We start from the raw sequence: 72,089 nt of genomic DNA, 5'->3' as shown, positions 1-72,089 counted from the left end.
TGGCCCAATGCAGATTTGCAGAGTTCCAACACGTAGACATTAAGAAAATTCTCAGGTAATAGATTTCCTCACGATGTTTTTCCTTCACCGTTTGAGACACGTGATATTTAATTTCATAAAATGCACATAGCTGAAAAGTTGGAGGTGCGTGCCCCGAACCGGATTCGAACCTATACCCTCTGAATCGAAGGCAAAAGGTCACGTCCACTCTTCTGTCTTGGCTGTTAATGATATTATAATAATATTGAATACTGTTGAATTTAAACAAAAAACGACGTTTAAAATTGATATTTTTATTTTTACAATTAAATAAACATGTTTATTCGCAAAGTGGATGAAACCCGAGCTTTGTTCGTTGTTTCGATTGGTTCCAAAACAGCAATATTCATTGACATGTAAAAGGCCTTTTGGCAGCCTTTTCACTGAATACATAAATTGTGCTGAATTAAATCGTTATCAAGCCAATTTGTACTTTATCTCCTTGTGTTTAGATCTAATTTCGCTTACAACCCCCTTTAGTTATATTAAGTGACGTACTATAAGACAGAGTTGTCTAAGAGTAAGTGATAGTTTGTTTATTGTATTTACGAGCAATACCTATTTTGTTAACTTATTGGAGCTTAACTTAAATGGTAATGCAGTGTAAAGACCTTTCCATATATGGCTTAGCAAAGCGTATAATTAGCTTGCAGTAAAATGATAGTAATTTTGTGCAATAAGTTGAATTGCACAATAGACAGTACGAGTGCTACGATTGCTAATTACGTGCGGTGGGATACAATACTTTTTCTACGCCCATGATAAAATAAATAAAAGAATTAATAAATTGGCGTTGGCCATGGCCTCCACGATTTTCCATCGGCGTGGCCTCTTAGATTTTCTCTCTTGTATTTTTTTTTTGAAATTAAAAAAAAAACATTGTAGCACAGTTTACCCGTATAGTAATGAAACCAAACAACCTGTAGAAATGAATAGCTTTGTGATATGGTTTTGAAATTTTACATCGAGTAGATTATGAAATGGGAGTAGGAAAAAAGTTTATTGACATTATTTTAGTTATTCAAGAATTTTGCTAAACAATGCTTTACCGAAAAACTTTATTTAAAAAATACGACGTAATAATTATGTGACTAAAATATTTTAAATAAAATAGATGATTCGTAATTAAAAGTGCTTTTTATCACGATATATCATATGAGATAACCTGAAATTGCAAAAATGTATTATTTTATTTTAAAAAATCGAGAATTTGATTAAAGTATGATTTTGCATATAACAGTAATCTTGTTTGTCTGTAATTTAGTTTTTTACTGAAGTTTAGAGCTGTACTCTAAACTTCAGTAAAAAACTAAACGTTTTTTTATTTACCCAGCCATGCTGAAGACTTTAAGTAATCAGGTCATTGGCTCTTATACTACTATATCCTAGGTCTTATTAAGGGCGAAGGCCTCGTAAAAATTGTTTTCATATTTCAGGAAAGTGATTTTTTAAGGTAATATTTGTGGAAATGTATGCGTACCCAGAAGTTATCCGAGGGATGAAGATTTTCACAGATCTGTGAAAAGCGATAGACAGTAGCAATTTGCTGAGTTTCTTTTCGATTGTGGCTTATCGTCATCCCATATTATTTTTACCATTTATTTATGTACCATCATCATCACTAACAACCCATTTTCGGCTCACTGTTGAGCACAAGTCTTCTCTTAGAATGAGAGGGCTTTTTAGTCCACCACGCTGGCCAAATGCGTCATGACTCCAGAGTGAGGAACCTCCTCATACGCTGTCCTAAAGGTATATACCTTCTGTATCCGACTATCGGAACAATAATAGTTGACTCAACATTCCTCAGGATAATGTATTTGATATTTTATACTTTTGCATTTATTTTATAACTAGCGGACGCCCGCGACTTCGTCCGCGTGGAATTTTGTAAAAATCCATGGTTTTTGGGAATGGGAAATTGGTTTTTCTCAAATCCCTCAGGAACCATTTTTGGATTTTTGGATTTTCCGGGATAAAAAGTAACCTATGTGTTAATTATAGCCTATAATATATCTCAATACCAAATATCAGCTAATTCAGTTTAGTAGTCGAGGCGTGAAAGAGTAAAAAACATTCACATCATCAAAAAGTTTTTGCAAATCTCGGGAAACCATGGATTTTTTAGGGATAAAAAGCCCAAATTTCAGCCAAATCGCTTCAGTAGTAGCGGCTTTAACAAACATCCAAACATCCATACAAACTTTCGCGTTTATAATATTAGTAGGATTACGATAGTTATACGAAAATTTGAATATTCAGAAGAAACTTTCAACAGACAATTGCAATAACATTGAAATTTAATTTTGACTTCATTCTATTTCAAGTAAGTCTTTGGAATAATCCCTACAATTTTCAAAGCAGTTTGAAAGCGCAGAGAAAGTTTGCTTGTAAATCATCTTGTCTACATTAATAAAATTAAATACGTCTGTCTTTCTGGAGTCAAGTTCAAAGACCAATAGTTAGACCGTAATTATGAGGAAAATATAGCTTTAAATCCTCAGGTCCTAGGTTCAAGGATTGGGTAGAGCTAAAAATTACCAAGCTTTTCATTCTTCTAAGAGATTATCAATAGGATCCCCAAGTTTTTGCTTTTCTTTTCTATGCCAAGTTAGCCCTTAACTGCGATACTACCTAATGTCAAGTGACAACGCATTTTTGGATGGAAACGGGTTCATTTGGAAAAAATACAAGTTTACTCTACCCATATATCTGACGGTTTTTACTCGGAACGATATGGTGGTTCTTATTAAAAAGTGGATGGAATTCTCGGACCAAGGCGCGTTTGGAACCCTCGTAACTTTAATTTTAAGTTTTCGAATGATTATTATCACCATTATCTTAAGTTTAATATTATTTAGAACCTGACGTTTCGAAAGAGCTTGGTAAACTAAGCCTATTTGAAAAAAAATAATTTTGACTTTTGACTTTGACTTTGATGCACAATCAGCGACCAAAAAACTTCCCCACTTAATGAGTGCCAAATACAATTTCGTGGCACTCAATTCTAGCAGTCGCAATTTGCAATTTCAATCTTAAACTCAATTCTTAAGGTTGAATTTGCTCTGAATTTTGGTTTTTATTGAATATTGGACTATATTTAAGGGCCTTTAGGTATGAATTTCTTCATCAATAATTCTGTCTAAAATGTGTAAAAAAACTATCAAAGCAAAATTGGCCAGTTTTTAAGTGAAATTTTCTACATGATTGTGCGTCTTTTTATTATAAGAGGTCAATGCCCGAGTTTCATAAAATTATTAATTACACTCTCGATCAAGTCATCAAAATTCTCTTTCGTTTGAGACACTCGAATATATTTGCAGACATTCGGTTATTCTTCTCACTTTCACCCCCACAACTTTACCGATTTTCATCAAACATGTTGTAGATCACTGACATCTAAGTCACCTTTAATACAAAAAAAAACTAAATTGAAATAGCTTCAACCGTTCAGGAGCTATAGTGACAAAGATAGACCATTTTGTTACAAATAAATTAAATTATATAGTCAATGTTTATGTTCACTTTGACAATGTTGTTAAACACAACATAATTGTACGTGGTTTGTCTGCCAAATAGTCTGTACTCAAATAGAGAGATTGTCGCCAAAAATTATATTCAACGATTGTCTCTATCTAATAACTTTAAACGAGCAATTGTTGGATATATTTTTGTACTAGCTGACGCCGCGCGGTTTCACCCGCGTGGTTCCCGTTCCCGTAGGAATACAGGGATAGTATATAGCCTATAGCCTTCCTCGATAAATGGATCTATCCTATCTAACACTGAAATAAATTTTCAAATCGGACCAGTAGTCCCTGAGTTTAGCGCGTTCAAACAAACAAACAAACTCTTCAGAAAGAAAGAAAATAAATTTATTCAAATCTAAAAGTTACAGACAGTCAGTATCCTATACTTATGACAGCATGTCTGTCTGTAACCCTTAAAAAGAAAGGGTGTACAGCTCAGCATATGCCGTGCACTACATACAAGCATAACACACGGCGCTGATTTTCAGCTGAGACCCGTGTGACGTCACAGCTTATAACTGTACAAATAAATTCAAATTAACTAAATTAAAATAAGCAGCAAATATGTGTTACAATTTAAAATAAATAATTACTAATTAAACTAGAGATATAATGTGATACTAGTATGTAATGGAAAACGACAATGCAATTTAGATATATAAATTTATAATATAATGTGTGTATGTATTTATTAATGCATAAAATATATATATTCAGCTTTATATATTAAGCATAGAATATAGATTAGTATTGATTAATAAAAATGCTTATATAACTCCTCCTCCGATAACGAATATGCCCTCTGAAAATTATCCAACTAGGCTAATACTTGATTTTAAATATCTTTTATGTATTCTGTTAAAAAAGGACCTAGAGCTTTTTATTACCAGCTTTGTCATAAAGCTTTACTACTAAAATATAACCAGCACGTGCTAAAAGACTTCTGTCGAAAAATATTAGACTTATTCAATAGAATGCGTTCAAACGAGAGCCATCGGAATCAAAACGGAATTGGCGTTTTTCCAGCCGTAAATATGACTAGAAATTTAGATTCAGCCGAACGATATTTCTTTTATAGTCCGACTGAGAATGCTCCATAATAAAACGGAAAATACCAATAGAAGAAAAGCGTTTAGGCAAATTTTTGAAAATATATCACGGTCATTGCCGTGATAGCTCAGTGGATGTGTCCTCTTCTTTCGATTCGGAGTCCCGAGGCATGCAGCTACAACTTGTCAGTTCTTCTTCTTCTTCTTCTTCTTCTTTACCAAACCATATTCAGCTCACTTTTAATCATGAGTCTCCTCTCAATGAGAGGGGTTAGGTCTAAGTTCACCACGCTGGTTCAATGCGGATTGGCAGACTTCACACAGAGAATTAAGAAAATTCTCAGATACGCAGGTTTCCTCACCTTCACCGTTTGAAACACGTGATATTTAATTTCTTAAAATACACATAACTGAAAATTTGGATTCGAACCTACGCCCACCGAATCGAAGGCAGAGGTCATATCCACTGTCTATCATGACTGTCCCTTTTCTGTTAGGTGGATCTAAAAAAATAATATCACGTGTCTCAAACGGTGAAGAAGAAGCGTCGTGAGAAAACCTACATAGGTGAGAATTTTCTTGATTATCTACGTACTCGTATGTGAAGTCTGCCAATCGGCGTGGTGGACTATTAGCCTAACCTATCTCATTCTGAGAGGAGACTCGTGTTTGAAAGTGTGCGAAATATGAATTGGTAATGATGATGAAGAGCCGTGATAGCCTACCTCTGCCTCCGATTCCGGAGGGTTAAAATTTAATTATTTGTTAATTTTAATAAAATACGGGTTATTTATTTGCTCCAAATACCGATTCCAGTCAAGCCTTTCTGAAAGAATGAAAACCTTTTTGATTTTTAGTCTCAATGTTTTATTCATAATATTGAAGCGACAACCCTGATTTGTTTTGAGTTTCTAACTACAAAAGTATGTAATAAACCACTAATGTTTATCAAAATGCCCACATAGGAATAATATTCTTTGTATTGTGTTTTCGAAAGCTTTTAACAGTAAAGAATAAAAAGAAAACCTGAAAAAATGTCTCTCAGCTATTTATCTACAGATAGTTATATTACAGAGCCTGCGATAGATAGACCTCCCTCAACTTCTTTCAAGGCTGAAAGTTTGTATAAAATACCTATGCTCCTACTATAGGTAAGTACGGTTCTCAATTAAGCAGTTTGAACTTTGGTAGCTTTGGATTTCATGGATACTCAATAGGTACTCAATTTTCCAAGTATAAAAAATATTTTTTTTTATAACTTTCTACGGGTTATCATGATGATAATTATATTTCCAATCTCCAAACCCTTAGTTTCGTGGCAACCTTTCGCTAGAGACGACTTTTCTCAACTCAAAATTCATTAAGTACTTTTGAAACGACAAAGTATATCATGATTTAAAATTAAAATTAAGAAGAGGTTCTAAACGCATCTTATTTAAACAATGGTTATCGAAATTTTATAGCTTTGCCGTAAAATTTCGAAGAGACATGTTTTGTCATATTAAAGCAAAATATAAAAAATAAAACGCTATTGTACGGTTGAAAGTCTATTACATTAAATCCTACTACCATCCAAAAGACAGTCCGAACTTCATAATTGGCTAAAGCACTCAGATATGTAGCATGTGCTGAAACTTTTAGTTTTAAAATGAGATATGTCTGTTGCATGCTTTTAGTCTATAATTTACTTTATGGGAATAATCGTAAAAAAATACATAAATACCCGAAAGAAATCTTAACCATAAAAGCTAAAAGATAGGCGTCCTAAATATCCTACGCATTCGCACCTATCAAAAACCATCTAGGGGTTTTATTAATATCACAGTAAATATAGGACACGTTCCAGTTTTACTGCCTATAACTGGATCGAACCAGTTTTCTCAGACCTTTGATGTCACCGCTGAATTAAAATATAAAGGAGACAGGTTCCGACGTTTTTATCACAGCTGACGCATGACTTGAGTTAAAGAGACGAATTAGGTCCAGGTTTTTAATGTAAGTTGATAATTGAACGATCTTCAAAGGAAGGTGAACGGTTTAATAAAATATTTGTAATTATTACTTTAATTTTTATTTTTGCTTTTGTTTCTATGTTTTTGTAATTTGGTATTAAAAATATAAAATATTAATTTATTATTTCGGTAAGTATTGCACATTTACCTTTAAGAAAAATTAAAATGTTATCTATACTAATATTATAAAGCTGAAGAGTTTGTTTGTACGCGCTAATCTCTGGAACTACTGGTCCGATTTGAAAAATTCTTTCAGTGCTGCAGTAGCCCATTTATCGAGGAATTATTATAATATTCCTACGGGAACGGGAACCACGCGGGTGAAACTGCGCGGCGTCAGCTAGTGCTTTATAAATTTAATATATTAAATTCTCATGTCCATATTCCTCCGAAACGGCTTCATCGATTCTCATGGAGGTTTTTACACATATTCAGTAAGTCTGAGAATCGGCTATTACCTATCTATTTTCAAAACCCCTAAGTGACAAGGATTCACCCTAAAATTTTTTTTTAGTAATACATTCAACCCTAAATTTTCACCCTGCTTTTAAATGGCCATTTTATAATTTTTATTCCGCCCGATAATTTCAACTTTTACCACTTGGTAAGTAGGGGTAGGGTAGGGTAGGGTTTTTTTATCTAGGATAGGCTTGCGCTTGACTACAATCATGCCTGATGGTGAGCAATGATGAGGTCTAAGATGAAACGCGCTTGCCTAGAAGATGCCTATTCACTCTTGCCTTGAAGGTGCACAAATTGTAGGTGTCAGTAAACACAGACGCCGGAAGGGCATTCCACATCTTAGCTGTTCTAATTAGAAACGTTGACGCAAAACGGTTCGTGCGGGATATAGGTGAGTCTAAGCGAAGCTTGACCGGGTCCGCTTGTAAAATATGAATAAATGTAAGTGCAATATTTTATTTTTGCATTACTGTGATATATAGATATTATTTAGGTAAACACCTTTGAAGACTATATTTCAAGTGGGATTTGCAAAGGGACAGATCGAATCTAGATCAAGTTTTAGTGATAGATTAATCTGAAACAGCACATAGATATTTAGTCTCCGTTACTCCAAAGGGAACGAGGTCTTCGGCGGTGAAAGTGGGGCACAGTATTGTTTAATCAGTTTACTGCTGTCTAAGGAATTCTAAGCTAATACTCAAATATATGTTCACATCAAATATATCAAAGGCGACACTAACCAGTTTTACCGGTTGAAACCGGATCGATCCAGTTACGTGCCTTTGATGTTTCCACCGGATTTTAAAAATAAATACGATATAACATGAAATTCAGTGACGCTGGTTATTTTTTTTATGCTTTACAAGTTAGCCCTTGTGCTGTAACTGTAATAAATAAAAATGGAAATGGGTTAACTTATTAGCCGTAGGATGAAAATCCACACCCATTTCGGTTTGTACCTATCTGGGACGCTAAATCGCTTAGCGGTACGTCTTTGTTTGGTAGGGTAGCTGATTACGAGGTCAATTGACCTCGTACGTCTAGTGTCGTCAAGAGATACGAGGTCAATGGACCTCGAACCGCACCTCATAAAGTTTTAGTAAGAAGTCAAAAAACCTCATACCGCACCAGAGGTAAGTAAAGAAAAATCCGTGCCGCAGCGAACGCGTTAAGAAAACCTCAATCGGCCCAGCCGGGGATTGAACATAGGACTTCCGTCTTGTAAATTCAATGCGCATACTACTTCTCCACGGAGGCTGTTAAAATATTTATTGAATAATAAGTTAGTCCTTGTCAACGATCTTACGTCTAATGGCAAAAGACGATGCATTTTGTGGTGTTACACCTCCGTGCCTCGTCAAGCACGCCAAGAGCACGTCAAGATGTCGGTTCCGATCATTATCATCTATATCTGATTATCATCATCATCATCAACGTCATCATCATCATCATTATAGACCGTTGTGTGTTTTTTTTTATTCTTTACAGGCTAGCCCTTAACTACAATCTCACCTGATGGTAAGAGATGATGCAATCTAAGATGGAAGCGTCCTTGTTAGGAGGAGGTTGAAAACCCGTGCTCCTTTCGGTTTCTACACGGCATTGTACCGGAACGCTAAATCGCTTGGCGGTACGTCTTTGCCAGGTGGTAACTAGCCACGGCCAAAGCGTCCCACCAGCCAGTGTTCTTCGATGAACGATGGTGTTCATTTTTCAACTTCTGAAAATTTATTAGAAGGAAGAAAAGGCACCATTAATGCAAATACAAGCATAATATAACAACTAATTCAAACGTAGTTAGCATTTTATTTCTCTGAACATTCCATTTTCCTTCAGCAGCTGTCTTTTGTCTGCTGCAGAACATTATTAGAGTAATTTAATTGAGCAAGAGCCTCAATTAACCTAGGTGTCCGTCCTCGGAAAAAATAATGAGTATTAATTAAAAAGGAAAGCGTGGGGAAAACGGGAAAAATATTAAAACGTGAGGGGCATTCTAATTCGCACGTAAATATCCCCCAAATTGGGACGTTTAGGAATCGCTTCGTATTTTACTCGCTTCCCTTGACCTTAAGTGAGCGTTCGCGCCGCGGATTTGTTTTTAGCTAGACACCTTGTTCATTCAATAATTTAGGTTTTCTTTAAAGAATATTTGCTGTACCATTTTTTATCAATAATCCCGTTTTTAGTTCTTAATTCTATAGTCTGCGGGCGGGCATCGAACCCATTACCTCTCGGTGTTGAGTCTTTCAGTGGAGCATTGGTCCAGTGGATGGTCTGTGTGGCTTTGCATCACGAGGTCCTGGGTTGGGCTATGAAATGCTGAGCTTTTTTTCAAAATCTACAAAATTATCAGTAAAGGGGAATGCCCAGCGGCCAATGCAACGTCGACCCCGGGGATGATGATGATGATGATGATACCTATTGTTTATTATCGTTCTAATTTTTTTTTTAAATTTTTTTGAAAGTTTTAGTTTTTAAATATTACAGGCAAAGACGTACCACTAAGTGACTTAGCGGAACCGGTACGATGTCGTGTAGAAACCGAAAGGGGTGTGGATTTTCATCTTCCTAACTAGTAAGCCCGCTTCCATGTTAGATTGCATCATCAATTACCATCAGGTGAGATAGTCAAGGGCTAACTTGTAAAAAATAAATAAATAAATAAAATAAAATAAAATAAAATAAAATAAAATAAAAATAAAAAAGCCATTTATTTCCTACAGAAGTACTAGTTTACAAGGTTTGGTTAAGTTGAGTTTAGTTTAATTGTGTTAGTATCAAAAAGTAGATGATTATTATTTAATAGTTAGTGCTTTTAAGTTTTTTTTTTTTTTTTTTTAATATTATTTTTTAATTTCTTTCTTTCTTTTGCCCACTGGCCCCCTCCACTCTGTCACTCTTTTTGTCCATCTTTGATCTTGCAGACGAGCTATGTGTCCTGCCCACTTCCATTCCCATGTAAAAAATAAAACAAAACTAATTAAGAGGGAGGCGTGGCCTTGAAGTGGACTGTTAAAAAAGCCTCATAATGATGATCAATAATTTCAATTCAAACATATACAGGGTGCTCGGGAGTGTTTCCCATAACTGCAAGGTTAAAGAGACCACTTACAGGAGCCAAACTGCATTACTAATTTTTTTTAACTAAAAAATAAAAACTTCTTATGTTTTCATACAAAATAATTTAAGTAATTCCGACTATCCATGTAACACACGCCTTTATCTATCTTGCATTTTAAAATACGTAAAACTTGGCTTCGTCATAATTATAAGGATGCATATAAGAGACACAATTTAAGATATATTTACAAAAGAAATACTTTTTACTCCGAAAATATTCATTTTAGAACATATGTTCATTGGAAAAATTTAATTAATATTTCTTAAAGAATATAACCCTAGAGTTATGGAAAATATTTCCGAGCAGCCTGTATACTACTAATTCATCAAGAAAAAGAAATATTTTTATAGTACAACATGAAACAGGTATTTTTAGGTCACAAACCTAAAATAAAATCGGTCTCGTCAATAAAAGTGTGACACGATTTAGTTCGTTAAAAATAGTTGAAACGTCTAATAGCTAATTTTTATTAATACTCTTCTTCCACGTGAAAGTTTATTTTGTTTTTTTTTTAGAAAATTTAAGATTTATATTCCTACCCTGCATGATCAAAACTCAATAATTACCTTACCTTACTTATACCCATGGCAAGAACATGGAATTTTTGAATATTTACAAATATTGAGCTTTTATGGAAAAACGAAAGTGTGGCCATCGCAGGCCATTTTATCATTGCTTCGTTATGTAAACGTTCCTTTGATTGAATATTCAATTTATTATTCATAAAATTATTCTACAAGAACTGTTTTTTTTTGTTCTATAAAAAAGCAAAAAAAAAAATCAAATTATTATCTATTGTGGTATTATTATAGTAATTAAAGGAATCGAAATATTTAATAAATATTGCGATTTTAAAATTTTCTACATATAACGAACCTTTAACTATAATAACTGAAACTCAATTCAAATCAGAACAATAGTTTTAAAACATAGGTTCAGGTCCAAGGCTGTTATAAAAAACAGTCTTATAGCTAAAGAGAACTAGATAGAACCTTAAAGAGCTATGAAGCTTTTTGAGCTTTTCCACGACGACAAGCTGATACTCGTATAACATAAAAAAAAATTGATCAAAGGATTAATTAAATTAATTTCTCACCTCAGATCACTAAGCATGCTGCATACATTGCGCATTGCGAGAAAATCGGGAAATATTATCATGGGTGCCATAGCGGGACGTAGGGAGGGGAAAGGGGCGTGCGTCCCGGCGAACACAAGCTCTATAGCCGTCGCGGCGCTCGGTCCCGTGTCCCGCTGCGGGACGCTCTAGTGATGTGCTGTGTACGAAAATAAAAAAAATCCAAAACAAAAAAAAATACAGTGATGTGTTTGTGATCATTCAGGAATCGCTGGTTCCTTAGATGGTGAGTTATTTTTTTTTTAAATATAAATACATAAGAAGTTTCGCCCGAAAAGTTTTTCTTATGTTTGTCGGGATGGATATAATCAATCAAGAAAAAGTATGTTTTCGCGGTGGAAGCGTAACTTTGTGAGGTACTTTGTTAATTGAAAAGTTGGGAAATTCTTGTGAAAAGTTATTCAACGCTAATCTGATCTGACTGTTACGTATTGATGGTCGGGCATCTACATTTTCTTTTTTAATACGCGCTTTTAAATTATACTAACGCCCGCGGCTTCGTCCGCCCTTAGGCCTCCTAAATCCGGCCCTATCGCAAAATCCTTTCTTAGCGGATCTCTACTAACCTACTCGTACGTCCCTGTCAAATTTCATCTTTGTACGTCATGCGTTTTTCGAGTTTTCTTAATGAAACCTTTCGTTTTATATATTAAGATGGAGCAGGTAGTCTTCATTTAGGTTTTGAATAATACGTTTGATATTTTCTATGTTTTCGTTTATAAGTTTGAAAAAATATTATCACCTGTATTTGAATCAATTAGTTATTATTTTTGAATTATTAATTATTTTACATAATTAAAATATTCTTTTAAATATTATTATAAATGAATACTTAAAATTAATTAAAATATATGTACTGAACTTACATGAACGTATTTAACTTGTTTTTATTAATTTAAAACTAGTTTTTTTTACAATTTACTACTAGCTTTTGAAGGCTGAATCAGATATTATTTTAGAAAGGTTCTATATGCGTTTCAGTGGAAATAGAGCTTAAAGTTATAACGCCGGATCACTATCGACATTCTCAGCTACACTGTAAGCTTACGTAGGTACGATCCTATGACTTGTTTCAGATTATCTGTTCTTTAAGCTAAAGGTAAAGATTATTACGTCATCATGTATCTTAAATACCTTTATACTGGCTACAGGTTGCTCTTTTCTTGGGAAAGGGAGGTGGTTCTAGTTAAATATACCTATTCTTTCGTAAATAAGTATGATCTTCAAGATAAATTTGCTGCGTTAGTAAAAATAATGAAATGCGACTTATAGTAAAAAATTAAAAATTGGATTTAGAAGTATTAGAAGTCGAAATATTCTTTCTGCATCTCTACGCTTAAGGATTTAATTTAAAATCATTAACATAATTTAGTAAGTATTTTAAATTTAAAAAAAAAGATAACTTCTTTTTTTAATCTTCAAAAATTTTGTTAATTATATTAACAGCATATATAATGTATCCAGATCTATTATAGTGCGAAAAATTATTTGTCATATCTAAATACCTTTACCTCTTCTACTCTGTTGCAATTGTGTAAAAGTGTGCTGTCACAAATCAGTATTTGTACACAATTCATCATCATCATCATCATCATATCAGCCGATGGACGTCCACTGCAGGACATAGGTCTTTTATAGGGACTTCCAAACATCACGATCCTGAGCCATCCAGCGAATCCCTGCGACTCGCTAGATGTCGTCAGTCCACCTGGTGGGGGGTCTACTAACACTGCGCTTTCTAGTGCGTTATCGCCATTCCAGCACTTTGGGATCCCAACGTCCATCAGCTCTTCGATCTATGTGCCCCGCCCATTGACACTTCAGCTTCGCAACTCGATGAATACACAATTACTGCAACATAAAAGAGATCTTCTTAGTGGAGATTCTATAGCTCAACTTAGTAGCAATATTTGTCATATGGTTGATTTATTTCTAACGACATAATCGAAATAAAAGCAACAAATCAAATCGCATACAATCAATGCCTTTTTGCATTCAATTACAAGTTAGAACTTCAGTACGATGTTTTTCAGTTAGCATAGGTACGGTGACAGTTGCAATTATGAAGTTTTTTTTTATTCTTTACAAGTTAGCCCTTGACTACAATCTCACCTGATGGTAAGTGATGATGCAGTCTAAGATGGAAGCGGCTAACTTGTTAGGAGGAGGATGAAAATCCACACCCCTTTCGGTTTCTACACGGCATCGTACCGGAACGCTAAATCGCTTGGCGCTACGTCTTTGTCGGTAGGGTGGTATTAGCCATGGCCGAAGCCTCCCACCAGCCAAATACGTACTATTATCGCGAAACATGCTATCTGAAAAACACTTTAAGTGCAGTTTAACATCGTAAGGAGCGCGCTAACTTGGAAGTGAAGCTATTCAATCAATCACTGACTGGGATTTCCACGTGATTGAACAGTTGAGCACTAAATCGCCTGCTAGTATGCCTTTATAGGTACCTATTTAAATTTCAACTACTTCACCCTCTCAATCGTGCATTCTCGGCAGAGCTGTTGTATTGGACATAACATTGGCTGCATTATGGGAACAGTCCACCATGGATATTTGTGTTGTTGTCTTGACTTTCCTCTCCTTGCTTTCAGTTGGATTGGGGATCTCCCTTTGGACATTATTCTTCTTCTTTCCTGGGCCATTTCTGCACTTGGCCACTAAGGGTTGGCAGTTGTACGTAGGTCCATTTGGTGCTGGTCCCCGCTGGAGTCACTCCAGCCAACCGAGCTTACTCCAGAAGCTTAGCAGGCCGCCCAGGTCGCCGAACGCCTTATGGAGTGTTGCTGGGGATCCAATGTGTGCTGCGCTTTGTTCAGATACACCTCTGCATCTAAACATAACATGCATGCTCTGCACAGAGGACTGTCGGTTATACCTAAAACCGAAAGGTTATTTAGTGAACAGTTCCCTGTCATTAGTTCCGTTACAAGTTTAAGTAGTTTTGTCGTTAGACGCGGGTTGAGGCTTAGTAAAGCCTCTTTTGTATCGTCGTCATCAATTCGGCTCACTGCTGAATTCGAGTCTCCTCTCAGAATGAGAGGAGTTAGGCCAATAGTCCACCACGCTGGCCCAATGCGGATTGGCAGACTTCACACAGCAGAGAATTAAGATAATTCTCTGGTATGCAGGCTTCCTCACGATGTTTTTCTTCACCGATTGAGACACGTGATATTTAATTTCTTAAAATGCACACAACTGAAAAGTTGGAGGTGCATGCCCCGGACCGGATTCGACCCACACCCTCCGGAATCGGAGGCAGAGGTCATATCCACTGGGCTATCACTCTTTTGTGTGTTTGCAGTCATTTGTGTTAGCCCATGACTCTGCATGCTTCGCAAAGAGACACTAATGTCTCTTTGCAAAGTAATTTTTTGTACTGTAGGGTATTGGCACCATCGGAAGTGGTCCATTGACCTTCAGTGTTGTACCTTTGCGTGCGAGTTCGTCTGCTTTGTCCCTAAGGACAATGGACATATAACCATATTGCACAAAGAACTTGTACCTCGACGAATAAAAGATCAATTTTTGACGGCCTCCGTGGCGCAGTGGTACGCGCGGTTGATTTACAAAACGGAGGTCCTGGGTTCGATCCCCCGCTGGGCAGATTGAGATTTTCTTAATTGGTCCAGGTCTAGCTGGTGGAAGGCTTCGGCTGTGGCTAGTTGCCTACCGGCAAAGACGTACCGCCAAGCGCTTCAGCGTTCCGGTACGATGTCGTATAGAAAGCGAAAGGCGTGTGGATTTTCATCCTCCTTCTAACAAGTTAGACTGCATCATCACTTACCATCAGGTGAGATTGTAGTCCGGAACTAACTTGTAAAGAATAAAAAAAAAGATCACTTGACGAAAGTCTTTCTTTCTCATTATTGCTTAGCGTGCGTATTAATTCTCTACGTATGTGAAGTCTGCCAATCCGCATTGGGCCAGCGTGGTGGACTACTGGCCTAACCCCTCTCTTTCTGAGAGGAGACTCGAGCTCAGCAGTGAGCCGAATATGGGTTGATAACGATTGCTTAGCGGGAAACTGAAGGCTTTTTAGTGTCCAACCAACCGGTGGTTACAAACGCACTTTTTACACATTCAATCGTAAAAAGACAACTTCAATGAACCAGTGAGATAATAATAATTTCACTCGGAAAGATTAAAATAAAAACCAGTAACTAATTTTTCATAATGGTACGAATAAATAATTTAAATACAGTATAAAATCCATAATATTTTCCTTTGAGAATATTATATTAAAACAGAAAGATAACCGTCACTTTTCAATTCGAATATAAATAGAAAAGCATTGAAAATTTTTCATAGCACTCCACCTTTGACCATTTTTATGAGCTTTGAGCTTTGAGCTGATTTACTTTGGATTACCATTTATATGTGGTTTTATAATTATTGAAAAGTCTGGAAAATATTGAACACAAACTATTACTAACATAAAATGTGAAGTTGGAGTGAATGGATGGTTACATTTATACATCTATGAATGAAACAGACGAACTTGTTTAAAAGGAATGATGTGAATAAAGCCGTGATAGCCCAGTCCGGGACCGGACCGGGCCGGGTTCGGGACATGCACCTCTAACTTTTCAATTCGACTTCACACACGCAAAAAATTAAGTAAAATCTCTGGTACGTAGGTTTCCTCACGTCATTTGAGACACGTAATATTTTAATTATTAAAATTTAATAACTACATAATAAGTTAAAACTAAAATATAGTTCTTTAATATTTTCTACGGCATATTATGAGGAATCATTTCTCCAGTCTAGACCTTTAACTTCCTTAACAACCCTTTGCTACAGCCCATAAAGTTTGATCGTTAATGGAGTTTTTCGAAGGGTTGCCACAAAGCTAAGGGTCTGGAGACTGGAGACTTTTTCATGGTATCCTGTAGAAATTATCAGACATGAAAAAAAAAGAAATTGTATCATTAATTGCAATTTGTATTGAATCTGTTATTGAATTATAGACTATTATTATTATATGATTAATCTCAACATGAGATTGGCTGATGTGGTCGAAAAATATGGTCGGGAGCAAATTATTATTTTATATAGCATAGGCTGGCATACTTTTTTGAAATGAGGTGTGTCTGACTATGACAGGCCAGTTCTAGCATAAAATGATCCACATAATCCTGTTAGCGACATTTATATAAAGTCATACGAACAATGGTTTCGCTATTTGAATTAGAACTTAATCTATTTACGATAAAGCCATAGAAAGTACGTTACTCTTTGGTTTATCGGTTAAAATATATCAATATATTATACAATATTGATTTTTTGCTAGTTATTTTTATTGAATTAAAATTTTCAAGCTATCTACTAGCTACTACATAGCGTCCTAACTCGTAGCAACAATAATTGTTCAAATTACACAATTACGAGAAATCGATAAAAATCATACTCGAATCATGAATTACTTTCACATTTTGTTTTTTTAAGCACAATAACTATTATAGGAGTTTTCTTTCCTATTTTATGAGTTTGAGTACTGTATCAGGCTATGAGGTATTGATCTTTCCTGTTTTCTAAGAAATTTTCAGTAAAAATTTACAGGCAGTTGGAAAGTTGGTTTTGTTACACTCTGCTTGTTCTTTTCGACGTTCCTCGTCAATAAACCTACTTATTAAAGCCCTAAGGCCGTCAATGCGAGAGACAGTGGTCAGCTCTAGCCTGGCCTAGAAGGAAGGCTTTGGAAAAGGGGTGTGGATTTCATCCTCCTCCTAACCAGTTAGCCCGATTCCGTCTTAGATTGCATCATCACTTACCATCAGGTGAAATTGTAGTCAAGGGCTAACTTGTAAAGAATAAAAAAAGCCTACTTGAAATAAGAGCAATGTATACTTGCATGGACTTCCAAACAAAACGGTCTCGAGCCGTAGCGGCTCCCTGCAACCCGCTTGATGTCGTCAGTCAGTTAATAGTTAGGAAAAAAAAAACGTTATAGTTTAAAGTATGGCCGCTCAGAAATTGCGTTTCTGACATCTGTCAATGAGATATTTAAATATCTTTTATTAACCTTAATAACGAGTAATGGCATTAATAATGAAATAATTGTGCCAACTTACAATAAAAGTAGTACCCTTGGACTAAAATTATTAACAACTAGCGGACGCCAAACTAGCGATTTTGTCCGCGCGCAATTCAGTTTTTAACAAATCCCGCGGGAACCATGGATTTTTTGGATGAAAAGTACTTAGCCTATGTGTTAATCCAGAGTATAATCTATTTCCATTTCAAATTTCAGCCAAATCGCTTCAGTAGCCACGGCGTAAAAGAGGAACAAACATACTTACGCACTTACACACAAACTTTCGCCTTTATAATATTAGTGTGATGAATTAATTAACAATTTAAAAAGGTGGCATTGACAGGTGTCACAAAACGCAATCTCTAAGCGGCCGAGCTTTAGTATTGACATTGAGAGAAGTTTTAGAAATCATGATATATTACGAATTAGAACTATTAGTTACAACTGTCAGAGGGTACGCTACGTGAGTCGAACGATATTAATCCATTTTCTTGTGTTTTCTTCTGTGCGTAGGGCTTTCCTTGTGGACGACAGGTTTTATTTGTACCTAGAGTGTTGTACAGATGATTAATGGCATACAGAAATTACAACTATGGACAGTTGGGATTAACTTTCGAACAGTGTGCCTAGTGAGAGTTTTCAATATTTTCATACTGTTACTATCGCGTTGACGTAAACGCGAATTTATATGGAATTGAAACAGTTGTGCAGCAGTGCCACTAGATGTCGCTGTTTTAATTATTTAGAAATTCACGTTTACGTTGACGCGATCGTCACAGTATCAAACTGCCACTGGTCGTGTTAGTGCATTAGCAATATCCGAATCCGGTCCTAGTTTTGTAAATCCGTATTTTCACGGATTCAGTGATCCGAATAATCCGATAAGTTAGATGGTTATTGGTTACACATTGCATCTGATGATACAGTGTGTAACCATGTTGTATGTTGTATGTTATGTGGTTATACATATGATATCGTCGAATAAATTTTAAAAATGTCAGAACAGTAGGTATTCGTTTAATATCACTTAGTTCGTGTGATTTTTTATCAGACCACAATAGATAGACGATAATATTTTCCGTTTAACTGCGGTTTGCCAACGATGTGGTCTTAGCAGATATCCTGAATGACCTTACTACCCACAATGACCTCAGCAGAGTTTCTCAACATGTGGGTCTCAAAATGAACATGAGCAAGTCCATGATCATGTGTACTTAATGCTCATGTATCAATACCACCCAATGCCCATTGTTAACGTATCGGTACACCCAGTTATTGTTGAAAACTCTGTACTCGAATCGCAGACGAGTAGGTATGTACACGAGTAGGTCTAATTTCGAGAGAGTTGATTGCATCTGATGATGTAGTGTGTAACCATCCTAATTTTTATATTAACGTATGTAACCGGAACTTAACTTGACCGGAATTTTCTGGGAAAAAAATTCCCCATGCCTCGGATAGGGAAATAACTAACAACTTTACAACTTCGCTGCTAATGAAATCTTTTACAAGAAAAAAACGCAAGATTTGAATCCAAGATCTAAATCCGTAGCCACATTGGTTAAGCATTAGACCAAGTTTTTTTTATTCTTTACAAGTTAGCCCTTGACTACAAACTCAATAGATAGTAAGTGATGATGCAGTCAAAGATGGACGCGGGCTAACTTTAGATTGAATAAATACATTCAAATCTTGAAGCAAAGTTATCATAAATATTACAAAGAATAACTTATCTCCATAATTGTGTCAACTCAATAAAAATCAGCAACAAAATCCGGCCACGCAATCTTTGATCGTCCTGATACGTATTCGCAAGGGAGCAACTTTACCCCGAATCATGTATTGTTGAGCCTTTAGGGATGTATTTTCTTTCTCTGTATTATTTTTTGGACCACATTTTTTTCTGTTAAAAAGTACCAATTTTATTGAGTTGAGCGAAAACTATTCAAATTAGTTTTAGATAATTAAGTGGTGTATCTACCGTTTGCGTTTTATCCATTAATTACAGGACACCCTGTACATATAAATGTGAAAGGGCATTCATTACAAAATTTCGAAAACCACTTGAAGTACAAAGATGAAACTTGGCAGGGAGGTAGTTTATAGTTTTCAGGTATCCGGTAAGAACGGATTTCGAGATAGGGCCGGATTAAAGAGGTCTAAAGGCTCTCGCAAGTTTGAAAGTCCTTAATTTTGTATGTTATGTTCAGTAGGTAGGTAGTTAACAATAATTTAACGTTTGCTATAAATAATTTTTGCAATAGGGCCGGATTACGGAAGGCTAAAGGCTCTCACGAGTTTGTATGAAAGTTCTTCATTTTTCATGCTACAAACTTGAAATTTGGGAGGGATGTGTTTTGTAGATAGGCGAAGTCGCGAGCGTCCACTAGTTTACCATATTTACAAGTATTTAATTTTTTTTTTATTATATATCGGATAGTTCTACTAGTATTTTTATAAAAGGGAACCAAACTCATCAGTAGTTAAAGATTATACCAAAAAACTTTTTCGATACAAGTTTATTTAGAACAATTTATATAGCCCGGGTTGACAAAAAGTTGCTTAACGAACGAAACTTATGTCTGAAGAGGGGTAAGGATTGTGGGATTCCTTTCCGCCAAACAAAAAGGCTTGAGGCGTTTGCTAAAAATAAATATTATACCGGACAAGAAAACTTGAAGAAAAAAAATTAGGGTAGACTTATTACAACTTTTGTCAAGAAGGGAATGTAAGAAAATATTTTACATTTTACTTTGCTGACCAACAGAACCATTTCTTTTTTGCAGTCAAAACCACAGAATACAAGTACAAATATCTTAGTTTTGAATTTTTCACAAATACTTAGGTACTTGTTACTTCTCTTTCTTAAATCTCTGCGTGTGTGAAGTCTGCCAATTCGCATTGGGCCAGCGTGGTGGACTATTAGCCTAATCCTTTCATTCGGAGAGGAGACTCAAGCTCAGAAGTGAGCCGATTATGGGTTGTTAACGAAAAAAGAACGATTTGTTACTTAATCAATTTAGAAATTTTAAAGTGTGGAAAAATTCCATTCCATTGAAAACGCTAAAGCTTTCAATGGTCTGCTTCTATTTAATATTTAAATGAACCTTCTTTTGCTTAACTATTTAAATTAGCAAAAGGCAATAAATAATTCTTTGTGATAATAAAGATAGGCTTATAAACATTTAATTCCTCAAATAAATCAATTTATGGTGTAAACCTTAACCGTCCTACAAAGTTATGTTGATATTTTAATTTACCTTTTCTTTGAAGTTTAATTTTATATTCTCCTTAAGAACTTCTGAAAATAGGTTAATGTCCATTAACAGCCCATTGACATCAAGTTAGATAGTATTTTTCTTCAAAAATATACATCTTTTTCTTTTTAAGTTATAAGTTACAAACTTAAACACTTTTCTGCGTAAATTACGTTTGTTACTTACTCCTTCACGTAAAGACTACTAAACCAATTTGGCTGAAACATGGTGATAGAATTAACTCAGGGTCAAAGGGTTCTTAGTGCCAGAAAAAATATTCCGCGAATGCCTCTTAGACATAAGTATAAAATATACAAAACGGTTGTAAGACCTGTCGTGTTGTATGGATCAGAATGTTGGGCGATGAAAGGGACGGATAGTAAACGAATGCATGTGAACGAAATGCGTATGTTGAGATGGATGTGTGGTGTGGCAAGAATAAATAGAATAAGGAATGAGTATTTATGAGGAAGTCTGAAGGTGGCGCAAAATTGAGGAGTAAAGCAATTGACAGAAAAATTGAGGAGTAAAAGGTTAGCTTGGTATGGACATGTAATGCGTAGGGAGGACAGTCATATTACTAGAAAAATGTTGAATGTGCAAGTGGAAGGACATAAGAGGAGAGGAAGGCCAAAGAAGAGATGGTTGAATTGTGTGAGAGAGGACATGTGTAAAAGGAGTGGATGATGAGTTGACGAGTAATAGAGACGAATGGAAAAGATTGACATATTTTTCCGACCCCTCTTAAATGGGATAAGGGTAAGGAGATGATATTGAGTACCAGAAAAAATATTGGACTAATTTATTCAAAACCAGAATTACACACTAACTGGCAGCGACTAGTATTTTTTGTGCTCCAAGTATATTTAATATAATATTTCTGAAAAATTTTTTGTGCTTGAAGTACATTTGAAACAATATTTCTGAAAAATTGCGCACGGCAGTGTGTAACCTAGTTACTTTTATGTAAAACAACGAGGTCAAAAGAAAAATAAGAAACACGTTCAATGAAGCGAAAGATGTTAAAGTTGCTTCAAATAGTATTTATTTCTGCGTTCAATAGTTACTGAATTTGTCCCAGTTTGCCGGCTTCCTGGGTCGAGTTTGCAGATTTTTCCATACATAAAATACTTTCTTAGCAAGTTGTGATAATAAATTTTCCCAAAGTTATGTGTTTACGTAATGTTTCTCCTATGATGTAGTTTAATGTTTGTTCTATTATTTAGTCAAATGGTTTACGACCTAATAAACCATCGATCGATCGATTTTCGCTCTCTTCGTCATAATGATCTTACAGTTTTCCTTTTTTTTTATTTACAAGTTAGCCCTTGACTACAATCTCACCTGATGTGAGTGCGTAAGTGATGATGTAATCTAAGATGGAAGCGGGCTAACTTGATAGGAGGAGGATGAAACTCCTCACTCCACACACACACACGACATCATACCGGTACACTAAATGGCTTGGCGGTACGTCTTTGTCGGTAGGGTGGTAACTAGTCACGGCCGAAGCTTCTCACGAGCTAGACCAATTTAGAAAACCTCCATCGGCCCAGCCGGGGATCGAACCCAGGACCTCCGTCATTAATCCACCGCGCATACCACTGCGCCACGGAGGCCGTTCCTACGCTAAGTAGTCACGGCCGAAGCCTCTCACCAGCTAGACCTGGTCCAATTTAGAAAACCTCCATCGGCTTGTCTTGTCTCTCTTCTCTTTTCCATTTACTTCTATTAAAAGTCCACTCTACTCTTTGGTATCTTCTCCTTTTTTGTATTTCGTTCTCTTGCTTGCTTGCACTTATTTCCACGTCACCTAGGTCGTCATCTATTAAGTTTTTATTTCTTCTATGATTTTTTTTAATATGCAATAACCTGGCGCTTGACAACGATCTCACCTGGTAAGTCTAGATGTGGTCTCAGGTGGAACACGCTTGCCTAGAAGATGCCTAATTACTCTCATCTTAAAGATGCCCATGTTGTATGAATTAAGAAATACTGATTCGGAAGAGAGTTCCATACCCTAGCTATGCGAGTTCTAGGGATGTCAATGGCATAGGGATGACCTACCCGGTGTTTTGCAGTATGATGGTAAAAAGGTGATAGTATTACGAGCTCAAATAGCCCCTGTGCACACTCTCAGAGATTTTGTAAAATACCGAGAGACTAGCAACCTGCCTGCGATGACCAAGGCTTTGAAGTTTTGTGAGAAGGGATGAGTCTTCACCTATGAGCATCCACAGCATCCACATTATATGTTCTATTAGCAGCAGGAGTTAAGATATTAACGATGTAATAAGAAAAGTATGAGTATCTAGAAGAGTACGACGGTCTCAATTCAGTTAAAATAAAATAAAACAACTAAAACAAAACAAACAAACAAAAACAACAAAGGCCTAAACTCGCAAAACAACATAGTGGATCTAAGTTCCACCAATCTCCTTTATGGAGACAAGCCTTGCCTTGTAGTAGGCCATATAAAATACTCTGATGATGAATCGACAAACGCTTCTAAAATAACAAGACATATAAAAGAAGTGACCATTGCTTAATTAGAGTAACGCTATTGAGGAAGGACTTCCCAAATGGAAAACATTTTCCACCAGCGAAGCAATTGGAAAAGCGTTAGTGCAAACACATATCGAATCCATTGGCTTAGAATCAAACCGACATTTTGCTGAAAATCGAGGTTGGAATATGATTTTTCAGCTTTGAATTCCTGCCTCTCCACGGCTTTTGATTGCTTAAAAGATCGACGAATCTTTTTCAAAAACCATATGTACGAGTATTTAACGTGGAGGTATGTGTTTAGTTTTCAAAAAAATTAATAGTTCTCTTTTGCGAAAGTCAAAGTCTTTGACTCCCTTTCGAAAAGCTAATCAATTTGAGAAATGTTTACAAGACACTCAACTGAAAATCATAATTGGTCAAATTTAACTAAAATGGCCGATGCCCGTGATTTATTTGTTGTGAAATTTTATGAAATGCGATCTTAACGAAATTGTCGCTTCCAACGAAGCCTAATCTAGTGAAAGTGGTCATCATCATTAGCATTAGCTTATTTTCGGCTCACTGTTGAGCACGAGTCTCCTCTCATAATAAAACTGATTAGGCTAATAGTCCACCACACTAACCCAATGCAGATTGACAGACATCACACACGTAGATAAATAAGAAAATTCTCAGTTATGCAGGACTTCTTACGATGTTTTACCTACACCGTTTAAGACACGTGATAATGTTAATTTCTTAAAAACCACATTACTAAAAAGTTAGAGGTGCATGTCCCGGACCGGATTCGAACCTACCTAAAATGCCATTACTTTATAGAAATTAAATATCACGTGTCTCAAACGGTGAAAGAAAAACATCGTGAGGAAACCAGCATGCCAGAGAATTTTCTTAATTCTCTGCGTGTGTGAAGTCTGCCAATTCGCATTGGTCCAGCGCAGCGTGGTGGACTATTGGCCTAACCCCTCTCATTCTGAGAGGAGACTCGAGCTCAACAGTGAGCCGAATATGAGTTGATAATAATGAAAATACCATTAAATAAACCAAAAACGAAATTAAGTCACAATATCAAATAACTGAGTTTGTCACAATTATTAAATTCATACAACTTGATGAATATTAAAAGGTTTAGATATTCAAATTATACGTGTTCTACAAATATAGATTCGCATTTAATTAATTAGTGGTAAAAGACCTGGTGAGATGAAAAAAAATAATATTTTTCATATTTTACATGCACCACATCGGTCGGATTTAAAAAATTATTTAAACTCAATTCGTTATGCACACGCACCCACGCTTTTATTAATTTTTTTTTCACTGCAAAAGACCGTCCCTAATTGCAGTTCGACGTTCTGGTTTATTCGATCAACCGAATTGAATATAAAAAAGAAAATATCTATGCATTTGCAGTATTAAACTACTGTTACACATGCTAATTTCAAGCACGAAAGCATGTTATTGAGCAGTTGCTACTTATTAGCATGTGTATCGCAACATTGCTAATAATGAGCATGCTTATTTAGAGCTTGCTCAAGAATCAACAGTCGTGCGATTTATGAGCATGCTATTTGCTACGCGAGTGGAAGGGGGCGTGCTTTTAGCGCGTCTGAAGAGGTTTGCTTATTGAGTATGCTAGTCGATCAGCATTGCTATTCTGTATTCTCTTTACCTTCATCTCTCCCTGTCTAACACGATACTATAGACAGAGAGTGATAGACAAATTAGCATGTGTAATGTTTGCTTTGAGCATGCTTATTCAGGAGCATATTAAAAAATAACATGCTTATTGCTAGCAAATGTAAACTGATGATAAGCATGCTCGTATGTAGCATACTTAATAGCACGTGTTTAGCATGCTATTTTAGAGCCTTTATAATTATTGTTTAGTCAACTTATTCGCGGAAGATTGACGGCTTCCGTGGCGCAGTGGAATGCGTGGTGGATTTACAAGACGGAGATCCTGAGTTCGATCCTCGGCTGGGACAATTGGGGTTTTCTTAATTGGTACAGGTCTGGCTTTGGCTGTAGCTAGTTTTTAGATTTAGCGTTCCGTTACAATGTCGTGCAGAAACCGAAAGGATTTCATCCTACTACTTACTAATAATGAAATATGATTACATTGTAGTCAAAAGCTATCTTGTAGAGGATAAAAAAAAGACTTCAATTTTGGTTGTAGTGAAAAGATGACAGATCTAGAGTGTTTTAAAAGTGCTTAGATTAAAATCATATATCTATTCAATTTGAGAATCCGACTCTGGATCCTTCTGTTTTTCGAACATAACCAAAATATAGACTATAGTATCAAAACTCGGTCGCAAAATATAAAGGTTATTGATAAACGCTTAAGCTGAATGCAGGTTAAAATTTCCCGTGAAATCGGGGCACTGCCTTTTTGCCTACCTTACTCCATTAGCGGGGAAGTTTCAACCCCCGTCATACACACGCTAATGGTTTAAACATATTGCGGGTAGTTCGATATCGATTTAAATAGTGGAGGCAGTTTTGGATGCTCTCTCACTGGCAGGAAATTGATTTCTGATTCGATTATTAAGCTGAATCGATTTTTTATTTATCGGTAGGTCTGAGCATCGAAAGGCTGTTGATATTGCAAAACATTTCAGACAGTTTGAAAGGTTTGATCTTGTTTCGGTATGAAAAAATAAAGAAAACGATTATTTTATTACCGGCAAAGACGTACCTCCAAGCGTTACGGTACGATGTCGTGTAGAAATCGAAAGAGGTGTGGATACAGGTGAGATTGTAGTCAAGGGCTAACTTGTAAAGAATAAAAAAAAAATTATTTAAAAATACAAGTAGCTTTGTCTGACACAATACTCTAGGTATAGATAGAGACAAATTATTATTTATTCATAACAGTTCAGTTAGCCCTTGACTACAATCTCACCTGATGCTAAGAAATGATGCAATCTAAGATAGAAGCGGGCGAACTGGTTAAAAGGAGGATGAAAATCCACACCCATTTCGGTTTCTACACGACATCGTACTGTAACGCTAAATCTTTTGGCGGTACGTCTTTGTCGGTAGGGTAACTAGGCGCGGCCGAAACCTCCCACCAGTCAAAAACTGTTTAATTATAAAAACATCGTTTTAGAATACCGCTACATTAAAAAACATTTATGTACGAAAAACACTAATTGATTAATAAAATTGCTGATTATATTTATGATTCATTTAGTCTAAGCAAAATATTTATTACGATCGGCTAAAGGTTTTATTGGATTTCCACGGCGCCAATCGGGCTGTTTGAAGGCTTCGGAATCCTTACGAGCAACATTGTTTAGTTGGTAGGTAACGTTTATTACGGTTTTATTAAGCGATTTCGTAAAAATTAAGTACTTTATTTGCTTATTTATGTGCTTAGTTTTTAAACTTTACATATCTTCTTCTTATTTTTCTATATCTCGAGTCTCCTCTCAGAATGAGAGGGGTTAGGCCAATAGTCCACCACACAGTAGTTAAATATTATTAATTTTAATGTATTTTGACGTGACAACGTCTTATAATTCGATGGAGCCGGCTGCACACTCGAAAAAAGATGATGTCATGCGTCGTTCTGTCGTTCTAGGGTTGCCTACTTTTTTTACAAGAAATAAAGTATTTTCTGGTCTATGAAGATTATTAAACAGTATTTCAGAAAAACGAACATTTTCTTTTGAAAAATGCAACCATTCCATCAGTATTTTCTTATGAAGTTGTCACGTTCAACTATCGTCAGTAAACCGACTTTACAGATTTTTTTTTGAGTTATATGGTACTAAAATCTAAATATAGAATATCTCCAGTATTTATTCACTTACTAGCGGACTCCCGCGTGGAAATTAGTTTTTCACAAATCCCATGAGAACATTGGATTTTTCCGGGATAAAAGTAGTCTATTATTTAATCCAGGTTATAATATATCTTAATACAAATTTCAGCTAATTCGGTTCAGTAGTTGAGGCGTGAAAGAGTAACAAACATTCATATCATCAAAATCATCAGTTTTCGCAAATCTCGGGAAACCATGGATTTTTTCGGGATAAAAAGTAGCCTATGTGTTAATCCAGAGTAAAATTTATTTCCATTCTAAATTTCAGCTAAATCGCTTCAGTAGTAGCGGCGTTATAGAGTAACAAACATCCAAACATCCATACAAACTTTCGCGTTTATAATATTAGTAGGATGATGAGCCTCATTCACCATTCCATAGACTTAAAACTTACAAAGCAAAAGGTCGGGAGTCCCTTTCTTTGGACGTAATCGCCAAAATATTCCAAACCAAACAACGCGGAAGATTTTCGCATGTAAGGAAAAAGATTGGATGTAAAGATACATAGGTACAAATAAGGTACACGGTTGACCCTTAAATATTTTTCTTTACAAACTCCACGGTGCTTTTAATGAGGCTCCTATACCTGTTATGCAAAAGGATGTATTATTTTGTTGTTGGTAAAATGTTGTTCTATAGGATATATCAATAACGGGTCAAAACTGAGGCAAACATAAGCGGCTATTTGTCTTAATTTCAGTAAATCACATAGTCCAGTCAATTTAGACATTCGAAGGTGCACTAAATCCCAACAAACTGAAAATCAGTAAAATTGTTCAAAATATAAACAAGCGAATTATAGGGAACTTTTAAACAATGTTTAAAAGTTCCCTATAATTCGCGTGTATGGAAAAAAATCATTCAATGTGAGTTTTTCACGATTTTTAGTAAAACGGTAAGTTTTATCATAAAAGTACCTAAGACAAAAATTTGAATATTAAACAACGAAAGTTATTTAAACGAATAATAGGTACATAAATATACTCTGAAGCACAATTATCCGCCCTCTATACTATGATGCGAGTATATAAAAGTGGGCGGATAATTGTACCTCTGAGTATATATAGTCTAAGAGCCCGTGAATACCAAACCTTCGTCATTTTATAAAAGCTGAAAGTTTGTCAGTTCATGCTCATATTATACTCGTAAGTACACTCAGTAGCCAATTATGGAGTTTGGACCGTGTTGGCTTTGGGAGGTAGCAGGTTTTAAGGATCCGAACCGTCTAAGTTCGTTCGATATAAGAAATTAAATATCACGTGTCTCAACGGTGAAGGAAAACATCGTGAGGAAACCTGCATACCAGAGAATTTTCTTAATTATCTGCATGTGTGGAGTCTGCCAATCCGCATTGGGCCAGCGTGGTGGACTAAGACCTAACCCCTCTCATTCTGAGAGGAGAATCGAGCTCAGCAGTGAGCCAAATATGGATTGATAACCGTCTTAGTAAAAAGTGTATTTTTTTTTATTTTTCCTCGGCTTCGCGGCGACAACCCTTCGAAAAACACAATTTAATTTGAAACGTAAATAGTGTATCTAGCGAAAATGACTTTTGAGTTTGAGTGTAACAAGCTCTCGTCTCGTCAATGCATTAAAATGTTTTACACAACAAGACAAGACAAAATGTCCAATAATACATGTGATTGAGTGGAGGCTGATTTCCCCCGGGCGCGGCCGCCATTGCTGGTGATAAATTATTTGTCGGCGTCTTATTATGTGTCTGATCGGATCAGGCGGACGGCTGATGAACTTTGATTGGGGCTGAAGTGGATTTGCCTGTACTGTTTCCTTGGGATATGACATATTATAAGAACACTAGCGGACTAGCGACTTCGTCCGCGTGAAACTCGATGTAAACTTTCCACTAATCTTACCCAACTCTACCCCTACCCTACCCCTACCCTACACTACCCTACCCCTACATTTTCCCGAATTTTCTTTGCTATAAACCTCACAGAGTTCTGGAAGAGTCGTCAGGAAGGAAAACCCGACTTATTTTTATACAGCAGAAGAAGATAATGAGAGCCGTGATAGCCTAGTGGAAATTACCTCTGTCTCTCCGGAAGTGGGTTGGAATCCGGTCCGGGGTTAAAACCTCCAACTTTTCAGTTGTGTGCATTTTAAGAAATTAAATATCACGTGTCTCAAACAGTGAAGGAAAACATCGTGGGGAAACCTGCATACCAGAGAACTTTCTTAATTGATTTAGCGCGGTGGACTATTGGCCTCTGAGAGGAGACTTGATCTGAGCAGGGAGCCGAACATGGGTTGTCAATGATGATCGATGCCTTCTCGTATCTTCTATGAAAAACTATTAAATGTCAATACAAATACTCAGGTAGATCTCAGCCAAACAATGGTTCGTAAAAACTGTAATATTTCTGTTACCAAGATTTATGAAAAATAGGTACAGAAGTTTGCAATCTCGTCCTTTCATCATCTTTATGCCGTCGAGTGCGGACGGCGGCACCCTTCCGTTACTCCCTCACTTTATCAATGACGTATATTTTTAGCTTCATGTTTTTAAATAAAATTTATATTAAATTTTACTGAAACGAAAAAATTTCGTCCCCACTTTACTTACAGGGGAGGAAAAACTATTAAAAAAATATTTTCAAGATTTATTTTACGACTTTGTTCATTTCTTCGGTGATTTTGTATTTGAGCCGTTTGCAGCGAGATAAAGAATGAAAGGGGTTAAGCCACTGCTCCAGCTCGTATTGGGCCTGGGTCAGCGTGGTGGTCAATAGTCCACTAATTGGCAGACTTCACACACGCAGAGAATTAAGAAAATTCTCTGGTAAGCAGGTTTCCTCACGATGTTTTTCCTTCACCGTTTGAGACACATGACATCCTCCGGAATCGGTGGCAGAGATCATTTAAAAATACACCAAATAAAACATCTCATTCTTATCGAGGTCGGTTAAAACTAAAAAATGCAGGTGAAAACTCTTATGACATTCGCAACCAACGGTTCGTTTTATGTACACCGAGTTTTTGCATTTAAATGAAAATTAAGCTGTAAGCATAATGCGCACTTTTGAAATGTAGTCTCTTACTCTGCGAGTTACATTTACTTTGAAATTTTGATGCTGAAATTTTCACGCTAACAAGATGAAAATGCTGGAAAAGGTTTGTTAATTCTGAATGATATCATATTTTGAATGATCGTATGTTTCAGGTGCGGTTACTTTGTTAAATTTCGAATCTGTTTTGTATTTTCGTAGGTATACCTATTCTCTAATTTTCTTTTTTGTTAGTTTATCACCATTTGACAATAGGTATATAAGCCAGTCATACATACATTTCATTTCCAAGCTATTTTGTTGTTTGTATGTTTATTAATTAAGACTATATTATCTATAGGCTTACGAGTAGCATCTTTAGCACATTTTCATTACATTTACATTTAGCCTCAGGAGGAATATCATCAAGGGCTAACTTATTATATAATAAAAAGAAATAGTTTTTTTATAAACTAGCGGACGCCCGCGACTTCATCCGCGTAGAAATCAATGTAAACTTTTAAGCCCTCTTTCACCACTTTAGTTATATTTCGTATTTTTTCATGGTTTATGAACAAATTTTTAAAACTATAATTCTAAAAATTAAGGACTTTCCATACAAACTTTTAACCCCATTAAAAAGTATCCTATAACCTTCTCCGTATTATGGTCTTAAACCAGTAGTTCAGTTCAGTAGTTTCAGCGTGAAGCCCGAATAACAAAAAAACACGGACAGATAGACAAATAGACAGACAGTCAAAATTCGAAAAAAAAATATTTTTAACTTGAGTATCGATTATATAATACCCCCTAACAAAAATTTTCAAAATATCTTTAATGTATAGAATTTATTAAATGTACAGAATTCGTATTATAAGTATAGATTCTAGATGGCGCTGTCGTCCGTTATGCCGCGCTAACGTTTGTTGTTACAAATGGTATAACTAAAATCTCAAATTGCGAATAAATGTATAGAATTCGACCAGTTTTATTAAAAGTATAGATATAGTTAGAGATATTTTGTATACAAAACTATTTCTAAGAAAAAACACACATTGCACAGGCAACATTAAAAATTCCTGCGATGTTAAAAAAAAACTTCTTTCCTATCGTCGTCTAATTTAATAACGTCTTCAAAGAAAAAGGGAAATAACAAAAAGTGTCCCACGTACGTGGAATGCCATTTGTATTCGTTTAACATGGGAAAGCTGCTTTTCTTGTCGTGAAAAAATTTTCTTTTTTTTTCTCATTTTACTGTGAAATCTTGTACACGTATGCTTGTATACTACGAGTATATTATCACACTAAAGGTACTGCTCTAAAATAACATGCTATTAAGTATACTCCATACGAGCATGCTTATCATCAGTTTACATTTGCTAGCAATAAGCATTCTATTTTAAAGTATGCTTCTGAATAAGCATGCTCAAAGCAAAAAGTATGTATCGCTCTCTGTCTATGGTATCGTGTTAGACAGGGAGAGATAAAGGTGAAGAGAATACAGAATAGCAATGCTGATCGAATAACATAATCAATAAGCAAACCTGTTCAGACGCACTAAAAGCACGCCCCCTTCCACCCGCGCAGCAAGTAGCATGCTCATAAATCGCACGACTGTTGATTCTTGAGCAAGCTCGAAATAAGCATGCTCATTGTTAGCAATGTTACACATGCTTATAAGTGCAACTGCTCAATAGCATGCTTTCGTGCTTGAAATGAGCATGTATAACAGTAGCTTAATATTATAAAGGCGAAAGTTTGTGTGCGTGTGTGTAAGTTAGTTTGAGTATTTTTTTTATTTTCATCCCGTAAAAATCCATGGTTCCCGCGGGATTTGTGAAAAACTGAATTCGACGCGGACGAAGTCGATGTCGAATATTTTCTTAATATCAACAAAGATTGTCATATTAACTTAATGAAACATGGCTAAAACTCACCGGTGTAATTTCGACTAGCTTATGCACCGCCGCGTCGCAGTTTGCACCGCGTTGCAAGAACCAGCTCATGACTAAGGGTCTCGGGTTAGAAGCTAGTCGGGCATACTCCGACGATGTACCATATGAGTTTTAGCCGTGTTTTTAAGTTAATATGAATAATACTCACGAAAGTTTTAATTCTAAAACGATTATCATATTTTTCCCATTACTGTAATGTAGTGAAAAATACAAAGATATTTTGAAACGACAATTGTTACAAAAATATTCCGGTAAATATATATTTTTTTTTAGATAAATTAGGTAATATTATAACCCAATACGCCACCCCGTGCGAATTAACCCATCACAGTATACTGGGTCATTTTCAACCCGAGTCTTTTTGATAGCCTCCGTGGCGCAGTGGTATGCGCGGTGGATTTACAAGACCTGCTGGGCCGATTAAGGTTTTCCTAATTGATCCAGGTCTGGCTGGCCGTGGCTAGTTACCACCCTACCGACAAAGACGTACCGCCAAGCGATTTAGCGTTCCGGTACGATGTCGTGTAGAAACTAAAAGGAGTGAGGACTTTCATCCTCCTCCTATCAAGTTAGCCCGCTTCCATCTTAGATTGCATCGTCATTTACCATCAGGTGAGATTGTAATCAAGAGCTAACTTGTAAAGAATAAAAAAAAAAAAAACTAAAACTCACAGCCGCATCCGCGTAAATATTATCGCTCGCGGTACGGAAATGTGGCGGTAATAAAGTTATAAGCAAAAGCAATACATTCAGCAACACGCAATGATTTATCGGCACTATAAAGAGAGATTTATTGTTCTCCGGCCAGACGTACTCGTACCAACATTACAAACACCCATCATATTTGTACGTATGTGATTGTAGTTGCTATTTGTATAACTAGGTTAATGGTTTTGGAGACTGTGGTCGCTAGAACTCCGTCATCTTTATCATTTTACTAGCTGACACCGCGCGGTTTCACCCGCATAATTCTCGTTCCCTTAAGAGTACGGGGATAATATATAGCCTATAGCCTTCCTCGACAAATGGGCTATCTAGCACTGAAAGAATTTTTCAAATCGGACTGGTAGTTCCTAAGATTAGTGCGTTCAAACAGACAAACAAAAAAAAGTATAGATTATATATAGTATATATATAATCCCTATCATGGATTAGTACGGTAGGGAGCTATGGAGTTTCAGTTGTAGCTTTGGGCGGTAGTAAGTAACAAAATATATCTACACTTTATTGATATTTCTACCCGATTTCATACTAAAATGCTAAATCAATTGGCGGCATTTTATTAAACTTTACTTTACTAAAAAGCCAAGATTTTCATTTTGTTTATGACTATTTTAACAATATTTAACGTAGCCTCTGATATAATGTGTTTCATTTCCAAGCATGTATAGTTTATATAATCAAAAACTATATAATACGACTTTTCTAGAAACTTGCGTTTAATAAAAACTTTGAACTTGCTAAAAGACATGCCCGTGGTTATACATAAAAAGACGTTAGTGCTGTCAACTTAGTACTAAAATCAAAAGCTACGTATTCCGGGAATAGAAGAATAATTATACAATACTTAATATATACGGTAGCGGCCTCTCAGACCCCGCGTCACCGGGTTTCGCTACACAAAAACCAAGGCACTAGTTTAAGGTTAATAAGCTATTAGACTGAACCAATTTATATGTCGATTAGTCGATGCCCTGAGGTTTTACCCGCGTAGTTCCTGTTCCAGTGAGAATACGAGGATAAAAAATATAGTCAATATCACTTACAAAACACGTGGCTTTCTAGTGGTATAAGGATTTTCAAAATCGGTTCAGTAGTTCCTGAAATTACTTACCCCCTAGAATACCACAAACTTTGCCTCTTTATAATATTAGTATATATCAAAGTCAATAGAACCTAATTTATATACGAATTTTATATCGAGAGACGTGATAGCCTAGTGGATATGACCTCTGTCTTGGGTTCGGAGGGCGTAGGTTTGAATCCGGTCCGGGGCATGCCTAATACATACCTAGTTTTTCAGTTATGTGCATTTTAATAAAAGAAGTTTCACGTGAAGAAAAAACAAACATACCTATCTGAGAGATTTCTAAGCGTATGAAGTTTGCCAATTCGTATCAGTGACCTATACCTACCTCTCTTTCCTTTTTTCTCACTCAAATCACACACACATCTCACTTGATGGTAAGTGATGATGCAATCTAAGATGCGAGCGGACTAACTTGTTAAGAGGAGAATGAAAATCCACACCCTTTTCGGTTTCTACACGACATCGTACCGGATCCCTAACGCTAGACTCGCTTGGCGGTACGTCTTTGTCGGTAGGTAACTTGCCAGACCTGGACCAATTAAGAAAACCTCAATTGGCTCAGCCGGGGTCGAACCCAGGACCTTCGTTCTGTAAATCCACGGCGCATACCACTGCGCCACGGAGGCCGTTGCTGAGTGAAGACTCGTGCTCAACAGTGAGCAGAATATTTGTTATAAATGTAATATAAATTACAGGGCAGTTTATGAAAACGATAGAATCGAATCCAGGGCTTCGCAGCCAAAACAAAACATTTCCAACAGCATCAAACAAGCTCATTATTTTGTTTTATGAATGAATAAACCTTGAATAAACCCATCCAACGTAAGGAAACCAGAGCCGGCCGCATGATTTAATCCGGACAATACTTATAGCGTCTAAAATAAGCCGAGATGTGGGTCAGGGCTGCTAATGACGTCGGCACAGCTTCCGAGAAACGCTCAGGTACTCTGTGCTAACACTAATTAGTACTATGTCAAATATCCCTTGTAATATAATATGTAAATGTATAATATACATGAATAATATATGTACTTAGAACTTCAAAATTCAAAATTCATTTATTTCAAGGCACAGTTTACAAGCACTTTTGATACGTCAGTTGACTATTTGTAAAGATTCTACCACCGGTTCGGAAGGCAGGTTCTGCTGAGAACCGGCAGGAAACTCAGCAGTTGCTCTTTTAAAAAAATCATACAATATTATAATTTACAATTGATGACAACATTACAATTTCTTATAATTTTACTTCCTATGTGAAGGTGGAAGCTGATCCAATGGTCTTCAAGCATCTTTATCATTGAGGAACTCATCAATGGTGTAGTAACCTCGACTAAGTAAATATTTTTTGACACATTGCTTAAAGCTATGTATTGGCAGGTCCATCACAGTCTAGGGGATCTTGTTATAGAAGAGTACACCCAAATCTACAAAAGATTTCTTTACTCTTTGGAGACGATACGCAGAAATAATTAACTTATGCCCGTGTCTAGTAAGACGTGGGTTTAAATCTCCTTTTCGTTTGTACAAATTAATATTTTGTCTTCTTAACCCGACCCTGTCGCAAAATCCGTTCTTAGCAGACGACTCTTTTGATGGCCTCTGTGGCGCATTGGATATACAAGACGAAGTTCCTGGGTTCGATACCCGGCTGAGTATTTCGTTGGCAAGCGAAATATCCAACTATTTGAACAAAGCGCCTTTGTTCAAATGTTAGTACGGTAGTCAGTTATGAAATTTGAACCGTGGTGGTTTTGGAATGTCATCAGCCGATGGACGTCCACTGCAGGACATAGGCCTTTTTTAGGGACTTCCAAACATCACGATACTGAGCCGCCTGCATCCATCGAATCCCTGCGACTCGCTTGATGTCGTCTGTCCACCTGGTGGGGGGGGTCTACCAACGCTGCGCTTTGTACTGCGGGGTCGCCATTCCAGCACCTTGGGACCCCAACGTCCATCGGTTCTTCAAACTATATGCCCCGCCCATTGCCACTTCAGCTTCGTGACTCGTTGAGCTATTTCGGTAACTTTGGTTTTTCTGCGATTTCTGATTCGATCACGCAGATATACTAAGAGCATAACTCGTCCCATCAACCGCAGGTTATCTCACGATGTTTTCCTTCGCCGGTTGAGATAGTCATATTTAATTTCATAAAACACACAAACTTTCAGTCTTAATAAAATGATGCAGATGCTGTATGCTCGTAGTCTTCATAGAGCAAATATATCACACAGCAAATAGGGTATTCATCATCATCATCATTGTCAACTCATATTCTGCTCACTGTTGAGCTCGAGTCTCCTCTCAGTGTAAGAGGGGTTAGGGCAATGGTCCACCTCGCTCCCTGGACCAATGCAGATTGGCAGACTTCACATGAGTAGAGAATTAAGAAAATTCTCAAGTATGCAGGTTGTACAAAGCCACGTTATCTGTGAGTGTCATAGGCTATATTTTATCTCCTTATTCTTACAGGATTAGGCACCACGCGGCTGAAACGCGGGGTGTCTTATTGTGCTATTATAAGTCTCCTAACTTCATTTTCTCCTCATTCCCTCACAACGCTATACACGGGGGTGATTTTAAAAGCAATTTAAAAATCTATTCGCTCGGTACAACATAACGCGCGTGTAATTTACTAAATCACGTACAATTTGTTAGGTATCTATGTATTGTGTAATTTGGTTGTTGACTTGGAAAATTACCTTTTTTCAACAAAAATTGTTATCGCCGCGTTGGCCGCTTTTAAATTTACATGTTTTTAATAAATAGTGTAAGAAATAGTAGTAGTCTGTGACGGATATGACGTCGCTCGATCTCGTGTTGGCTTCAGTGTGCCCGTGGCGTTTGAGCTGTTCATATCTCTTGTTGTGTAATTCTTTATGGGTTACCAGGGATAGGCGGGGAGAGTGACTTGAGTGGAAAAGGGGAATGTTAGTTGACTATCAAAGGATCTTAAAAGATCCTTTGATAGTCAACTAACACTCCCCTTTTCCCTACACACATCGTTCACAAGTGCGTGACTTCACTCAAGGTCATTCTCTGCCATTCTAGGGTCTTATTTTGGTTACAGTTTGATTTGTTAATTAAGTTGTCCTGACAAGTGTTGTGAATGTGAAGTGCCTTCGTTCGACATTGGTTTTCTTATATTTGTAATCACTTTTGAGTCCTATAACAAAATCTAATTTTCTTACACACCGTTTGTAGAACTGGTGTTATGATTGATAATTTACAATCTGTAATGTAATAGTTCCAAGATTCGATTCCCAGCTCGTGTTAATTTACGAATTAGTAATATGTTCCGCACAGTGGCGTGTACAAAGATTTGAACTAGTAGGCATTAAACATTTAAATTATACAAACTACAACAAAACAAGCATGAGGTTTTAAATCAATAAGAGTACGACATGAAATTTTTTTAACAAAAAAATTCAACCGACTTCAAAATCACAAAAATAAACTAAAAAGCGAAAAATAACATCGTACTTGCTGCCTTCTGATCACTTTGAAGGCGGTGCCAAACCAGTGGCGTATTAATTAAAGCCGTTTCTTAAAGAACCAGAGGAAAGACCTGTATGATAATCCTAAAATTTCATGATTTAAACGGTCTTTCACCAAACACACATTCTTTCATTTTCAGTAAATGCATCACTGTGTTGGCACCGCCTTTAAAGTGATCAGAAGGTAGCACGTACGATGTTATTCATCGCTTTTTAGTTTATTTTTGTAATTTTGAAATCGGTTGGATTTTTTGTTAAAAAAAAAACATTTTTCTAATTTTAGTATGTCAGTAAAAAACGCTTAGAATCGAGAACCTCCTCATTTTTTTCAAGTCGGTTAAGAACTTTCGTTTTTTCGTGGTATGCGTGTCCATGAAGAACAAATCTTCAATGAAAGAGAATCTTGATGTTCACAGCACAAACAAATAACCCAGAACTGAACAATCCGAAGCCAATTAAGCACGAGAAACAAAGTAGATATAAAAATTTTTTTACTACCTTTCAATAGATTTCGTTAGCGTAGTTTGGGCGAACTGTTTATGTTACTAATCCCAGATGTGCAGAACAATGTGTGTTGTGATACGCTAATTTATGAGTGATTGTATTTTCGCGCGTAAATGAACTAAAATTAGTCCAGCGGCGGCGAGGCAACCGCTATTGTGACTACGCTTCGCCGCTGTATAACAAGGATTTAGGTGTGATGGAATGCAGTGCTGTGATATGATAACTTATTTATGCATACTGCATACTGTTTTATCACGTAATGGAAATTTAGTAATATCTGAAAGAAAACTAATGTTTTTCATGAAATTATTTCAAAAGTACTTTTCGCGTCATTTGGCGGGATTGTTTATATTAGGACAATGTGTGTTGCGACAGCACTGCATTTCATCACATGTAAATCCTTGTTCTACAGTAGCAATGTCAACACGACAATAGCGGTTGCCTCGCCGTTGATCTAATTTTAGTTCATTTACGCGGAAATAAAGTCACTCATAAATTAGCGTATCGCTAAAATAAAATCACTCATAAATTAGCGTATCGCTAATTTGTGAGTGATTTTATTAGTGGTGAGTAGAGGTGTGATGAAATGCAGTGCTGTGAAATTATAACTTATTTATGTAAAAAGGAATGGTAATTTAGTGAAGTCCAAAAGACAACTGATGCTTTTCATGAAAATATTGAAATTACCTTTATCGTTATTTTGCTGATGTGGTTGTGTTAGAAGAATGTGTGTCGTGATATAGCTAATTTATGAGTGGTTGTATTTTCGCGTAAGTGAACTAAAATCAGTGAGCCAACCTCTGTTGACGTGTTCACATTGTTACTATATAGGTGTCAAGGATTTAGGTGTGATGAAATGCAGTGCTGTGAAATGATAAACTGTTAATTATGCATACTACGTACTGCTTTATCATAGCACAGTTTTATATCCAAAGACTACATTGATCTTTTGATATAAGCATACCTATAGCATAATTTGACTGAAAAGTTTTTATTATTCTAAACGTCGTAATACGCTAATTTATGAGCGAGACAATTTTTTGTGTATGCAAAAGAATTTAATTTGGTTTTCTATGCTCTGTTACTCTATTAGTATTTTGGTGTAATAGAATGCAGTGCTGTGAAATTTGTTAGAAAGAAATTTATATATCTAAAAAATCTCAATTTTATTATGTTTCAATATATCTCGAAATTTAGTCGAATTGTATGTGTTACTAATTCTGAGGCGTGATAAAAAATGGTCACTATGATTCGCTTATTTATGTGTGATTGTATTTTCGCGCGTAAATGAACATAAAATTAGTCAAGCGGTGGCGAGGAAGCCGTTATTGTCATGTTCTACACTCTGCTACTGTTTACTAACAATTAAGGTGTCACGAAATGCAGTGCTGTGAAATGATAACCTAGTTATGCATACTGTATACTGCGTTGTCAGGAAAGAAAGGATAAAGGTGTTGATAAACGCAGAAACAATGTATGTCGTGATACGCTAATTTTTGAGTGATTGTATTTCGCGCGTAAATGAACTAAAATTAGTCCAGTGGCGGTGAGGTAGCCGATATTGTCGTGCCCGCTTTGCTACTGTATATTAACTGTGTAGTTTAGGTGTCATGAAATGCAGTGCTGTGAAATGATAACTTAGTTATGCACACTGTATACTGCGTTGTCAGAAAAGAAACGAAAAAGGCCGTGATAAACGCAAAAACAATATATGTCGTGATACGCTAATTTATGAGTGATTGTATTTTCGCACGTAAATTAACTCAAAATTAGTTCAACGGCGAGGCAGCCGCTATTGTCACGTCCTACGCTCTACTACAGTATAATAAAGTTTATGATGTGATGAAATTCACTGTGTATATGCTATTATTTATGTCACTACAAAGCTTTATTAAGACAATGAGAATGTATAATTTTCAATAAATAAAATAATACGTTTTTATACTCGTAGATGTCGTGTATTTGTTTGTGTTACTAATCTCAGATATGATAAACAATGTGTGCTAATTAATGAGTGTTTTTATTTTCGGATTCATCATCAGTCCACTGCTTGCTGGAAGCAGTTGACTGATGATGAATGATAATCGTTAGTTAAGTTAATATTCGGCCACCACATTCTTTAACATCATTTTTAATTTCCGGCCGATTGCAAAATAAAAAGTCCAACTATAAATGTAGGTCATTCTCATAAGACACGTTTCAGCGAACATTTCTATCGAAAAACTAGCAATGAAAGTCTGGCGCGCCACCAAGTGATGCTATCGAGCGGGCAGGGTTAGGGATTGTCACGATAAGTCGCCCATAAAAGTGCTTACAATAAGAAAAAGTTCTTGTAAATCCGTATCTTGGGAAACATTATTTACTTGTAGCGATATTGTTTTAAGCCATGAGTATTGTTACACTATTTGCTTGCTTTTATTTTTTATGTAAATGATATTACGAAATTATAAAATTTAATGGTGCTTAGCTATTATTTGTGTTTCTGTGCTTAAGTACAACTTAAAATACCAATTTTTTATTTGATACAATAATACGATCTGAAATAAATTACTTAGATTATTACAGTTACAATTTAGTTGTAAATTAACAACTAATTGTAACTGATATAAATGTAATCTACCTACTGTATAATATCTCCGAAGGGTTGTGAGTAAGCACCGGATGACATTTGTTACATAGAATCTCAATTTCGTATAATTAATGTCCAAGTAGGTGAATTAGCTTGCTAATGACTGTGATATTTTTCTATATAAAACATAGAAATACATTTCATAGTTTGACAGCCTCCGTGGCGCAGTGGTATGCGCGGTGGACTTACAAGACGGAGGTCCTGGGTTCGATCCCGACTGGGCCGATTGAGGTTTTCTTAATTGGTCCAGGTCTGGCTGGTGGGAGGCTTTGGCCGTGGCTAGTTACCACCCTACCGACAAAGACGTACCGCCAAGCGATTTAGCGTTCCGGTACGATGTCGTGTAGAAACCGAAAGGAGTGTGGATTTTCATCCTCCTCCTAACAAGTTAGCCCGCTTCCATCTTAGACTGCATCATCACTTACCATCAGGTGAGATTGTAGTCAAGGGCTTACTTGTTATAAATATTAAAAAAGAACATTTCATAATTACCTATAAATCAAAAACTAATCAAACAAAAGCAACACTTCTTGGAAACCAATTGTTACTTCAACGCATGGCCACTTTCACAAATAGCCTTACTACTTAGCTTGAAGTAAGTAGCATTTTATTGCTACTTCACAATATAAATGAAATAGCCGCACTACACTCAAACTACTAGGATCAATTGTCTTTTATTGCTATAAAAGTTTCAAGATCCTAGTTAAACGCAATAAAAAGATACAGCCTTTCAAAGCGCATTTTCCGTGCCATGCCATCAAAAATTATAGGACACTTGCCGGTGAGTTACAATCTTGGAATTTGGCACGAAAGTAGGTCTTTTACCACGAGTTGAGAAAAATTAAATTGAGAAAAATCTTCAAATCAATGATTACTTTTTTCCGTCTTGTACCAAATATAGACTGTAGGCCAAGAGGTGGCGGATAGTGCTTTACTTTGAAAGTAGCAATCACTTTTTTTTTTTTTTAACGCTGGAAAATGCTTTTACGCATTCCTATCGTATACAAGCACTGGCATTCTACTGCCGGTTTTTTTGACGCTCCATGGCGCAGTGGTATGCGTGGTGGATTTACAAGACGGAGGTCCTGAATTCGATCCTTGACGGTACCACCACAGTTATTTTTATGTAAGCTGCCGCCGCAACGCATCGTATGTCCCCGCTCTAACTTAATGTGTCACACATCAAAGTCCTGGATTCGAGTCATGGATCTAACAATGAGATACTGAGCTTTTCTTTCTTCTGAGAAGTTTTAGTGTTAGAAAGATGCTGGTATTACACTCTCGTGCCCCGCAGAGCACGTTAAGGCATCGGTGTCGGTCATTATATTAACACTGATAGATACTGATAGTAATCGATAAACAGTTAAACATAAAGCCGCCAACTTGCCTTAAAATGGCATGGTGGGTCTAAGCTTCATATATTCACCAGATGACAGTTGTTACATAGAATTTCAATTTAGTATATTATGTCAACTAACTTTTTTTATTGAGCAAGAATACAATAAGGAACTTAAGCTAACTTATCCACATACCTATACAAATCTTGCCCACGTGGTATGGTGGCAAGAATACTGGCTGCATTCCCGCGCTGGACAGCCAGGCTGATCCTTTGCGCAAAAAATGAGCCAGCCCTTCTGTCAGCAGTCGAGGCAACTAGCCGCGGTGAAATGATTTGGTGAAATATTTTGGCCCTACGACTCCATGGCCCAAGGGTCTCCACGGCAAAAGGTGCAAATATGTAACTCTCTGTCAGAGACTTGAGCCACTTACCGGTTTCAGCTTTTTCTGCTGCGGCTCTCGGTCTTGATTCTGTCTCCCAATACGTAAAAGTTAGTAAATTACCCTGCTGGCCCTGATGTGGGTTTAAATAGACTTTATAATGATGATGAATAACATTAAATGTGAATAAACTCTTTTACTTTATTGAAATACTAACTGCCGCCGCGCGGTTTCACCCACGTGGTTCCTGTTCCCGTAAGAATACGGTGATAATATATAGCCTATAGCCTTCTTCGATAAATGAGCTTTCTAACACTGAAAGAATTTTTCAAATCGGTACAGTAGTTCCTGGATTAGCGCGTTCAATCAAAAAAGCTCTTCAGCTTTATAATATTAGTATAGATTTGCGTGGACATAAAATAATCAATATTTCATTAAATTCATATTCCAAAATTCTTGTTGAGAATTTAAAAGATCATTCAAACTCCTGGAAGTCGCATAAAAAGTTGTGAAAAAAAGGAAAATTGGTCGTCGGCACTTTCCGTACGGGAAAAGCCTTAGCTTTTTTCACTTCGCAATGGAAATTTCGAGGGCGAATTGCAGACAAAGGGGCCATTTAAATAAGTAGTTACCGAATGTATTCATTCGTAGAACTCTGTAGAGGTTAGAGAATGAATACGCGTTTGATACGAGTGGAATGAATGAGCCATTGCAGTTTTAACTGGACTCGATTATGAAGGAAAAATTTAACCAATTAATAGTTATGAATGTTTGAATACTTAAATGTACAGTGTTAATTAATGAAGTGATATAATTTAGTTTCAAGTAAAATATCTTTAATTGTTATTTTAATAATATTCTTTTCCCCTCGATGTATTATCATATCAGATTATTATCAGTGTGAGGACATCAAAAGTACACCAGTTTTTGCGCACACTTGTGCACTATTTTGACGGCCTCCGTGGCGTCCTGGGCTCGAACCCCGACTGGGCTAATTCAGGTTTTATTAATTGGTCCAGGTCTGGCTTGTGGGAGGCTTCCGCCGTGGCTATTTACAACCCTACCGGCAAAGACGCACCGCCAAGCGATTAAGTGTTCCGGTAAGATATCGTGTACAAACCGAAAGGAGTGTGGATTTTCATCCTCCTCCTAACAAGTAAGCCCGTTTCCATCTCACTTAACATCAGATGAGATTGTAGTCGAGGGCTAATTTGTGAGAATAAAAAAAAATCGACTATCAGAAGTCGGAACAACGGTTGATCCAACATTCTACTCGTTACAACTTGAGCAATTTTGATACTTATAGAGAAATACGAGTAAATAGTACTAAGTATAGCACACCTTACGATTCCGGAGGGTGTGGGTTCGAATCCGTTCGAGTCCGGGTCATGCACCTACATCTTTTCAATTGTGTGCATTTTAAGAAATTAAATATCACGTGTCTCAAATGGTGAAGGAAAACATCGTGAGGAAACCTGCATACCAGAGAATTTTCTTAATTCTCTGCGTGTCTGAAGTCTGCCAATCATGCAAGCATTGGGCCAGCATGGTGGTCTAAATTGGCTTAACCCCTCTCATTCTTAGATGAGACTTGAGCTCAGCAGTGAGCCGAATATGGGTTGATAGCAACGACGATAGCACACCTAGACATTTATTGGAAATACTAGCTTTTTTTTAGTTGTTCGTCTCTGAACACAGGTCATCGGCATTTATCGAAAAAAAGCCTATAAATGCGCGGCTTGGGACCAACCCAAATGATAGTATCGACAGGGTAAGGGTCAACAATTCGAGATAAGGTGTTAGCAATAAATACGTCAGTAAAGATAGGCTGCCGAGAGCATTAGCCAGACGTTTTGCGCGTTGATACTGTATGTTGAAGGGGAAATATTTATGTTCTTATCTTTTGTTAGGTTGTTGTTTTAGAAAAACGATCTAGATAATATTTAGTTTGCAGAATCTTAAGGCTCTACATTTTAAACCAGTTATCCTTACGTTTTCAAAAATAAATGTTACTAGTTTTCACAAATCCCGCGAAAATCCATTTTCGAGATAAAATGCTCAATAACTAACTTAACTAATTAACTAGTGAAAGCATCATTAAAATCGGTCCAACTTCTGCAAGTCTGCTTGTCCAGGTTAATCCAAAGATTAGTGCAAAAAGCAGAAAGAGTGCCATATTTTTTAAACGATTTTGTTATATTAGCGTGTAAATAACGACGAGCACTTGGGAAAACACAATTGTTTTGAAGTCACAAACAAATCGATTTAATGTATATAATGGGCATCACTATATACTACTTCTGGTAACGGAGAAACCTCGGGGCATGTTCTAAGCTTTACATGTCAAGGATGGCAGATACACAAAGTAACACTATCAATCATTACTGGAACGACCATTTAACTTGCTAATACAGTTCTACCCTCTATATTGATCAAGTACAGCGCTGATACTATCACATGTAAACCAGGGTTATCTGTCATAGGGCAGGTAGCAAGCACGAGCGAGATTACGGGCTGGCAGCCGTCATTGGCTGGGTTAAAGGGCCCTTTTACTGATATGAAGCACTTCCCATCCCCGGTCGTGTTGGCTTCCAGCTAAGTAACTAACAATGCAATGTTTATTATTATCATGGTTCACTATACGGATAACTGAATCACCGAATTCCTTAACACACTGCGAAATTGACTAAATCCAGCCAAAGCGCTCAAACGAATACACTTGAAATCCACCGCGAGCTCTCTCAGCGATCGCTAACTGACAGACGTCCACAGACAAACAACTGACAGATAAACGACACCCACTCTTTGACGTTTCTAACAAATATCGCCACCTAATCAATATAAGATGGCGCTACCATCCAATCCTCGTAATATGTATTGCTATACTTTTTATAGATATAAATAATAATTATATTAATAATCTCTAGATCTAGATTTAAATAATTTTTAATTATAATAATCTAGACTTTAATGATTTTTGTTTAGGTAGTTTAATTCAAAATGAGGAACAAAGAATCTTCCTTCCTAGTAGAGTCTAGACCACAAATTTCCCTTTAAGGTTTCCGTTATTTCCCTTTCACGAACTGAACCCTGAAAAATTAAGTTTATTCGTTCGTAAAAACCTCATATCAAATTTACGAGGCCAAAATAATTATCTCTGAAGCATAAGTTCGTTAACAGTAATTAACTTTTTAATGTGCTTTTGTAATTTTCGGGGACAAAATAATTTATCACTATGTAATTACTTTTCGGACTTTCTCTCTTTGATTTTCTTCATTAATTCTAGCCTCATAATTTATTTATTGAAATTTGAGGTTATTAAATGATTAGGCGTTTAGAGGTCGTGGCCTAGATTGATCTGGTGCTATTTTGGCGGTGGATTTACAAGACGGAGGTCCTGGGTTCGTACCCCGGCTGGGCCTATTGAGGTTTTCTTAATCGGCCCAGGTCTGGCTGGCGGAAGGCTTTGGCCGTGGCTAGTTACCACCCTACCGGCAAAGACGTACCACCAAGCGATTTAGCGTTCCGGTACGATGCCGTGTAAAAATCAAAAAATACAAAATTCATTTATTTCAATTAGGCTTAGTTTACAAGCACTTTTGATACGTCAGTTGACTATTTGTAAAAATTCTACTACCGGTTCGGAAGGCAGGTTCTGCTGAGAAGAAACCAGCAAGAAACTCAACAGTTGCTCTTTTAAAAAATCATACAATATTATAATTTACAATAGATGACAACATTACAATTTCTTATAGTTTTACTTCCTGTGTGAAGGTGGAAGCTGATCCAATGGCCTCCAAGCATCTTTATCATCGAAGAACTCATCAATGGTGTAGTAACCTCGACTAAGTAAATGTTTTTTGACATTGCTTAAAGCTATGCATTGGCAGGTCCATCACAGTCTTGGGGAGTAAACGAAACGTGTAGAAACCGAAAGGGAAAATCCACACGATTTTCATCCTCCTCCTAACAAGTTAGTCCGCTTCCATCTTAGATTACATCATCACTTACTTAGGTGAGATTGTAGTCAAGGGCTAACTTGTGAAGAATAAAAAAAAATTAGATCTAGTATCGCAACCTTTTGAATGGAATGATCAAAACGCGGGATTGTGATAGGTTTTCTAATATAAACGTCATGTAACTCTGTCAGCACTAACTCATACCTCTCCAGGGAATTGTTGTGTTTATTGCAATTTTATACGCTGTTATAAGTGGAATCCACTCGTCTCGAGGAGTCTCCACTGGATTCTGTGTTAAGTGCTTTCGTAATTTATTGTGCTAAGAAATAAATTCCAATTCTGCACTCGTGATTCGCTTGGCTGCCTCTTGGTGCTTGGCGTTTTCTCTTTTTAAGACTATTGTTGAAACACAATTCAAATTTTATACTATGACTATGACTATGATTAAAATTTTAAAAATATATGGTATTTGTTAAAATCTAAATGAGTGAATAAATGTAACTAAATAAAAAGAAATAAATAAAATTAAAACCCAAGTTTACGAGTTATATCAAAATGGCGCCCTTATAGCAACATTTGACAACAAACGTCAAAACGACTATTGCGTTGAATACGTCATCAATCCGCCATTGTTACTCATATTAGTGTGCATTTCTTGAGGAGAGAATGAATATTTTTTCGAAAGAGTTAAAGTAAATTCGTAGATTTGTATAATAAAAAATAGTTAAAAGAAGTATTTTCTTTTGTTTCCGCTAGGGTGCAATGACTGGGCTCCATACAATTTTGAACCATCTCCTTTTAATACTAGTACGAGTATAGCTTCGTGTATTAAGTGGTGACTCTGTCTGTTATACAAGTCGTGGGTTTAGTTCCTTTTGTGGTAAATATTTCTGTGATGATCACAAGCTACGCTTTTTTTTAAAGTTAGCCCTTGACTACAATCTCACCTGATGTTAAATGATGATGCAGTCTAAGATGGAAGCGGGCTAACTTGTTAGGAGGTGGATGAAAATCCACACCCTTTTCGGTTTTTACACGACATAGTACCGGAACGCTAAATCGCTTGGCGATTCGTCTTTGTCAGTAGGGTAACTAACCACGGCCGAAGCCTCCCTCCATCCAAAAAAGCGTTAGTTCACGGAAGTTATTAATAGGGAATAATTGATTTATTATGCTATTGTCCGCGAAAAGCCCACGAATCCAGACGTGTTAAATTCTATTCCTAATGCTAGTTCGGACTACTCTAGTATTTTAGTCAAGTACGAACCATTTTTGGGCGGTAAATCCAAAAATTGTTCTTACTCGAATAAAATACTAAAGTAGTCCGAAATAGGGATACGTCTATTCTCTGAATGACTAGTCGATTAGACATACTCGTAAAAGAACTTACTCATAAAAAGTCCTTTTGGCTGAAAGGCACATTCATAAGGATGCTTATTCTCCAAATGACTTATGTTTCTGTCTTATAGGCTACACGTAGATATAATAGGTATTTACCAATGTAAGGTAAAACGCTTGAAAAAAGTGCTTTGTGATTTAACACTATGTGCTAACGATTGTTTATGTTATGTGTGTTATATGATTGGTTATGTGCTAGCTAAAACTTTTCTATGATCGTCGCAGTTTAGCATATTTAGTTCATTCGATTTGTTCGAAATTCAAACACTGACATGAACACCATTGGGATTTAAATTTCACGCCGCGTTTTTATCTGTTCGAATTTCGAATATATCGAATAAAAACGGTGACATGATATTTTACACAATTTGACTTATGCATCAATACAACGATTTCCGCATACCGTGGCCTATGTAGGGTAACTGAAGCGCATAGAATTAGTATTGTTGGAAATAGTAGTCTGGGACGGATATGACGTCGCTCGATCTTGTGTGGCGCGACTTGTTTCGCAAAGGGTAGGGATTTAGAGAGGGGTAGCGATCAGTTGGCGGGAACGACTTGCGATATTAGGTGCCCGATCCAATCGGCTTCAGTGTGCTCGTGGCGTTCGAGCCGTCCACATTACTTGTTATGTAATTCTTTATGGGTTACTTGGGATAGGCGGAGAGTGTGACTTGAGTGGAAAAGGGGAGTGTTGGTTAACTATCAAAGACGTTTTTAACCCTACACATAACGTTCACAAGTGCGTGACTCCACTCATGGTCATTCTCTGCCATTCTAGGGTCTTATTTTGGTTACAGTTTGATTTGTTAATTAAGTTGTCCTGACAAATGTTGTGAAACCTCTATTCGACATTGGTTTTCTTCTTTTTGTAATCCACATCGGACTCTGCTAAAAGTATATTTAGTTTCTTTGACTTGCTTAAATTTCGAACACTGACATGAGGGATTTTAATATCGCGCCGCGTTTTTATCTGTTCGAAATTCAAACATACAATTTCCGCATATCATGGTCTATGTGGCGTAAAAGAAGCGCATTTAATTTCATCGATTTGTTTAAATTTCGAACACTGACATGAGGGATTTAAATTTCACACCGCGTTTTTATCTGTTCGAAATTCGAACGTTGACACGACATTCTACACAATGACCTATGCATCAATGCAACAATTTTCGCATATCTTGGCCTGTGTAGCATAAATGAAACGCATGAATTAGAATATTTAATTTCATCGATTTGTTTAAATTTCGAACACTGTCATGGGGGTTTTAAATTTCACGCTGCGTTTTTATCTATACGAAATTCAAACATTGACATGACATTTCACACAATTTGACACATGCACCAATGCAACGATTTCCGCATACCGTCGCCTATGTAGCGTAACTGAAGCGCATAGAATTAGTATATTTAGTTTCAGTTCTGCTGGCACAGCGCCATCGCTATTCCGGTCGTTGACCCCGATTCTGCGTCTTCCTTGAAAAACAATGCGTAGAACGCGCGAAATCCCGCCTCGAGTATAATTTGACACTTTGTTTTTTTTTTTAATTGTCGCGATACTAAGTTTCAGCGGATGCTTTGTTTTTTAAGTTTAATTGTTTTGTTTTCTTCATAATTATGGAAAGAGTGCAATTTCCTTTACTTCCTAGAGAATTGTTTTTTGAAGGGCTGTTTTAATATGGTAGTGTTGAAACAGGTAAATACGTAGGGTGCCAAACAATTTCATTAAAATATATTCAATAGTTGTATTGTAGGCTAAAGTTTGGCAATGGGTGGGGTACATATTTCGAAGAGCCGATGGACGTTGGGGTCCCAAGGTGCTAGAAGTTGTCGACCCCCCAATAGGTGGACCAAGGATATCGAGCGGGTTGCTGGGAGCCGCTGGATACTGGCGGCTCGAGACCGATGTTCTTGAAGTCCATGCAAGAAGCCCATGTCCAGCAGTGGACGTCTATCGGCTGACAATGATGATGATTATGAGGCTAAAGTTTATTCTTGTAAGTCGAATGTCATACCATAGCGTATGTCAGGGATCCGTAGAACATTTTGTACAACTGATTACTTCAAGTTAATTTTTCTTGAGTAGCTTCATCTCGACGAGCTGCTAAGGGTAAACCCACGGGATGTCTACTAGTAGGTCAGGAGTCACCAAATGGCGGACCGCGATCCACATCCGGTCCGCCAACCTATTGTTTGCGGACCGAAAAAATATATCCCCTGCAGTATCGATCTCGACTTACCGATAAACATCTCCAGGATTTAATGTCAATAGCTCGCACTAATTTCACTTTAAACTTCAGACCGATAATCAGCAACAAAAAATGTCACTTTTTCCATTGATTAGTAAATCAATACCTACCTTGATAATTTCCGTAATTAACTTTGTTTAATAAATATTTTTTTTATAAATTGTGTGGATCGCGAAGGTCATTTCATTTCTTAAAATGGACCCCTTACGAAATCGGTGACCCCTGTAGTCATAAGCTTCAGTTGAGCGAATCAAATCACCCTCGTTCACTTACAAATATAGGAATAAAATTACACATTTCTATACTCATTTCAATAAATTATACCTTCCACTTTGATCTCTAAATGTATTAGATGGAAAAGGCTTCTATAATAAAACAGGAATATTTTTATTATATTATTTTGATGTTTACTCCAAGGGAAAGGCTGTGAGATGGATATCTAACAAATGCTTGGATATATTTGCTAAGGGTTCCACCATATTTATACGTTCCAATTCGGTGCGAATAAATAGCCTTCACTCGAAATTTTGATACTAGTATAGCTTTGTGTATTAAGTGGTGATTCTGTCTGATAAACAAAGTCGTGGGTTTAGTTCCTTTTGTGGTAAATTTCTGTGATGAACATGGATGTGTTCCAGTAGGTATCTGAACCTACAGCACAAGGCACGCTTTTTTTTATTCTTTACAAGTTATTCCTTGATCACAATCTCACCTGAAGGTAAATGATAATGCAATTTTAGATGGAAGCGGGCTAACTTGTTAGGAGTAGGATGGAAATCCACACCTTTTTCGGTTTCTATACGACATTGTACCGGATCGCTTTATCGCTTGGCGGTACGTCTTTGGTTAGTGTGGTAACTAGCCACGGCCGAAGCCTCCCACCAGCCAGACTTAAACCAATTAACAAAAACTCAATCAGCCAAGCCGGAGATTGAACCTAGGAACGCATATTTTAAGAGCCATCTACAGAGCCATTCCTCTTTGTGTAGATATAATTATTCCCCTCCATCTATCCACCACTTTGCAAAATTTAACTTATTTGTAATAAAATAACAATTTTCAAAGTAAACATGTAAACGTTTACACAAGTTATATATAACAAAAATAGTTAACAAAAGTCAATACTACCTACAAAGGCGTTTGTTGTTGCGAACAAATGTAAATAGACCCAAAAACGGAATGAATAAACAACTCTATTGACAAAAAACATAACTAAAAAATATATCTACATTGAATTGGAAGCCAAAGAAATGGCTATTTGTAGATAAATAAATTCGAATGTGGGTAAATATTATCGTTAGATTTATAGAAAGTTAAAAGTAAATTCAGTATATATCGATGTTTTTATTATACCAAAAATCACAGAGAATTCTCAACGAATTACCGTATTTATCAAGATCATTTGATGAAAACCCATTGTTAGATATGGGCTTTTATAGAGACCTCTAAACACAAAGGTCTTGAGCCGCCTGCAACTTGCAGTTCCTGGGATACATTTAACTTCTTCAGTCTACCTACTGGGGCAAGTTGACCAATAGTTCACGCTTTCTGGTGCGTGGTACATTGGGACCCCAACGTCCAATGGATTTTCAAACTATGTGCCAATTGCAATTTCAACTTCGCGACTCGTTGAGCTGTCGGGAACTTTCGCTCATCTGCGGATCTCCTCATTTCCGATTAATTTACGCATAGCATAGCATAGATACTCAAAGCATAGCTTGTCATTCTCAAAGACGAATAAATCGACCAAGTTTAAAAAAAAAAATGTACATGTCTGTATATACGTCGGGTCTATCGTCAGGTCGGGTTGAGTTTATGAGGCAAAACATCCACGCCTCAGGTACATGGACATATGTCAGATAGGCACTAATTGTAGGTCGTTTTCTGCTGCTAGGTATTTATATATACTATAAATGCCTAGCAGGTATTTGTATAATCGTACCCTGCTAGGTATTTCTCAGACGGTTTTTCTCTTACCATGGGTCATCCGTTATTAACTCCTAAAAAAAAATTGGTTAAATAAAATACTGTAGAAAGTGAGATTAGCTACGTGCCTACTATTGTAGTTGAGGAGAGTAAAATCCCCAAATATTCGTTTGAATGCAAAAAAAATCAAACGATAGATAGCTCCTTCGCCGCGGTAAAAAATTGTGAAAAAGGCTATTAATAAAAATTTATTTTTTTGCAGTTTTTTACTTTCCTCGACCAGACTATACGCACGTTAAAGTTATTTGCGACGGGATTCAAAAACGTTTTTGAACGATAGAGGAACCGTAATAAAATCCCCAGTATTCTTTATATTCAACGCCATTTTGTCTGCCTAACATTTTTAGAAAAATTCTTAAAGAGAAAAGACAAATAAATTCCCAACTATCAGCTCAGTCAGATGAAAGCGGTGCGAATTTGCAGTAAACTTGTAAGTTTTAGAGTATGTAGTCAACCTGCACGAGAAAATAGTTGGAAAAACAATCTTCAGATTTTCTCTTTTGTACTATAAAGATTGGATTGCTTCGTTTCCCACCGTGACTTTGCTGATGTGATTTTATCTATATGTTGATCGTTGATGGTTGGAAACTGCAAAGACTGGACCTTGGATAAGGAAGTAGGCACATTTTGTCATTCTTTCTTTTCGCGTTTATCGACAAAAGTACTTAGCCTATTTCTGGAAGGTCTGCGTTTTTCTCTTCATTGTTAGAAGTAGATTTTTTCTCTTGTTTGTTACACTTTCTTTTTTACCCGACTACGGCGAAGCCAAAAGGATGGGTAATGATTTTGGCAGTCTATGTAAAATGTATGTATGTATGTATGTTTGTTCCACTGTAGCGCCTAAGCTACTGAACCGATTTTAATAAAAGAGGTGTCAAAAGATTCGTAATAATTCAAATTTCAATTTGAATTATAAAAAGTAGCCTATGTGTTAATACAGAGTAAAATCTATTTCCATTCCAAATTTCTGCCAAATCGCTTCAGTAGTAGCGGCGTTTAAGAGTACATACATCCAAACATACATACAAACTTTCGCGTTTCTATTATTAATAGGATAAAAAATAGGTAATTTGTTTAAAAGTGCTTGCTTTTTGCCTCAATAAAAGAAACGTATTTAAATTAAATAAAAAAAAGCTCAAAGAAAGATGTCTGGTGAAACTGGTTATCAAAACGAAAACGAAAACTTTCAACATTTTGGCCAACTTTTCAAATAGATAAAATATTCAAATAAAAGCAGTTTAAAATTATAAGGTATACTAACCCGCGGTGCGGTGGAATGAATTAATAAAATACTTATAAGCTTGTGAAAATTTTGCCACGTCTTTACTTTAAGATAAATCTTCTTACATTTACGCAAATTTTGTTAAAGTCTTTGAATTTTCTTCTTAGATCTTTAGGATCTTATACATACAAACGGACGCCGGTGACTTCGTCCGCGTGGAATTCAGTTTTTTGCAGACTTTTTCGGGATGAAAAGTAGGCTATGTGTTGAATTCAAAATATATGAAATTTTTCTCTCAATTCATATATTCAGGCTGGTCATCTATGTCACAGATTTGTCAAATCTATTAGCCAAATTAAATCTACTTACTTCATTCGCACGAGAGTTTTTTTAAAGAGCGTTCAAATACAACAAATGCATTCCCAAGTATATGTTCACACGACAGCGTTTTTAAAACGCGACACTTTTTTTGGAGCAGTGTTGCATTTTTTATTTTGGGCGTTGGAAATATACTATCATTTAACTTCATTTGAACGCTTGTATAACGGACGTTAAAAAAGCTCTCGTGCGAATGAGGGCTAATAGTTCTTGAACCTTTGATGTTTGATATTTAAATATTGCGTTTTAGAAAGAATAACTTCCCTACAATTCGTAATCGAAATCGTTATATCAAATAGTTGAAATAACGATTTTTATCTTTATTAATGTTATCGCTGCGTTGCAACGACTTGCGGTATGGACAGTGTGCTCGTGGCGTTCGAGCCGTCCACATCTCTTATTGTGTAATTCTTTATGGGTTACTTGGGATAGGCGGGGAGAGTGACTTGAGTGGTAAAGGGGAGTGTACAAACAGTCAAAAGATCCTTTAACCCTACACACAACGTTCACAAGTGCGTGAATTCACTCAAGGTCATTCTCTGCCATTCTTGGGTCTTATTTTGGTTACAGTTTGATTTGTTAATTGAGTTGTCCTGACTAATGTTGTGAATCATAACCTTTGTTCGACATTAGTTTTCTTATTTTTGTAATCACTTCTGAGTCTGCTAAAATTAATTATACTTTTATTAAATTTGTAACAAAACTATTACAATTTCTTATTATAAGATGAAGGAAAAAACACGAGTTTGCAAGTACGGAACCGAGCTAACGAAGGAATAATTTTATAACGAACTTGAAGAATCAAACGAAATAAAAGCAAAATTAAAACTAACACTAGGAGAGAAAAGTTTACCATTAAAAAACTAAAGTGACGGAGCGAAGCGGTAACTGCCCAGCGAGCGGAAGCGATTCTTTAAGCTTCTTAACTTTTTACTGCTTTTAAATACAGTTTGATAGACGTTTATTTTGCACTACAGTTCGTGCGCTGTAGCATGGTGCAGGTGACAGTTCATTTCACTCTTAGTTATCCGCGATTCACGATAATAGTACGTATGTTTTATGAACGTCTTAAGGCTACTGTCACCCGCACCATGCTAAAGCGCACATTGTATTATAATTATTTCAAGTGAATACTTTTTTACCCACGACGGTACCGAGATATTACATGGTCACTGGACACGTATAGCGATCTCTTTATGGGGTGACAGTAGACAGCTTAGACCTCCGGAAGGTAGCAGGCATCGATTGGATGCAAAAAGCCAAAGATAAAGCCGGCTGCCGATACTTAAAAGAGGCCTATGTCCAGCAGTGGATACATGATGGCTGATGATGATGATGATGAGGCAGCTTAGATGGCCAAACTTCCCACCAGCCAGACCTGCATTAATTAAGAAAACCCAGGACCTCCGTCTTGTAAATCCTGCTTCCGTCTAAGACTGTATTTTCACATCAGGTTAGATCGCAGTCAAAGATTGATTTTTCATTGAATAAACAACTTGATTAAGTCAAATAGTCCAGTAGTAACATTTGACTCCTAAATGGACGACCGGTCGATCGTATCCGTTACGTGACATGTAAAAAAATATAAAGTAAACTAAGGGCAATATGCGAGCATAATATCATGTTCCGCGCGATAGAGGAATATAAAGATTTTTTAAATGGCTCACAACGGTAGATTAAAACCGCATTCCCTGACTGTCAGGCTTCTTCAACGCAGACGGATTTTTTAACCGACTTCCAAAAAGGAGGAGGTTCTACGTTCGACTGTATGTATGTTTTCGATAAAATACTCGCGGACAGCGAATGGTTAACTAATAGTATAACTTAAACATGCTTTAACTATAACAGCGTCTTGTCCAAAGTTTACCTGTAAAACGTTAATTTCAAGTTGCACTCCATGTAATATATTTAAGCCGATACCTCGCCGGTGCATTATACCGCAACTTTAATATCTTTCAAGCAGAAAATTCGCTTCAATAAATCTCCTTGGAAGTTTTTTAGTGAACAATGAGCTTGCTTACGCTTACGACGCCATTTTGTGAAAACAAAGTGTTAAGAAAGTGTGTAATCTTGAAGTAATTTTCGTGTTATTTTTTTTTTATTATGTTATTGACTAGGAGCCGCGTGGTTCCCGTTCCCGTAGGTATACGGAGATAAAATATAGCCTATAGCATTCGGAGATAGTGTAGCTTCCCAATAATAATAATAATAATAATAATAAGCCGTTTATTCCCAAATCACACATACAAAATAATATAATACAAACAATTAAAAAGGATAAAGAACTTAAAACTAACTTAAATTAACAAAACTTAATTCTAAAATAATAAATATTTATTGTAGGTTGATAATTTTCTAACTGTTTTATTTGGGTACCCATTTTCGGGTAGCTTCCCAATAGTGAAATAAATTTTGAAATCGGTTTAGTAGTTTCAGAGCCTATTCAATGCAAACATACAAATATTTCCTCTTTATATCATTATTTAGATGAAGCCTAATTGCCCAAGATTGGGCTACAAATACTAAGCTTTCCTTTGTTTTTAAGAATTTTTTAATAACTTCTCAGTCAGGAGTTAAAAAGTTTGTGGTATTACAACAAGTTAAGATATTGATACCTGTATTTTTCTCCACATTTATTTATATTTCCTTTTTGATTTTTAACAAAGTTTATAAAATACAAAACACTTTGTCGACGTCTCTCCCCTCTCCTATAAGGAGGATGCTTTGTAGTAAAAAAAATAGGCCGTAAAAATAGGCTGATAATGATGATAACGATAATAATAAAAATTTTAATAAAAAAAATACAACCGACTTCAAAACCTAAAAACGTACCCACTAAACTAAAAAGCGTAAAATAACATCATAATATATTCTACCTGCTGATCAGTATGAAGTCGGTGCTAAGCCGGTGATGTATTAATTCAAGCCATGTGAAAATATCTTATAGATTTAGATTTTGCAGACAGTGTTGTTTCATGTGGTCCTTTCAGAAATGGCTTAAATTAAGACAACACCGGCTAAGCACCGACTTCATACTGATCAGCAGGTAGAATATATTATGATGTTATTTTACGCTTTTTAGTTTAGTGGGTACGTTTTTAGGTTTTGAAGTCGGTTGTATTTTTTTTATTAAAATTTTTATTATTTTTCCATTTTTAGTGTATAATTTCATCTCAAACGAATACATCAGACCCCAATGACAGTCACAACCCATCTTGGTACAAAATTCTCAGCAATACAAATTAATCAAGCCCAAGCACAAGGTAGCTACCGTAAACCGTTAAGGGGTTCCCTTAATTCACCTTGGTCTTCATCATCAGACCCCTAATAACAGACACAACTCATCTAGGTAGAAAGTTCTCAGCAATACGAATTAATCAAGGCCAAACACAAGGTAGTTACTGTAAGCTGTTAAGGAGTTCCCTTAATTGTCCTTGGTCTTCATCACCAAACCCCTAAATGACAATCACAACCTATCTATGTGGAAAGTTCTCATTAATACAAATTAATCAAGCCCAAACACAAGGTAACTGCTGTAAATCGCCGAAGAGTTCCCTCGTCTGTTTTATGGCTCCATCATCAGATCGATTTTAAACCTTCATGAAATTGTAGTACATTAAAGTACTAAATGGAGAAGTTCACGAACACACTAGACACCCATATAATTTTCGAAAGTTCCCCTCAATTTCTCCAAGATTCCATCATCAGATCTTGACATGATGGCAATGGGACCAAATGGGGACTATACCGTTTCAAACAAAAATAGAATTTTTGAAATCGGTCTACGCGTCTTCGAGTAATCGGTGTACATACATAAAAAAAAAAAAAAAATACCGACCGAATTGAGAACCTCCTCCTTTTTGAAGTCGGTTAAAAATCCTTTACTATAATGTACTGCGCTGCACTAGTCATCCTATAGGTTAATTTCGGCAAATTCGTTCGTAACACTCCCGATGATACGCGGGGACCGGGAGTAGGGTAGCGATGACAAATAAACCTACAACTGATGTTCCCCATATCCAGCCTCTGCCCCGCGCGCACGACATCACACCCGCGCAGTCCTTCCCTCCTCGTCGCCCGCATATCATGGGAGTGTCGAACTTGGCAAGCTATAAACATATGTAGCTCATAGGTTCCATGTGCCCGTAACTTCAATGCAACTTAATGTTTAACAATGCAATAAGTCCCTATGGACTCCTGAAACTGCGTAAATTATAACTTGAACACTTAAACAATGTAGAACAGAAACAAACAAGCGAACCGAACGGAAAACTAAACTCAACACCCTCAGCGGCACTTGACTGAGGCGGAAAGTTCACTTTGTAGCACGGCAGGTGAGAACTTTGCGTCATTGAATAAATAAGGCTTTGAATACATTGATGCATTTCCACTAAAGTATAGTAGGACTATTATTTTTTGTTGCCATATTTTTTTTATAATATATCCAATATTCCCCTCCAACTAGTCGGGAAAGACTGCGATAGGAGTGGGTACGACAATAAACCAACGCGAACTGGTCTAGGATCGAACCACCACCCCTCGGTGATGAGTCCAACCGCTCTTACCGTTGAGCTATTGAGGCTATTCTGTACCGATGTTTTTGTAACTGACTAGCACAAGTTTCCAATTTAATTTTATCTGTCTCTGTCTAACACGACACTGTAGCATGAGAGAGATAGAGGTAAATTTGAAATTTGCACTTGTCATTTATACAAAACATCGTTTAATAATAGAGTAAAGATGTTGTTCTAACGATGATTATATAGTATCCTTTTAGATAGAGAGAGATAGAGCTGAATTCGAATCACTACTGCTCATTTGTACCTACTCTTAAATCTATGGTACTGCTTGTCATTTCCATTACAACGCTTAAACAATTAAGAACAGAATCAAACAAGCGAAACGAACGAAAAACTCAACACCCTCAGCGGCACTTGACAGAGGCGGAAAGTTCACTTTGTAGCACGGCAGGTGAGAACTTTGCGTCATTGAATTGAATAAATAAGGATAAAGCATCGGGTACACTGATGAATTTCCACTATGAAACAAGCTCACCATCATATTCACTTTTATTATTATTAGAAAGCCAGTACCACCAGCAGGGCAATTCGCTAACATTGACGTTTGTTAGTATATACCAACTAGCGGTTGTTAATAATTCTCAAGTCGCTTGATTTCGTATTCACTATCATTTCGACGCAGTAAGCTAACAAGCGAAAGTACCTCAAATTTGTAGAAACGTTTAATTTTTTTTGAAAAATTAATTATTTTATAATAATTCATTTTTCAAAATAACATTATTAAAATTCAAATTTTGAATGTACAATTTGAACAGCGTAGTTTTTTTTTTATTGAGAAAGAATACATTATGGAACATAAGCTAACTTATCCTAATAACTATAAGGGTTTTAGGGTCTCCAACGCAAAAGGTACAAATATGTAACTCTCAGTCAGAGAGGCATAATTGTGCAGTGTTACATATGATATGATAACCTTTTCAATTTCCATAAATTAGATATTTACTTTATTATAACCATATTATGGGTCGCAAAGTGTTGGAATGGCGACCCCGTACTAGTAAGCGCTGTGTTGGTCGACCCCCCCACCAGGTGGATTGACGACATCAAGCGAGTCGCAGGTATTCGCTGGATGCAGGCGGCTCAGTATCGTGATGTTTAGAAGTCCCTACAAAAGGCCTATGTCCTGCAGAGGACGTCCATCTGATATGATGATGATGTTGATAACCATGTTCCGCGTTCTTTGACTTTTGCCTCCAATGTATTCCGACCTTTAGTTAGAAAACTATTTTAAAATGTTCATACATTTCCTTTATGCTGTTAATAGCAAAGTTTTTCAGGGAATAGTATCAACACTATACGAAAATCCTACTTTACAGTCGAACTAAGCTGAAATAGTAGGAAAGCTTTTCACAATTTTCACGGCAGGTACACATTTTATAAAGTGAGGATCACTTTTGTTTTGTACGAGTGGCTGTTATTCGCAAATTTATTCGTAAATTTTATGAATGAACAAATAATTTTATTTGTTCAAATAAAAAAACATAAAAACAATAAATGAACCAGGAGAAAAACATTTAGTTTACCAAAAACTTGTTACTTGAAATATTTATACTTTATATTATTTATATGAATAATGATATTTAATCTTTTAGTTATTTAAGTTTTGGATCTTGTATAACTTGGTACCTAATAAATGGCTTATTTTTTTAAGCTTTTGTTTATAAAAACTAAAATTCAAATATTCTCAAAAAGTCTTAAAATTTTAGTATTAAAACGTTGATACGTAGGGTTTAATATATAACACAGTAATATGATAACATAATATATATTTTTAACTTTTTAGTTCTCTACGATTCTTATGATTAACTGATTATTTAAAAATTAAGCTTAAGTATTTTAATTTAAAATTATTGGGTGGTTTCGGTGTTCTAGTACGCGGTGCCTTAAGGAACAATATAAGAAAACCAATCACAAGCCCTTTTCTTAATTCGAACCATAAGGTTTATTATACATTTAAATATTTATTTTTGAAAATATATTTATGATTAAGGCCAAGGCCTTACATCACAAAGGCTTTGGCCGGGGAAGCAAAATTTCTCCGTGTTCTACCCGGGCATAAAACTTCTCCATGTATGTACACCTGGTACGTAACAGAGGCACGAAAACGTCATATAGTCAATAGTCAATATTCATTTATTTTAGTTAGACTTAGTTTACAAGCACTTTTGAAACGTCAGGTATTAATATCTATACCAATATTATAAAGCTGAAGAGTTTGCTTGTTTGTTTGTTTGATTGAACGCGCTAATCTCAGGAACTACTGGTTAGATTTGAAAAATTCTTTCAGTGTTAGATAGCCCATTTATCGAGGAAGACTATAGGCTATATATTATCCCCGTATTCCTACGGGAACCGGAACCACGCGGATGAACCTGCGCGGCGTCAACTAGTTAGATAATGGTGAAAACAATTAGTCGAAAACTTAAAATTAAATATACAAGGGTTCCAAGCGCTCCTCGGTCCAAGAAATAAAATATTATAATCGTTCAAATTTCTTGAAGTGATGCGTTTGCATTTGGAAATATTTTTTTATTTATACAAGTAACATCATAATGCTATGGAGTCGCTAAAACGAAAAGAAATTTTACCTTATATCTTGTATTATTTGTACCATTATAAGTGGTACTGATAAAACGTGGCAATATCTCACGAATTTAGCAATACCCGATCTCGGGCCGGAAGCGAATGGACAAGACAAATACCTCCTCTAGACCATTAATCCCTCTAATCTTGACAGAAAACCTCCGGCCATGGGGGCAGAAAGAGCTCGTTTATCAAAATAGGAGAATGGATTTGATTTGAGGCTTACTAAATATAATTCTGTGTTTTGATGTAATACACATAATGTTGATTCAAACAAAAATTTAGTAAGATATAAGACTAATAAATTTTAAAATGAAATCAAATAACTTTCTGACAATCTTTTAGACAAAAATTTCGTTACATCTCTAACACAGGGTCTTTAGTAAAAGGTTTAGATGGTAAAGTTACTTTAGTACTTAGGTATATATACTACCAGAATCAAAAAAATTCGTGAATAAAAAAGTTGAACGTCTTATTTTCTTTTTTATTTTATTAATATTTGTCAACCAAAAAAAAATTACAATAATATTAAAACAACGTACCTACATATCTATAACTATATATTATAAAAATTAAAAATGAAATATACTAAATTTAAATTATATCTAAAGGCTCAGGCGTCGTAGAATTCGTCCGAATCGACGATCATTGGTAAAGTGCCCAGGAGGCTGGCAGTATTGCCACGTTGTATGACAATACTAATTCTTTGGCCAAAATATAGGCCAACCTTCTGACCGCAAACGGCTCAAATATGCAATCTCCGACGAGATTGCTATATTTGCGCCGCTTGAGGGTCTCTGCTGATGCAGCAGATTAAGATGAAGCTACTCATGGAAAATTAATTTGATAGTAATCAATTACAAAAATGTTCCACGGATTCTGGGTATTTACCTTCCATCCAAAAAAGTATATATTTCTGAAAGTTATATCGGCATTTAATAGTCTAAGCTAAATAAACTTGTATTTACTATGCTATGAACTTGTATTGTGTACTGCACTGCCTCATTGGTCCAGTGGCTAGCCTATGTCATGACTTCAGACCACGAAGTCTTGGGTTCGAATCCTGAGTGGCTATCAGATACTGAACTGAGTTGTGAGATAGCATGTTAAGCTGTCGCTCTCGGCCATTATAATGACCATCAGTGGTCGTTAAAGGATCTTCATTCTAAGCCCACCAACCCGTATAGAAGCAGCGTGGGCTAAGCTCCATATCCTTTGTCCTTTAAGGAGAGAGAGACCCGGCCTTTTGTTGGGCCGTTAAAATAGGCTGTGATATTAAAATGATTTTCTCTATTGTTGCAGGCTTACCGCCGATGTAAAAACAAAGCCGAAATGAGATGAGTATGCGCGTGTCGTGGGCAAGGTGGTATTGGATAGTTATCTTCACGACTTGCACCGCGAGGACCGCCAGCGACTGGCTCGACTGCGCCCACATCCCGACCTGTCGCTGCAAGTGGTCCTCAGGGAAGAAGACCGCCACGTGCGCCTCCAGCGACCTCCGCCGCCCGCCAGCGCTCTCACCAGACATACAAGTCCTAGACCTCCACGACAACCCGCTCAGAAATCTCCCCCAAGAAGTCTTTTCCAACATCGGCCTACTAAATTTACAACGGCTCAATTTACGTGCCACAAAACTTAGATCTATTCACGCGGACGCTTTTCTAGAATTAAGGATTTTAATTGAAGTCGATTTGGCTGATAACGACCTCGCTCTGCTACCAAGGGATATATTCAGAGGCAACGAGAGATTGCGACTCGTTATGTTAAGCAACAATCCGTTGACGACATTGATAGCTGACCAATTTCCTACGCTTCCTCATCTAAGGATACTACTATTAGACGGCTGCAGATTGAGGACCATTCATACGAACGCATTGCGCAATTTAAAATCTCTAGAGACTATAGACTTACGAAGAAACCAACTTACATTCCTACGATTGATCACATTTTCCTTGCCTGCTTTGAAAACATTGTCGCTATCTGGTAATCCGTGGAGATGCGATTGTCGGTTGCGAGAGTTCAAAGATTGGTTTTTAGAAAGCAAATTGGGTACAGAAGAATTAGAATGTGTAGAACCTTCCTTTTTATCAGGAAATATATGGCGTAGTGTACCCAGTGAGACTATGGCGTGTCCGCCAGAAGTGAAATCGAGTACATTGGTTGTGAGAGCAGAAGTCGGATTAGCTGCGTCATTCGGTTGTTGGGTTCACGGAGTTCCAAAACCAACAGTGACATGGTTATTAGATGGAGTAGAAATGAGAAATAGTACTATCGATTGTGATATGGAAGAAACGGATACAACAATCGAAGACGATAATTCTGATGATAGAGTACCAGGGAGCGTGAGATGGGTAAATATTACGTTACTGAATGTGACATCGAGTGCAGCTGGTGAATGGACCTGTGTAGCTAGAAGTTTAGCAGGTGAAGCGAGAGCTGTCATCAGTCTGGTCTTACCAAGATCACAGACAGCTACAGCGCGAACAGCACCCGGGATACCACAACTGTTAGGGGTTGTCTTCGGAGCTCTAGGAGCGTTAGCAGCCCTTGGTTTCTTAGCTGCGGTAGCCTGTTGGAATTTGAGAAGACGAAGTGTACCTCCCAGTAGGAGTTTCACAGACCAAGAGAAACGTTTGATAGATGCTTCTGTAGTTGTAAGTTGCGATCGTTCCATCGCCGACATGGCATCACCGTGTAATTTTGAGCTGACCGAACGATCTATATCAGTAGACGACCAGCCTAGAGGTTGCGGTTTTGAACCAGTTCACATAACGATAGAAGGTACGCCTGGAGCGTTTCCACCGCCGCCAGCAGAGTTTGCAGTGCCAGTTCCTTATGGTAATATTTTTATATCTGTCCAAGTAGCCGGGAGAGTTGAGCCTGGAAAGTATCCTGATTTGCTGAGTGGAGGTGCGACGTTGCCTCGTCGAAGTAGAACATGCTGCAATGCTCCCGCATACGACAACATGGGTCCTAGAGTGACTGCCACAGGCAGCTCTACATGGTCGCTACCAGGAGCTAGTTCAGAAAACGTGGAACCTTCAGAGACTCCAGTGCTATCGTTACCACCACCTCCACCAGAATTCGTTTCGCTTTAGCCGAGGCCGCTGGTACTGGACGCCTCTAACCTCAGGTGACCTGGTACCTCAAACTTTGAAGTCAATTAGACTATTTCCCAATTTTATTGTATTTATAATACGATAATTTTTAAAGTGATCAATTTGAATGAGAAACCTGTAAATAGTGCGCGCGAATGGTGTGAGACATCCTGTGAGATTTAAATACGTAAGATTGTTATCAATATTGAAGAGTAAATGTATGATAAATAACATTTTATGTGCAATGTTTATTCGTATGGAATGTTTAATACTTGTGAAAGCATTTAGTGTCTACCTGTTTGTTTACTAGACGTTCCTTTTATGACTTCGCGTATGTGTCTTCCCAACTTTTGTAAATATTGTTTAGTCGTGTTTACAAACTTCCCAAATATAAGACTGACCTCTTTGTCTTATTTTCGCCTCTTTACGACTCGTGGTTACGACTGTATAAAGCTGTGTACCTTCACATAGGCAAAAAACAATGGCTTCTAAAAGTTTCATTTCAAAGCAAAATAATGTTAAAATAAACCGATCACATTATGGAGATGTTTGTTGTTTTATTAAACCCTCGAAATATAGATTATTACCGTTTCAGTTAACTGAGTTTGTTTTGATATATTTTCATGATACATTTTAACTTGTTTCAATCCGACCTTGATGATATCAGAAGATATCATCAAGGTCGGATTGAAACAAATCTTCAGAAAATTTAGACGAGAGAACCTAAACACATGGACATACAGACAGAAAACAAAGTGATCCTAGAAGGATTCCGTATTTTGCCTTTTGAGGTACATAAATTATATATAAACTACATTAATGAGCTACTTGTAATTTCGGAAGACAGTTTACATAAAGAAGATACAAATTGATGATTAAAAAACTATTTTTAGATTTCTTGGAACCACTATTAATAATTTTTTTTGTTTCTTTTTTTGTAGACATGACATTAAATGTGTTTAAAACAGCTAATAAGAATAATTGAAATTTAATTCATATCCGGTGTAAGCTGTAAATGTCACACTATAACTGTACACACAATACTGTCAAACAAGTACAAAATTAACATTAAACCGTAGACAGAGAAGCATGAAACAAAAAAAATATTTTAAAAACGCCATAAACGTGCGCGTCTACGCAAAGATCACTGACGATGTATCAAGGTGTGAGTTACGAGTATGTTGCCATGATGAAAATTCTTACTTAATTTTGCCGACAAAAAAACATTTTTGGTTTCAATGATGGGTGCTGCTTGCTCGACACTCAGAATAAAATCCAGCTTCCATACAAATCTGGGAGATGTCCTTTGATCCTTGATGTTATTGACGAGTTGCCATGTAACAATAAACAGAGAGACTCTGGGATCTCAATACCCAGCAGGGTTCTATAGGATTTTCTACATTGGCTCAGGTTTTCATTATCTGGTGGCTTCTGCCGTGGCTATTAGCTACTCCACTGGTAAATACGTACCGCCAAGCGTTTTAGAGTTCCAGCATGATGACATATTCCCGAATAGAAGAAATCAGAGGTATGAATAGAATATTTTTCTAGGTTATGCCACATATCGCAGGGTATTTATTATTCTACGATAATTGTGATGTGTGGCATAATGGTAGCAATAAAGATATTTTCTTTCTTTCTTTAATAGAATAAAAGTTATTTCGCTAACATTCAGACTGCATTGTGACCTAACACCAAGGAAGAGAGATCGTTGGAAAAGGTAAGGTGTTGTACATGAAGAATATTAGCCGTGATAGCCCAGTGAATATGACGTCTGCCTCCGATCCCGGAAGGAGTGAGTGAGGAGGAGGTGGAGGCAAATTAAAAAAAAATAAGCTTATTGTGAAACAATGAAATAGGGTTCTAAAATAAAAAAAAATCAAAGATTCTGTAAAGAAATTAGACGAAAAACCTACATATTTTCACAATCATCATCATCATCATCATATCAGGCGATGGACGTCCACTGCAGGACATAGGCCTTTTGTAATGACTTCCAAACATCACGATACTGAGCCATCTGCATCCAGCGAATCCCTGCGACTCGCTTGATGTCGTCAGTCCACCTTTTGGGGGGTCGGCCAACACTGCGCTTACTAGTGCGGGGTCGCCATTCCACCACACCACAGCGTCTATCGGCTCTTCGAACTATGTGCCCCGCCCATTGCCACTTCAGCTTCACAACTCGTTGAGCTATGTCGGTGATTTTGGTTCTTCTACGGATCTCCTCATTTCTGATTCGATCACGCAGAGATACTCCTAACATAGCTCGTTTCATCGCCCGCTGTGTGACTCTGAGCCTTCTTATGAGGCCCATAGTTAGCGACCAAGCATTTTCACAAGCTTCCTGACAATGCGGCATTTTTCATATACAAAACCCAATTTTCTTTTACATTTAAAGATGCTGTGTACAAAATATTGCCACGTTCTAGTCCAGTAATCCCTCTGTCCAATCTGTCATATTACGTATAAAAAAATCCTCGAAAGTGGGTCAAAGATTATATAAATGCTCAAACGAATTGTTTTGGCAGAAACCCCACAACAAATGCACTTACATTAATTTGAAATAGTGCTGCGATTTTGCGTGGCGGAGTGGTCGTTTACCCTTAATTTGCTTACGTAACATTACCGTGGCATTACCTACAGTGCAATTCGCAAAGCATAAAATAAATTAACTAGCGGACGAACGCGACTTCGTTCGCGTGGAAATCAATGTAAACTTTCAAGCCCTATTTACTTTAGAGTTTTAGATTTAAAAAAAAATTGAATCCCATTATATTTCGTATTTTTTTTAATGATTTATGAACAATTTTTTATAACTGGAACTCAAAAAATGAAGGACTTTCCATACAAAATCTCAAATTGCCAATAAACGTGTAAAATTCGACCAGTTTTATTATAAGTATAGATTCGTATTATAAGTATAGATTCTAGATGGCGCTAGTAGTACTCTATGCCACGGTAAAGTTTGTTGTTTCAAATGGTATTAGAAAAAAATCAAATTGCCAATAAACGTATAAAATTCGACCAGTTTTATTATAAGTATAGATATTTGAACATATTTTTTCTACTCATACCACAGATTAAAAAAGATAGAGCGCCCGGAATTCGATTGTGTCGTAGCCGTTCCAAATAGAAAATTAAAAAAACGAATACATCCTTGAGTCAGTACGACACGAAGAGTCGCATCAGTAATTTTCAATATTATTTAAAAAAAAAATTACAAAAATAAAGAAATAAGATGGAGTATTTTTTATCTCAATACCAAATATCAGCTATTTCGGTTCAGTAGTCGAGGCGTGAAAGAGTAACAAATATTCATTTCATCAAAATCATCAGTTTTCGCAAATTTCGGGAAACCATGGATTTTTTCGGGATAAAAAGTAGCCTATATGTTAATCCAGAGTAAAATCTATTTCCATTTCAAATTTTAGCCAAATCGTTTCAGTAGTAGCGGCGTTAAAGAGTAACAAACATCCAAACAAACTTTCGCGATTATATAATATTAGTAGGATGCAATGCTTTTCGTTTCTCTTTATTTGGTCTTCCAACAGACGTACAAATATTACAATAATTAAACATAAATGCAAGGAAAACAAAGGAGTTTGCAATAGAGTTTTTAAGTTCAGGATTTTATGTTTTTTTAATTAGCTCTTATGGTGGTAGGCGTAGGCCGTTGCTACTTACCGCCATACCAGAAAACATGTACCGCCAAGAAGCCTTCAGAGGTATTGGTATGGGTCCTACGTTCGATCCCCGGCTTGGTGTATTCTTTTGCTTTGGCCGGCTAGTTACCACCCTACCGGCAAAGACGTACCGCCAAGCGATATAGCGTTCTGGTAGAATGTCGTACAGAAACCGTAGGGGTGTGGATTTTCATCCTACTCCTTACAAGTTAACCCGCTTCCATCTTAGATTGTATCATTACTTACCATCAGGAGAGATATCAGTCAAGGGCTAACTTGTAAAAAAAAGAAAACGAAGTACGGTAGCCAACAACGTCTCTGTCGGTCGATAACAAGCCACGGCCGAAGCCTCTCACCAGCTAAACCTGGACCAATGATCGAACCCAGGACCTCCTGAAATCTAACGCGCTTACCGCTGGACGCCACGGAGGTCGTCAAAACTTACGTACTTATGGTAGGACCCTGAACTGTCAAACTTTCAGCTTTTTTACAATAAAACGAAGGTCTGGCTGGAAAATGATGAAAGCTCCTAGACTATAGTATTTTAAGCGTTCTTCAATTTCGCTATTAAATTTAAACAAAACGACGTGAAAATAAATATTTGCGTAATGGTTTATTTATGTTTTAAAAGAGCAATTGAAACCATGTTTATTTATTTACTTAGGTAGGAATAATCATTTCAACATGAAAGAACTCTTTTTATAACTATTACATTAAATATTTTAAAAGTTTATTACTAAATTGAAATGTTTATTTGTTCGTTTATTAACTAGCGGACGCCCGCGGCTTCATTCCGTAAAATTCTGGTTTTTACAAATCCCGCGGGAACCATAAATGTTATCGGGATAAAAAAGTAGGGTAGCCTATGAGTTGCTCTACAATCTCCCCTATCTTCAAGTGAAAGTCCCGTTAAAATTGGTACAGCCGTTTCAAAGATTAGTCCGTAAAAAGAAAGACAGACAGGCGCACAAAAATTAAAAAAAAAAGCTTAAAATTAAAAAAAAATTATATTGAAATCACAACTAGAAAACACAGCCTTGATAGCCCAGTGCATATGATCTCTGGCTCCGATTCCAGAGGGTGTGGGTTCGGATCCGATCCGCGGCATGCACGTCCAACTTTCCACTTGTGTGCATTTTAAGAAATTAAATATCACGTACCTCAAACGATGAAGAAAAAACATTGTGAAGAAACCTGCATACCAGAGAATTTTCTTAGTTCTGTGAAGTCTGCCAATCCGTATTGGGCCAGCGTGGTGGACTAATTTGGCATAACCCCTCTGATTCTGAGAGGAGATTTGAGCTCAGTAGTAAGTCGAATATGGGTTGATAATGATGATAATGATGATGATGAAGACACTTCAATTAATTTGTATGTATGGATTCAATTTTATTTTAGGTGTTATTTCGATTCACCATGCTGGTCTTTAATGATAAAGATTTGTACCGACGTTTTTTTTATATAAAATAGGCTCGCACTTGACCATGATCTCATAATGATAAGTGTAGACCAATCCATATTTATAATTAAGCTTGGTGTTTTTCCCACAATTTATTCCAAAACAAAAGTAATGTCCTCCAACCCTTAAAAATTTTAATGACCGTTCCTTCAATAAGGATTGCAACTCCAAATTACGTTTCTGGAGTGACCCAGTTGCGTTTTTATGAATTCCCGGGCTTTTTTATTTTAGCTGTTTATTTTTCGGGACCTCTAATTTCATTCAACCTAGTGTAGAGTTTTTCAAATCGGACCAGTAGTTCCTGAGATTTGCGCGTTCGACCAAACAAACAAACTCTTCAGCTTTATAATATTAGTATAGATTTTAAAGAGCCGTGATAGCCCAGTGGATATGACCTCAGCCTCCAATTCTGGAAGGTGTAGGTTCAAATCCGGTCCAGGGCATGCACCTCCAACTTTTCAGTTGTGTGCATTTTAAGAAATTAAATATCACGTGTCTCAAACTGTGAAGGAAAAACATCGTGAGGAACCTGCATAACTCTCATTCTGAGAGGAGACTCTAGTCTAAAATTATAGATTTTAAAAGTTTAAATTAAATTCTTGATCTCAAATCTCAACCTAAAAATGTCGATCGGGCTCTCGGATGTTTATGTAAGTCTGCTTGCCTTAAAATTGGTTAAATAATTGCCTTTAGGAAACATAGACGTCGGAAAGGCAGGAAATCTTTATCTCAGGGCTCTAAGGGCTTATCAATTCCCTTTAATATCATCGTCGTCGTTAGGTCGTTATCAACCCATATTCGGCTCACTGCTGAGCTCGAGTCTCCTCTCAGAATGAGAGGGGTTAGGCCAATAGTCCACCACGCTGGCCCAGGGCGGAATGGCAGATTTCGCACACGCAGAGAATTAAGAAAATTCTCTGGTGTGCACGATGTTTTCCTTCACCGTTTGAGACACGAGATATATTTCTTAAAATGCACACAACTGAAAAGTTGGAGGTGCATGCCCCGGACCGGATTCAAACCCACACACTCCGGAATCAGAGCCAGAGGACATATCCACTGGGCTATCACGGCCCATTTAATATCAATTCGCTTTAATATCATAGCACAGTATAATGATTTGCAAGAACAAGTAACCTCTGTCCTAAGCTCACACTGCAAAGGTGCCTCATTATGTAAAGTACTTACACAGTGGAGCTACTGACAAGTTTCGTTCTGGCAACATCACTTCACCCACTTTAGGTACAGTCGGCTTGGAAAAACACCGCATGTTTAGCTTCTAAACTATCGTGCATTTTGTCGGTGTTATTACTTGCACAAAGATTAACAGTGGGAGCAGAGAAGGTTAAGCAAACATGATAGAAGGTAATCCTTATATATCCTGCGACATTTTTTTTAAATCTTGCTATATTATAGGTTACGACTAACTTGAACTTATTTTATGCCTGTGCTAGGCTCCTGACCTATGGAGATAATTGTTTAAGCAAAACAATTTAAGCTGTTATTTTAATTTTAGTGCCCACTTTTAGCATGAAATTGTCTGTGGTTTCCTTCCAACAATAATTTTGACAATTATTATAGGTATACTCGCTGGAAAATTCATTCCACACTTTTGTTGTACAAATTAAGAAATGTTTTTGGGGGTTAGCTAAATGTCCAATATTTTAGTATAGTAGCTATGTTTTTTGTGTCAAAAAGGGTAAGAAGGAATAGAATGATGGAGTTCCGGAGCACTTCATTGTCAACCTCACTACTGAGCTCGAGTCTCCTCTCAGAATGAGAGGGGTTAGGCCAATAGTCCACCGCGTTGGCCCAATGCGGATTGGTAGACTTCACACTTGCAGAGAATTAAGAAAACTCTTGAGTATGCAGGTTTTCTCACGATGTTTTTCCTTTACCGTTTGAAACACGTGATATTTATCTTGAGCACACTCTTCAAAGTATATCTGGTGACATTAAATTTGGTTGGCTTAAGAATATACCATACTGAAACTTTTTACTAATATGTAGCTATACATAAAGATTTTTTTTTAGTACGGATATTTTTATATTTTGTACATAAAGAAAATTTAATGATCACGTATTTTTTCTTATTATATTTATTATATCGCCGTACTAGGTAATAGGTAACAACAAAATCAGCTGGTAGCGCCCGCGCCGTTGACCTTTGTGCATTTATTTTGTTTTCGTTTGATACCTATCTAACTTTATATTGTTTTTTTTTATAATCAAAGGACGTCTGGAAGTGCCGCCAGCACTTGCGCCGTTTTTTGGTAATAATGTGTCCATTATATTGTTATTTTTGAATCATAAATTGAAAAAAAAATATTACATAAAATGTACCGAATTGTTTGTAGAATTATGTTCTATTAATGATACAGAGCTACAAAAAAAAAATCCGCACTAAAGACTAAATCACCCTGTATATACTCCATTCATCAAAATCGTATAAAATGGCGAAAATGAAGTTTCCAGTAAAGGACATTCCTGTCTCCACTCAGCATAACTTAGCCAGCAAACTCATTTCACATACTCTGTCCCAATTACAGCGTTACGTAGTTAGTTACAATTTATATCTGATGCCGACTGTACATCTCAAAAGGGTAGAACCGTAACATAATTTTGCTCGGACTAAACAACACCAAAGTAATCTCAACTTTAAAGTTATACAACTAAGGTTTAAAATGGCTCTTCTTTATGTGTAACAGAATTTATATGGTGTATAATGTTAGATACTTTTGTTATAGATTGCGTATGAATAAGTTAGCAATATATATTTTTTTTTGATTGAAGATATATTTGTTTTATATGAAACAATAAATATTGAACATTGTAATAGCAAATGTTATGATTAAACAAAAATTCTACCAGCTATAGATTTTAATATTCTCTGTGGGAATCTGGCAGTTCTTTCTGGTTAGCATTATATTTTTGTATTATTGCTGCCATTTAATTCGGTAACTAACGAACCGATTTTAAAAATTCTTGCACTTCTAGAAAGGTAAATTTTCACCTCGTAACAGACTATATTTTATCCTCTCCTTATTTCCACGAAAACAGGAAATACGCGGGTAAAACCGCAGGGCATCTCCTAGTGTTAAGTATAATAATAATGAAAAATCTTTTTCATTTCACTCCAATCGAACCCTGGACTGTACGACGGTAAAACAAACCACCTCTGAACCAGGAAAGCAATTAAGTTGTTATATTTTAAATGGACGTAAAATGCAAATGGCCTTTTGTTCCTAACATTAAGCTGTGAAAAAATTTCATTTTTGTTTTGTTAGCAAAAACGATATCATACATTTTTTTATTAAACGACCCGCTGGCCTATTCACAATTTTTGTCTCTAATATCAACCTATTAAAATA

At 36.6% G+C, this 72,089-nt stretch overlaps 1 protein-coding gene across 1 annotated transcript; it reads left to right on the top strand.

Annotated features, from left to right (window-relative positions):
* Nucleotides 1–11,443: 11,443 nt before the first annotated feature.
* On the top strand, nucleotides 11,444–64,119 carry LOC112053969 (leucine-rich repeat-containing protein 24-like). Its single transcript, XM_052888780.1, has 2 exons — nucleotides 11,444–11,577; nucleotides 61,778–64,119. Exon 2 carries the CDS (start codon nucleotides 61,813–61,815, stop codon nucleotides 63,571–63,573), a length of 1,761 nt encoding a protein of 586 aa, XP_052744740.1. The 5' UTR covers nucleotides 11,444–11,577; nucleotides 61,778–61,812; the 3' UTR covers nucleotides 63,574–64,119.
* The last annotated feature ends 7,970 nt before the right edge of the window (nucleotides 64,120–72,089 follow it).

Source organism: Bicyclus anynana, chromosome 23, assembly GCF_947172395.1.
Source record: "Bicyclus anynana chromosome 23, ilBicAnyn1.1, whole genome shotgun sequence".
NCBI lineage: Eukaryota > Metazoa > Arthropoda > Insecta > Lepidoptera > Nymphalidae > Bicyclus > Bicyclus anynana.
Note: the sequence above shows the minus strand (reverse complement) of the source record. Positions and strands in the feature narration are given on the sequence as shown.

Coding starts and splice junctions, on each gene's coding strand:
- LOC112053969 (XM_052888780.1), top strand. CDS start 61,813: ATGAGTATGCGCGTGTCGTGGGCAAGGTGGTATTGGATAGTTATCTTC.